Source organism: Xiphophorus maculatus, chromosome 16 (assembly GCF_002775205.1).
Source record: "Xiphophorus maculatus strain JP 163 A chromosome 16, X_maculatus-5.0-male, whole genome shotgun sequence".
Classification (NCBI taxonomy): domain Eukaryota; kingdom Metazoa; phylum Chordata; class Actinopteri; order Cyprinodontiformes; family Poeciliidae; genus Xiphophorus; species Xiphophorus maculatus.
Window position 1 is genome coordinate 23687511 of NC_036458.1, and position 69940 is coordinate 23757450.

Sequence of the window (69940 nt, forward strand, 5' to 3'; positions counted from 1 at the left end):
TGTATATTATGTTAGTATATAATTAAAGTGTTTTTAGACACCTACAAATTCTTCCTAAGGTTTCAGTAGCAATGATTCAAAGGATAGAGCACAAAAACACCTTAAAGGTCAGAGGTTTGATGATACTGTATATAAATAACAAATAGGATCGGTAATGATATCAGCCATACTGACGCCATATTTACTTGGTATCAGATCAATACTAAAACATTGTGCTGTTTATGTACAGCAACATTGATATTTGTCAGGAAATATAAACAGCTGTTGATTTTCCTCCCTCTGCTTTTCTCTGCAGTCGGAAGGGGCGGAGCCTCCCTTTGTGGCCCCGCCCGTCCCGTGCTGGCTGCCAGGTGTACAGAGGGGGTGTGCGAACACTAAAAGCGACTGTTGCAGGTGGCGTTAGGTCCATTATCACTGTGAGCGCAGTGACAGCGGGAGGGTGCAGGCTGAGACTCTTGAGGATATTTTTCTCTCCCACGGCTTCCACGGCAACAGCAGCGGCACAAGCTGAGCACGCGACACCCAGCTGCGGTCCACCTGTCCTGCTGCGTTTGACGGCTAAGTTATCAGAGGAAGGTGCTGACAGGTGACCTGCCACCATGTTTGGGAAAAGCAAAAAGAAAGCCCCTATCACCACCGCGCCTTCGACGCAGCAAAAATCAAGGTAAGTGAAAGACATGCTTTCACAAGTTTTTGTAGAGACGTGCGCGCGCTTGTATGTGTGTTTGTTTGTTTGTTTCAGTGCTAGGTGTTGTAGAGCAAAACGTCTCGGTGGAAATGTGACCTTGGGCACAGTCCTAATTTCTGTTCTTTACGTCGTCGCTTTTTTTGTGCTTAGGTTCTTTATTTAAGACTCTGTCGTCGGACTGATAGAGAGAAAAACATGTAAATAGAAGAAAAGTTGATGAAATGACGCAGTTAGTATTGTATGAAGTGGGATAGATGGGTTGGGCTGTGCGTCCTGAGCCAGGCGCGCCCTGCCCTGCCAGGGACAGGCTCTTGTCATTCTGGTCGAGCAGATCCGCGGAGACAGTTTTCCCTCTGCCTTGTTCCCTGGTTCCGTTCAGCTGGATGGATCCACATGGATCCTGGAGGACTTGATTCAACCACATCCTGTGGCCAGAATCTTGTGTTTTGACAAAACTAAGAGAAATCAGGTTCACGTCTTGTGCTTTAACTGCTGCGCGGGTGTGGCTGATAAGCTGGGTTGTAAAGTTGTACCAACAGGTCCGATAAGTATTCAGCTGTCCAGCATAGAAAGACTGTAAGAAGAATTTCTTGCTGCCCCTCCCAAAATGGTGCTGCACCTATGTCTCCTCCGCCTATTGCCATCTCTCTCTGCTTACAGGTGAAACCCAGTTGGTTTTATTATCATTTACTAGAATTGATCAGACTTGATTATTTCCATTTTTAAACCAAATTTGACATGTCTAGGTAACTATTGAGTCAGAAAATGCTTTAATTTACTGTCTGATCAAGGATGTGGGGCCCTGGGCTGGAGCTAGTTTTGGTGCCCTGGCCACTCCAGAAAACTTCTTCTGCTAATGCAAATCATATTCCATGAATTCCTGTATGTCAGTGGGTGTGAATTGATGTATTTTGGGTAAAATACGTCAAATGCTAATAGCTCCATGTTGTTCCCTAGAAAATCTAATAACACTTTATGTTTTTCAAATACTTGAATATTGCTTATATCCATAATCCCAAAAATATGATTGCAACTCCTTTGATATCAAGTTATGATTTTTATAATATAAAATACAATGTATGCAAAACAGGCATTCAAAAAAATGGTAGGAGCACCTGTATATCCTTTCTATTGTCTGGCTCAGTGCATCATAGAATTCAAACTCTTTACATTATTAAATGAACATTAAATTGCCCAGACTTTTTTTTTTTCATGTGAGGCTGTGCTCCCAAACATCCATCATCAACACTTAGAGCTGGACCAATCAAGCTTTTCCTGGCTAATACCAATTTCTGCTTTTCTGCTGTTTCTAGCAGAAAAGCACATCAACACAGTTCTGATTGATTCTGTTTTGTTTTCCACATTTTATTAAAAATGTGTAATGAAAAAAAATACTATTCACATTTATGCTTGTAATCTTTAACTACTTTTTTTTTTCTTAAACTCTGGGTAGTAATTCATCAAGAAACTTGAGTTTCTACAGGAAGTAGTGTAGGAAACTAATTTGTCGTCCTTTTAGACACCCAGTTGTCTGGGCCTGGGGGGTTTTTTCCTCCCTGCCAGGTTATGTGTTGGCCTGTCATTAAAACCGGCCCTGCAGCATCGTCATGTCTAAAGAGTTGTTTGGTCCACGTCCTTCCACTGATTCATCTAAATGTTTACAGAAACGATTAGCTCACTCCATCGTTTGTGCTGATCCTGAGAGCCACCCACTGACAGAGGAGGAATCCTAATAATGCAGCTCCTCCCTGTGTGGTTGTTTTTCATACAGTTCTGCTTGTTCAGGTGTTTTTCTGAACACCTGAACAGTTCAGAACTAAACACCTGCAAGGCGGGAGGTAAAGATTATATACATTCCAACATACTCAGTGCAAGACGTTAATGGAACAGTTAAAGTAAAAAAAAAAAGGTTTTATGCATATGAGGACAAAAGGAACAACACAGAATGTCCTTGAGTAGTTTTAGTCTCCCATCGCGTCCATGTCCAGGCTGCTACTAGAACTGGCCTCCGATCCAGAGCCCAGTGACAGCAGCCCGGCACACCCTGTATGACCTAATCCTGCTGGGTTCTGGTTCTAATTGGAACCTTTCCTCCGTGTAAACACGCAACACGTCTTTCCCAACGCAGTGTTTCAGAGCCAGAACCATGACGGTCCCTGCAGCATGTCAGACCCAGCGACTCTGCAGCAGAGCTGAGACTGAGCTGGTGCCGTTTTGCTGCCGTTTCTGAACCAGGGCCAGTTTCTTACCGCCTGTTTCAAACTAAGCGCATCATCTCCGCTTTAAAGATGAGCAGAAGACCTCCAAGTCATGCCAGGACAAAGCAGTGGCGGTGGCTAAGACTGTGTTTTCCAGTTGGTTGACATTCTTTAGTTCCTTCCAACACAGAACTTTGGGTTTGGATCCAGATTTTCCCCCCCATCCCACCTGGAACCCTGCCAGCTGCCAGAACTCCACAGTGGGCGCCAGTTCAAACTTGCTCTTTAAGTGTTTCAACCAGTTGCCGTGGAGTTCCACTCTGCGCTCTTCATCCTGCAGCTGTTGCGTAACCTGTGTGTGAGGCGCTGGGTCCTGGATATGGGCCGACACACACGCACAAACACAGTTTTCAGTTGCAGAAGCACTTTCAGTTTAATCTCGAGCTCCAGACCTGTTCTTGCATGTTATTTTTTCATTTTTTTGTGGCTCTATTATGATCATTCTTTCTGGATTTTTATAAATGTAGTGTTTTCAAACTTAAAGTAGGGCACTGATCCACTTTTTTTTTTGCTTCCAATACCAACACAGATATCTGAGATTTAATATCGATCCGTTATAGAAAAACGGAGCTGAATTGACTTAAGATGTTTTCTTTCTTTTTAAACAGACATAAATGTACTGAATTACAAATTTATTTGATAAACCTTCACCAGTACAGCACACTTAAATACACCAATAACTTAACAAGTTTGGTCCATCATGTAAAAACAATACAACTTTAATTTTTTCAGTCAGTGCAACTGGGAGTATGATGTAAAACAAATAATAAAGAAACTGAAACCGACATAAGCAACAGGTTGACTACTTTGATCAAACGTAAAAATAAACAAATCTTTCAAATGTTTCAGACAGTGCAATTAGGAATTCTAAATATAATGTAGCAAAAAATTATCAGCACAAAGCATAGAAATAGACTGACTAGACTTGACCTTAAGGAACAGGCACACTGTCACTGATACCAGATCTAGAATTTTCTTTAATATGGGGACCGATACAAATATTACAGGATCAGTGCATTTCTAATGTAAAGTAGTTCATATAAAGAGAAAATTTAAAAAAATTAAGAGTTTAATTCATTAAATCTCTAAACAATAAGAGTTCAGAGCTCAACAGAGAAACGACTCACTACAGAGCTGACTCTAGCTTCTTGTGTTGCGTGGATTGTAGGTATAAGAGCCTTTGGGTATCTACAGTGTAATGAGACATGTTGAGCGCCGCTTATTCTAAGACTGACTGAGGAGATGGGCATAAGAAGCGCAGCAGATGACAGCAGACTTGTCTCAGCATATTTCCTGTATTTTCACTAAGCCTAGCGGTGTCAGAAACCACTCAGAACCCGAGTGTGTGTGTGTGTGTGAGAGAGGCAGTGAAAACTCTGCAGTGTGTTCACTAAAGCACTGGAGATTTACTTGTGCATATACTGAGGTCAGCAGACATTCCACCACTAATCACGTAACGTTTGGAACAATCTAATCTTGTCGGTGCTGTGAGGAACGCCCCAGCACCGAATCAGAAAGGACAAAAAGAAACAGTTGATTTATGTTTTTTCTCTTTCTTTCTCCAAGTACCGTGATGTGATCAAAAAATCTAAGTGCAGCATATTGTCGAAATTAAAGTGTGAGTGCTCTCTGGTGGACAAACTGTGGAATTAGATGGATCAATCAATTCTGATCAGCCAAGAAAATGAGATTTTCTAATGGAAAATAACCTTACAAATGACCTGAGATATCAGGTTCATTTATCTTCCTTCTTTCCTTCCTTCCTCCCTTCCTCCCTTCCTCCCTCCCCATCTTGGTGTCTCTATATTTTCCAGGTTTCATATCAAACCACATTAAAACAGGTGAAGCAACCCTGGAAATTAAGCCTAGAAAAGAAACATTTATTAAATAAATCTTTTATGGAAGTAACATTGTAATACATGAGATGGATAAAGGTGCTGAGTTCAACAGAAACATGTAAACCTGCATTTGGCCTTTGAGGAGTATAGTTGCTCCTTGGTTGTCATAGCGACTAGTTGAGGTGTGTCTGAAGGATGGAATGAGGAAAGGCCAATTTGCCTTTCAAAAAAATTTGTTCTTCATTCAGTCACATTTCTTACTGTTCAGGATGAGCCAATCATATTGCAGTTTCAGGCAGAGCCGGACAAAACTGATCTGAGGCCCAAAGCAAGGTTTGGTTTGGTGCCCCACTTCTGGATAAGCCCATCACTATCCAGCAACCACAAAATAATAATAATGATTTCACTTTAAAACACTGTCCAGAATGTTCTGTTTTATTAATAATGTTAACAATAAATTAAATAATTTATTTACTTCACAATGTTTGCTTAATAAACATAAGTAAATCAATTAAGACGAGGTTATCTCTCTGACTTATTGTTCTAGCAATAGACAGAACTTTGTTGTTTGGAGTACATTGTTTTTCAATTTAAAATTTCCTTATTGTAATTCACAATTATGCTTATTGTTTTTTATTTTTATACTTTTTACGATGTGGTGAGATATTTCTGCTTCTGTTATTAGTAAATGATCTAACCCAGAGTTGAAAATGAGAGAACGGTTTGATCAGTACACACGGAAGATTCTCAGTGATTAAGTTTCTGTTGAACTGTGGATAAAATATGACCCCAACAGCAGCAATGATTAGCAAATGATGAGCTAGCAATGTTAAATTATAGCTGCTAGCATGACTACCAAACTGAGTGTTTTCCTCTGTGGTGACAAGTTCTACATTGAAAAATACATTTTCATACTTTTGACCTGTATTCTTATTAAAAATAACTTAAATCTGGGCAGCGGTTTTGCTCTCTTCTGCCTTGGGCCGGCCCTGGAAACAGTTTCTCAATGTTCTGCAGGCAGTTCTTCCAGAGATGAGCGAGGCTTTTTATTACATAGACTTAAAGGCTTACAGAGAACAAGTTATGTTTTTTTTCCACCATCAATAATGGGGGGGGGGAAAAGCCCTCATCTACATGTTTGTGTGTTTGTCCCACAGTTCTGGTACGGAATTGGCTGCTATTATTGAGAAGGTGCAGAAGAACGCTGATAAGGTGGAGAAGAACATCTATGAGGTCGAGCAGAACCTTAACAAGGTAAAAGTCCTGCATGACCACAAACATCAATACCTGAACAGACTGGTACCAGGGCTGCTGAATAATGCTCAACAGTGATTTTCACTTTGGAACTCTGCTATGCAGTCCATGAGCTCTTGGGTTCATTTTGGTTGGCCGTCCAATGTGTTAAATGTGATGTTGGGGCTCTGTATGAAGCCAGATGGTTGAGCTACGCAACCTCCCAGCCTGTACAGGGTGAAACAGAAGCATTTAATCATGTCTGATATCTTTTCTTTTTTTCTTTTTTTTTGCAGGACGTTGGTAAGATCAACGAGGGGAAGCAGCCTCTGTATCAGGATGATACTAATAAGAGAATCCTTAACTCTCTGGAGCTGCTCAATGCCCTGGATGAGGATGCCCGTGCAACCAAGCGCCTCCAGCATCCTCAGGCGGAGATGATAGAGCAAGAGTGAGTCCTGATGCTTCAACACTGCTGCTTTGTCTCACCAGCACACTCTGCCTTTTCTCAGCCAGATCTCTCATTTTGTAATACCTGCTCTTGTTTTACAGTGTTTGTTTTTTGTCTAGAGTGCACTCCAAATGTTAGTCACACCTTTCTGTCTTCTCTTGTATTCAGCATGATTCAGCTGCGAGAGAGGGTGAATAAGCTGAAGGAGGACCATGATCGGATCTACCACCTGAACCGCGCTGAGGGGATGCCCAGCGTTAACTGGGGCAACATCATGGAAGACAAACTGGTGAGACATTCATAGCACCTGCTGCTTTAGTCTTCAACTGGCCTGGCTGTTGCCTTCTCAAGCAATTCTGCTCAACTCTCATCTCCCTACACTGAATTCTTCCATTGATGTGGATTTCTCCGTCAGATGACGTCAGCTTTGTGCGCTCTTAGAATTTCAGTTTGCCATTTGTTGTTGTTTGACAGTGGAGGAAGTGAACAAAGTGTTAGCTACACTTAGAAATATTAAGGAGTTAAAGTCGGAGTAAGAAAAATGTTTAACACATTTTATTGCTGGCAAAGATGTGGCACTACTCACCACAGGTTTTGGCAAAAGTCCAGTTTCCCAGTTGGCTTCATTCAGGTCTGGATTAATATGACAAATTATTGTGGGTAAACATTTGTATCCATCCGCTACAAAAACAAAATCTTACAAAGTATTTTTGGTCTCCTTTCTAATGCAAATATCTTAGTTTTGCATTATTCCAAGTGTTCTAACTTACAAGTAACTGTTCAGGAACTCTTAAACACAGAAGAATATTTAAACTATAATTGGTTGGAAAAATAAAAAATAGATGAAATTTCTGTGAATTTGAACCTGGATTGTTGAACTAAGACATGAAGGATGTGTTTGTCTCTGTGCTCAGGAAAACCTGAACAACAAGGGCTTTGGTGAAGATCTGCCTGCTTTGGAGAAGGAGGTGGAGGAGCACAACATCTTCCACAGCGAGGTGGAGGCGCTGGCTCCCCACATCTCTACGGGAGGAGACAAGGTAGGACCACCAGCCTGAAGGCGAAGCAGGATCAATTCATTATTACACTCAACCTGTTCATGTTTCACTGTAAGCTCAATTCAGTAAAATAGAACACATAATATGAATATAAACGGACAGGATTAGTCAAAAGGCTATTTTTGTCTGTAGACGTTTTTTGCCCATGGTGTTAAAGCAATACAATTCAAGAATATAAGTAAAACACACTGTAAGTCAGGACATGAGATTAGTCTGAACAAACACAGACTTATTAAAAGACAACAAAACTTTACTGCTCAGAAAACAGATGATGCAAACAGCACAGCACAACGATCCACTTTCTTTAGTTCTGACAGGTGTATGAGTCAACAAGGTTTTTTTTAGATGTTTATTAAAAGCCTTTAAATTCTGTTAATTTCTGTTTTTCTGCTCAGAAAACAGACAACACAAATAAACAATACAGATTCACATTCTTTAGTTCTGACTAAAGAACCATGTTGATTCATACAACAAGGCTTGTTGTATGAATCAACATGACTTTTTCCAGATGTTTAGTGAAAGCCTTTAAAATGTGTTGTTTTTTGGTTTCATCTGGTTGTGGGTTTCATTTCTGGGCAGCTGAAACAGAGCAGACTGACTGACTGAAGGTGCTCTTCCTCAGACAACACAGACCTTTAGTCACTGTTGTTTCTATGACTGAGTTGATGTTAAACAAGCATAAATCTGCAAATTTGTGAAGATCTGTCCTATTTAAAAACCATGCTACTTTAATATGTTGCAGTGATATATTGGTGTCTTGTTTTTTTAATCCATAACCTTAATGACATGTTTAAGAAACATTTTGACTGGTTTCATTGTACTATTATATGCCTGTGACTGGCTAGTTAAGCAATAACTAAGATGGCTAAAAATCCTCGAATGTAAAAGATTATTGATGCCTTAATGGACATTTCATACCTGATTGAACCAAAATTTTCCAGATGTAGTTTGACTGGAAAATACACTATGTTGAATGTTTGGTGAAACAGAGTATAAGTCAAAAAATACACAATTAAGATGGAAAAAACCAAATACATATCACTCACTATCATTTTAGACAGTAATAGGCTATGTTCACACAGCAGGTATTGATGAGCAGTTCCTTTTTTTTTTTTCTGAAATCCTTTTTGCTTGTGTGGTCATTCATACTGCTAATTAAATGCAACCACAGTCAGACTTCTGTATAAGCAATTTATGACCCCAAAGTGGCCTGTATACACAGAAGAAGAGCTTTGACACCACACAGCAGCACTCTATTTACATAAACAATAATGGATGCCACTGTCTGTTGGTCGCTGTTCAAGTTTATTCAGCAATGGTTGCTGACAGGATTGTCACAAGATCATAAAAACACCAAGGAGGATAATAATGGTGACGGCTTACTGTGGAGCATTGACTGCAACGTCTGTAGAGAATTCTGTTTAGATGTGTAGTCAGAGCCAAAAGTGGTGGAATTGGTACGTGATGCACTTCAGTGACAGATTTCTTTCATAATTATTATTTTCAGTTATTATATAAATCCAGATTTACTGCATCTGGAATCTGCTAGTGCAGAACTATGACGAATATCTCACATCAATGATATAACAGGATAAATGATTAACATACAGTTCTTTAATGAATGTACACATCTGGTATAACAATACCTCCGTTTTTGTCTTGATGTTGCTCGATGGGACAGGAATACCTCAGCGGCCTCCGGTCCAAGTACGACAAACTGCTGGTAATAAATCCACACAAACACACGGCTGAGTCAGATTGCAACCATTTCCACAGAAAATATGCAATTTTCTTTCTTTCAACAAGGCCAGCTCTAGTGCTCGCCAGCGCCATCTGCTGAGCCTACGGGACTTCATGCAGCGCTGCACCAATGAACTTTTCTGGATGGACCAGCAGGGACAGGAGAGGTTTGACTACGACTGGAGTGACGCTAACCTGGACTACCCCGCCCGCCGGAGGCAGTATGAGGTAGCCCGAGCATTGTGACAGACCCACAATGCAGATCTAAAAATAAGAGCACAGGCTGTTGGACATTAATCCAATGTATCTCAACCCAACAGAACTTTATCAATAAATGTCTGGAGAGCAAGGAGGCTACCATCAGCAAGCTAAACGAAGATGCAAACAGTCTGATAGAAGCACAACACCCAGGAAAGAATGTCATAGAGGTATAGTATTTAAAACAAAGTTATTTACGCAATAGTATATTTACATTTTAATAAAGCATTTAACTTCAATGTTTAATAAAAGTGAATAATAACATTTTGATTCGAATTGAAAATTGTGGTTGGGTGGTTTGTGTTGTGTTGCATATTCTGTCAATATATTTTTAAATCAGAATGTTTCTTTATTAGAATAATAATATAAATTTGGTTCCTGCCTTATTAATATGTAGGCTAGCATCCAACTTACTAGCTGATGTTGGTGATCGATACATGGTAGCTCTGGTAGTCAGGGAAACATGGCACCGTGTTAGAAAAGACTTGGATTTTATTATTTTAGTCACATTTCTTAATCACAAATGAATTCTCACCTTTGTTTCTTTCTAGCATGAGAGGATCAATCAGATAAGCAAAATGATCAATTATTATTGGCTGTTTTGCTCAGTGATGGCTACTACAATTTCTACTCAGAAATATTGACTCAAACTATTCAAAACAAAATTTATGCAAATTATTGGATTTATTTTACTAATCAACAGTTTGTGATTTTTTTTTTTTTCGAAGACAAAATCTGCAAGTGTACACTTATTAAACTAATTTGACAATATGTCACTTCACTTGTTTGGCCAGATTGATCTGTATCTGAAATGTTTGAACATAGGGATTATGAATTTGATCAATAATCCCTATGTGATGTCGTCAGGCGCATAACGAAGCGGTCCATGCTGACTGGAAAGAGTACCTGAACCTGCTCATCTGTGAGGAAAGTCATCTGAAGCACATGGATGAATATCACAAGGTCAGCCGGCAAGAACAGGAGACTTTGAAGCCCAGAGAGACAAAGAGCTGAAGCTAATTCCTGTCTGTTGGTGTGTTTTCATTTGCAGTTCCACAAGGAAGCACGCGACACTCAGGACCTGCTGAAGCGGCTGGAAACGGAAATCAACCAGAAGTACAGCCCAGAGTACAAAGACGTTTATCAGACGGAGAGCCTGATCTCCGAGCTGGATGTGAGCTTCATTTGGAAGGAAGCTAAAAACCGTCTAAAATATTTCTGCAGTGGTATGACGGTTCTTTTCATTCTGCCTGTGTTTGAGTAGGACCAGGCTAAGGCCGTGGATCACATTGACGAGCGGGTCAAGGGTCTCCGAAGCCGGAGCCTGCAGGTTCTGCCTCTGAAGTACCGGAGAGAAACCCCCCAGAAGCTGCTGCCCATTGAAGCTCTGTGTGACTTTGAACAGGAAGTATGTGGTTTTAAACTTCCACTCCATCAGAACGTGTGGTCAGGTTTAGAGGTTCATCAATCTGCTAACTTTACAGTAACAGAGTTAAATGGTAACATTACATGTATTTTCAATATTCAGATTGAAATGTTTTCTCTTGATGATTTCTGTATGTTTGTGCATCCAGAAATCAATAAGTTCATGTTTCTACAGCTGTGTAATTAACTGGATTTGATTATCTGAAATTACTCATGAAATATTGTACAAGTAGGTTTGTACTGTTGTAGTTTGTTAATGGATGATATGAATGTGTAATGAAATCCATGTGTTTTAAATTTCGAATCAGTTTACAGAATTTCTGGTTCTTTGATTTAACAGTAATAAATCCAATGATTTTAAAAGGTAGCATTATACAAAAACTACCTTTTTAAGCAGTTCATCATGTAACACAGCATGTCAGCAGGCTTTCAACAGAAGATGAGTTGAGTAGGTTAGAATCCAGCTTGTTCTTCGTGAGGACTCTCAGGAAGTGTGGCCCCTGCTGAGCCGTCTTATTAACTGCTGTGATGTTGTTTGTCCAGGAGACGCTGGAGATGAAGACGGTGAAAAACCCAAAGGTACATGTTGCATATGGGACTAGTAAACTTTTAAAATGAACCATACAGAAATGTACAAAATAAAAGCTTCATTCTCTACATATTAAGCTGAGAAAAGAGTGCATTGGGATTAAATTAGAATAGATGAACATTATTGTCCCTCAGGTGTAATTTGGTTTGCAGACAAGAAGAACACCTGCAGATAAATACATAAAAATTACGTGGGATATTTGTTTAAGACATAGGGCCTTTGCGGTACAACATTTAAACTAACATTAGCTATCGGGTGATTGGTATCACCCGATACTATAGCTCATTTTTATATAAAAGCCAGGCTAAGCTAATTTTAGCTCATACACTGCTGTTTGCAGACTATAGACTGTTACTGGTGGTTAGCGTGGTACTGAGTAATTTAGATGACGACAGCATTTTAGCTAATTATAGCTTTTACACTGTTTGAATTCTGAATGGAGTAAATAAATGTTAGTCAACATGCTAGTTATAACCCACATGCTGCTATAATTCACATACTAATAGTAGCATTAAGCTAACATTAGGATTTGAGCTTATTTTTATATAAAAGCTAAACGTTGCATACTAAATGGAGTAAACCCCATGATATTAGCTACATTTTAGTTAACCATAGCAGAGATGCTCATTTTCAGCATCTGAATGCCTAATTTAAGTCTGACCAATAGATAATGCACTTTGGCAGGCTCCTTTTTAAATTTCTTTATATTTCTTTCTCTGTTTATTTTCTTCTTCCTGTCGCCTACTCTTCTTTCTGTTCCAACAGCTCGCCTCATCCCGAGTGCTGTCAGGGCTTTAATCCTCAAATGTCTTCCATGATCTGACTGCTTGCATGAACGCCTTTCCCCACTTGGTTTTATGCTGAGTAGCTGCTGTGTAACTTAGCGGATTACACCATAATGTATTTAAATCCCTTTAGAACAGAGCTAGCTCTGGATCCAGATGAACCTCTTTAAAATCCACTGGGGCCAAAAAGAGAGAGAGAAAGAAGTCAGAGAAACTTTTGTATCCATCTTCAGTGTTGTTGAAGCAAAGATATTCATTTACAGGTTATCTTTGTCATTGCAGCACCTGTTCAGGAATTAGGATGAAGTTTGTCAAAAACAGAAAAGTGTTCTAGGCTTCCATATTCTGTGTTGTGATTTTATTTATTTTTTTCTGATACCCCATTCATTGCTGGTACCCCGGGTAAAAGATGTATAAAACATCTTAAATTACATTTATTACAATAGCATTATGGGACCATATGTTCAGATATGTGCTCAATAAACATGCAATCACCGATTCAGCCTCACCCCATTACGGATCACTGCCCTGTCACAACATGCAAGTTCACCCAACGAACGAAGATATGATTGAACCTTTTGATTGATTCCACCTCTTTCCATTGAATAAAAGACACAAAATCAAGCTTGTTTTTCCAGTGAGGACTGTATGTTTTGAGAGGATTTGCTGAAACACAGACACTCCAGTTAGACACAGGAGGACAGCTATCTTCCACATTCTTTAGTTTGACATTTTCTGTTGAGTACTCTTTACCCAATCAATGCATAATAATGATACAATACTTTGGTTAATTTTGAGGTGCAGAATTCAAAAAAGTCAATGTATAAAAAAGCTCAAACGAGTACTATAACTGATAGATGCTAAACAATAACTAATAAAAACTAGCAACCCCACTCTAAAAACTATTTCAAACAATGTGAATAAGACAAAGTCATAATGAAATAAACCTAAACTTTAATTTAAAAAAAACAAACCATTATAATCCTGCTCTGGCTGGGCCTTCAGATACATATAAGGTGACGGTTTCTTATTCTTCGGCAGGATCAAATTGTTCGCGGAGAAACGTACACCCTGCTCCGGAACAATGGGTCCAGATGGGATGTGAAGGATCAAACGGGACATAAGATCAATGCTCCAGGCATCTGCTTCATGATCCCACCCACTGACCCAGAGGCGGTGGCCATTTCTGACAAGTAAGTCTGTTCAGCTGAGTTTTCAAGGGACCAAAATGACTTGTTTTACTCCAGGGTTGCTTTAATGACATGTACTGTCTGCCTGCAGCTTGGCTAGTCAACAAAAAGCTGTCAAGCAGAAGCTGGCGTCCAGCAAAGCAGCTCTGCTGAAAAGATTTGACGAGCTGAAGAAGCAGAGTGGAGCAGGAACAGCTACAGGTACAAGAGACGCCTTCCAATGAACGGATGTCTAATAAAGAATTCTGATCAATGTAGCATAGATGAGCCTTTTGTTTATATTTGTGCTGTAAAATCATACCAGCATCATTATTGAAATCAGTCAGCACATTAAATGTAATGTGTTATGGCCTGCTGAGCTCCCATTCACTGTCTGGTAATGCTGTGTGGCTGCAGGCAAGGATGAACAGCAGTGCCGCCAGCTGATGGCCGGTCTCGATAAGGTGGTCAGTGATCTGGACAAACAGGAAAAAGAAATTTATGCTCGGATACGCCCACCGCTGGAGCAGAACCGGACCGTGCCGGACAGCGCTGACCGCCTGCAGGACATAAGGGTAACGCACTCAGCTCCATTCTGTCCCCTGATGATGTCACAGCTTCGTGTTTTCAGGAAGCATTAATGCTCTGAGGACGTTTCTCTCCAGAACATCGCTTCAACTGTCCGCAGGATTGAACCAGAGAAGACCTCTAAAGTTGCAGAAGCAAAGAGCTTTTTGACTTCACACCCAACCTCCCCCAGTGCTCCTCAGCTTCACAGCAAGGTGGATGAGGCCAACAGGAAGTACACCAAGATAGAGCAGCTTCTTCAGTGCTCCGAGGACAAGTATGTGACCTGCTTTTTTTGTCTGTTTTTTCTCAGAATTAGCTGTGCTTCTAGATAGAGATGCACCAATCTGATATTAATATCTACATCAGTCCTGATGTTGGGAGAAAAAAAACTAGATCTAGAATTCCAGAAATTCTTGACCCTGTAACATGACAGTGTGTCTGATCTAAGGGCAAACAAATCTAATGAGTCTACTTCTATGCTTTGAGCTCTGAGTGACTTCATTCTTTATTTTCCATTGTATTTAGGATTCCTAATTGCATTTTCTGAACCATGTGAAAGAAGGTTTATTGCAGTTTTTTAGATGTTTGGCCAAGGTAGTCAGATAATTTTTGTCAGTTTTTTTATTATTTATTATTTTACATTATACTCTGACTGAACACATTAGAGTTGTGTTATTCTTACATGTTTGACTGAGCTGGTGAAGCTTTTGGTGTATTTAAGTGTGCTGCACTGGTGCAGAATTATTAATATTTTTTGTGTGTGTTTTATTAAAAAAAACACACAAAAAAAACATTCTAAGCCTCTTCAGCTTAGAAGAGGCTTAGATTCTATTTTTCTGTATTAGATTGGTATCAGCCGATACTAAATGTCCAATATCTGTATCAGAAGTGAAAAGTGGATTGGTACATCCCTGCTCCTAGCACAAGTGTGCACTATCCCTTACTTTTCCAAATTCCCAAATTTATTTCAGTCTAGTTTGAGTTGTTTAAATCCATGTTGTAATTGAAGTTAGCTGCCTTTGTGTTTTAGACTGAAGAATTCCAACCAGCTGGAGACATCTATTCAGAAAGGAAAGACTTTGCTGTCTACCTACGAGAACACGCTGGCCAGGGAGGAGGTGGCTCCAGCTGACATCCCCTCTGTGGAGAAAATGCAGAGAGAACTCACTGTAAGCTGGCTTTTACCATTCCTAAGTACACTGAAACCTTTCAAACAAATGTAATTCTTTCATACAGAATAATTTATCCTAGTAATTATTGTAATAAACAATAATGTTGTTTTGAGGCCATTATCAAGTATTGATGATGATATTGGCATAACAACGCAAGCTTACCCTCTTAAAGAGCTAGAAACTGTAATTTTATTTTTTTTTAAAACACTTCACAATGGAACTGGTAGATATTTGAAATATCCAAATATTCAATCTCAAATACGACAACCAAAAACAACAAATAAAGGAAGTAAGAACAGATGCATCAGAAACCATGAATAAAATGGATTATGATATCTTTCTAAACAAAGATATTAAAAAATATTTTTATTAAGCCTTCTTTGCAGACGACATGGCCAGCAGAGAAAACGGCAACAAAGCATGTAGCAGCAATGCCTGTAGGGCATTTTGGCTCTTTGCTAGTTCTTACCTCCACCTTCATAGCTATTCCCATTTTGTTGCTTTTTTTTTTTTGGTCATAATTTTGTTCACTAGACAAACCATTTTGTCCTCATGTGCTGTCCAGTCATCTTTATCATGTTTTACTGACACTGACCTATCTTTCTCTGCGTTGACCATTTTGGTGAATTGTGGCGGTAAATGCATAACTGCACAGCCATAAGTATAGAAGCATAACAGAGGAATCATTTTCAATCATTTTCCACCTAAACATAATGTGTTTGGCTTCATTTGATGACTTAAGAAGGCGGAAAGCAATGACTGCACACAAAAAAAAACTTTCAGTGTCCAGGAATAAACTGATGCATAATCAGGGTAAAATGGTGTTTAAAATCTGAAAATGTTGGGTATGAAATTAGCAAAATTACAAATGTACTAGGTCAAATATGTCAAACTCAAGGCCTGTGGGCCAAATATGGCACAGCATGGGCCCTACAGATGCCAGACGCTTCCACGATTGTGGAAATTCAACTGATCCCTGCATTTATTCATCCCTGCATAATTGTCTGCAAAAATTTTCAAACTTTGGGTTTAAGTATAACTCCCTCCTGCCAGTGGCAGTATTTCTTATTTCTGCTCCACTGCTTCCTTAGCCTTCAAGTTAAGGAAGGTTAAGTTACAGTCTGTAACCGATAAATGCAGAAACTAAAATTCACATTTAATGCTATACAAAAGAGCAAATATTGCAAATATTCTTTGCAATTATTTATAAAATGGCACCATCAAATCTGTTTTAATTATAAACAAATCACAAAACAACTGAAATCCTGGAGAGACTGATCAATTTGAAGAGATGTTCAAAACTGTTTAAGAAATAAAATTTGCTCTTGCAAAACAGCCATATTTCTATTCTAGTTTGGTTTTAGAGCTTCTACTACACTAGTAAATAGAAGAACATGTGTCCTTTTGGGATGACAAACAACTTCTGTCAGCATTGCTAACAGGAATGTATCGTAATGTCCTGTCAGGAAGTGGGGTCAGACCTGAAGGCCCAGCGGTCAGTGATCTCTGAGACGGAGCAGAACCTGCGCCTGGCCAAAGGCAGCTGTGACACCATGGCCAGGGACTTCCAGGAGCATTGTCCTGACATCGATCGGCAGGAGGCTGATGTTCAGAAACTCAACAAGCGCTACAACAACCTCAACAGGCAGATCGACACCAGGTGAGGTGGAATATTTTCATAACTTGTGCACCCAGCACCACACGCCAGCAACTTTTGGCTAATGATTTGTGTTGCTCCATGTACAACACAGGTCTCAAAGCCTGCAGAGAGCCAAGATGGCTTACAAGAATTACCAGAATGACTATAGCAGCCTGAACGCCTGGCTGTCCCATATCCCAAATTATGAGCCCCGTGAAACTGATGACGTAAGACAACTAGACGCCAAGCTGAAGAATCAAAGGGTGAGCTGAGCAGTGAGGTGGTCTGAACCCTTCATGATTCTTGTTCTGTAAATATGTTCTCTTTGTACTAAAACAGCTCTGTTTCTACAGAACTTGCTGTCTGACATTTCAAGAAAGGAGTCAGACTTGAACAATTTGTCCAAAAATGCCCAGCTTTACCAGCAGGGAGTCAAGGTGACACATTTTACCTGATTTCATCACCATGGCCATAAAACACAATATGGAAGTTCAGTTAATGGTTGACTGATTTGTCTTTCTAGGACTATGAGACTGAGACTGAGAAATTTCGGTCCATTCTGGATCTGGAGGATGGACTCGTCCCCCAGTCCTACAAGAGGAGCAGACTGGAATCCCCTGCTCTGACAGTGAAGGCAGAGGTGATGTTTAGAATACACTGAATGTTTAAAACAGTAAAGGAAAGCTGTCACTGATGCTGTGTAGTGAACCAAGACTCAGACCCTCTACTCTGGCATGTAATTTGGAAAATAAGTGTTCTCTGGATAATATTTAATCAATTACACTTTTTACTAAATAACTTTAGTTATTATCAAATTGAACATAAAGGTTTCTATTTAGTCTAAATCCTTGTGTGCCTTGTTTAACTTTGAATTTAACTATTTCCAGGAAGCTGCCATGGAAGCAAAGTTCACAGAAGTGAACGCCGTGAACAAGCAAAGGCTGCAGAATCTTGAGTTCGCCCACAGTCTTCTTAGCCAGGTGAAATAATTTAGCATCTACATTGAGAAATAAACAAAACATTAACTGAGATACTAATGATGGATCTCTCTCTACAGCAACCTGAAATTCCTCTTATTCAGTCTTCCACTGTAAAATCAGTCAATGCTGCTGCCCCGGGAGAGGAGCCGTGGCGAATCAAAAAGCAGCTGGATGATGAGATCCACAGGCGAGAGCAGCTAGAAAAAGAAATTGAGACCATTCAGACTGACATTTACCTCCTGGAAGGTCAAAAGCCCCAAGATACTATCGTCAAGAAGGAGCTCATTAAAAAGGTTCCAGACCCTCAGTTGGATGAGGAGGTACACAAGGTTCAGCAGAAGCTGTCAGAGGAGCGCCGCACCACCCATGTGCTGGAGAATGACCTGGAGGTGCTCAAGCTAAAGCTGCGTGGCCTTGAGACAGAGGTCAAAGAAGGAGCACAGCAGTACACGGTCAAAGAGGTTTTGCGCATTGAGAGAGACCGTGGTCAGGAGGAGGAGATTCGCAAGCTTCGGGATGAGCTAGAAGAACTAAGAAGACACAAGATGTTGAAAGACAATGAGCTGGTTCAGATCCAAAAGCGGGTTACCCTACTGGCTGAGGAGAAAAACAAGGAACAGGAAGTGATCACTGAGGAGGAAGTGATCAAGGTCCAAAACGACCCACAACTTGAGTCAGAGTACCGTCTTCTCCTTGACAGGAAACAGAAAGAAATGGATAACAGGAAGCAGTTGGAGGATGAGTTGCAGTTCCTTCAGGAGAAGCTCAGAAGGTTGGAGAAAGAGAAGGCAATTGCTGAGGAGAAGATTTCCATCAAGGAGGTGCTGAAAGTGGAGAAAGATGTTGTCTTTGAAAGAGAGGTAGAAAACCTTAAAAGGCAGTATGAGGATGAGAAGGCCAAACGAAGATCATCACAGCGGGAGAAGACGGATCTCCAGAGGAAAATTCAGAGCCTGGAAGAGGAGAAGTCTAAGGTTGTGGTTCAGGAGAAGGTGCGTGAAATTGTCCGCCCTGACCCCAAGGCTGAGAATGAGGTGGCCAACCTCCGTCTCGAAGTTGTGGAGCAACAGCGGCGCTACAGAGATGCTGAACTCCAGCTGAAATCCCTGCAGGATGAGCTGGCTATGCTAAGGAACAGAGGACCTCAAGTCGAAGTCAAAGAGACCATCAAAGAAGTGATCAAATATAAGACCGATCCACAGACGGAAAGAGAGCTGGAGAGACTTCGCAACGAAATCGTTGATAAAACTCACCTGACAGAAAAATCTGAGATGGAAATCCGTCAACTCCGGGATGAGATCGAAAGATGGAAGGCAACCAAACCGCAAATACAGACGAAAGAGGTGGTCAATGAAGTGGTGCAGTACAGAGAAGATCCCAAGACTAAAGAAGAAATTGAGACTCTGAAAAGAAAGCTGGCTGATGAACAGAAGAAACGTCTTGATCTTGAGGGAGAACGGTTAGCCCAAGAAGAGAAGATTAGGCTAAAGAAGATAGATCTGTCTCAGGTGCGAGAGAAGATTGTTCAGCAAGAAGTGATTAAGATGAAAGAAGACCCTGTGCTCAAGTCAGAGTGTGACAATTTCCTACAAAGTATCAACAGTGAGCAAAAGCAAAAAGAGAAACTTCAATCAGAGCTCCTTCTACTGCAGAGACAGATTGCTGATCTGGACCAGCAACTGAGAGAACTAGAGCAAGAGCGAAAGGCAAGGCGTGAAGCAGAGCTGGAGATCCAGAGACTTCGCGTCAGACTTAACGAGTTGGAGATCCGAGACAAAGAAAACCGTGAAAAGGTGACTGTCAAACAGAAGGTTGTACTTCAGCAGGATCCCCAACAGGAGAAGGAACATTCTATCCTCAAACTGCAGCTTGACGAAGAGCGACACAAACGCACCCTGCTTGAGAAAGAGTTGAACGCTCTCATTCAGCAGCAACTCACCCTGGAGAAGATGGATGTGAAGGAAAGAGTTGTCCGCACAGAGAAAGTCCAAGTGGAGAGGGACCCAGAGGCTGAGCTTGAAATTGAAAACCTAAGGAGAACGTTGGAAGATGAGAAGAGGAGAAGGCGTGATCTTGACCAGGAGTTGTCTGTCCTCACCTCCAAGTTGTCCGACATGGAATTTGCAAACACAAAGTCCACGAAAGAGCTGGACTACATCCGTGACGAAAGTAATCGCCTCCAACAGGAAAACCAAAGGCTTCAGAACGAGATCCGCAAACTTCGTTCAGAGATTGACATCACCTATAAAGAGACTCGACTTATCACCGAGTCTGCACCCAGGGAGGATGGCAGGAATTTGGAGCTGAGGCTTGACTCACTTCAGAAGGAACTTGCAGATCTAAGAAGCATAACGGCCCAAAAAGATGAGGAGATTGAAAAGCTTAAAAAGAACCTGGCAGCAGTGAGGATGAAGAAAGAGCAAAGGGAAAGTCACCTCCGCAGATCCATTGTCGTCATTGATCCTGATTCGGGAAAAGAGATGCGACCTGAAGAGGCGTACCGACTAGGGTTGATCGACTGGAAGATGTTTGTTAACCTGCAGAGCCAGGAGTGTGATTGGGAAGAGATCACAGTTAAAGGCCCATCTGGAGAGTCTTCTGTGCTTCACGACAGAAAATCAGGAAAGAAGTTCTCCATTGATGACGCGCTACGTCTTGGGCACATCACACATCGTCAACATCAGCAGTACCTAAACAAAGAAATATCCATCCAGGAGTTTGGTGTAATGGTGTCGAGCAAGCAAAAGTAAACTTCACCATTCACATACTACACTGACCACCATCTGTACTCATCTGTATAAGGGTCTCCATGCTATTCTCTATCTCGTCACTCTTGTATTAATGCCATTTCATTTAATATTGCAGCAACCAGGCCTGGTTTCTGCCTTAAATTTCCAAACTATGTATTTATTTGATTGTGCATATGCAGGTATATTGCACCTGAATACATGGTTGGTTATGAAGTACCCTTACAGACACTGGAGGTTTTGGGGAAGATGGGTTAAGATAAACTTGAATTTCTTTGAGTAGGTGGAGGGGTTGATCGTTGCTTTCATTTGATCATTGTACTGGGTTTAAAATGTCAGGGATTCCCTCTGGTTACATGTTGTTTGTTCATCCACCTCTGTATTCATCAAGCTTTAAATAAATATATTTTAATCTGACTGTTTGGCTCTTTATTTTAGTGTCTTTAAGCAAAAATGCATTAAAACTATGACTCATTCAGCTAAATTAATTTGTTCATGTATATGGCACCAACCAAAACAAATAACGTCTAAACTAAAGACACTTGACTTGAGATTATATATAAATAACCTATTTACAAGCACACATATTTTTATGAATAATAAGAAAAAACAATAACATGTTAAACATAATCCAGCTCTTATGAGTGTTTGCACTCATAAGAGCTGGATTGTTGTATCTGGCTTATTGAAAGGAAACAACTTATCAGCTGAAACAATGTAAATGGTTGAAAGCCTTTTCAGGAAGAAGAAATATGGAGCTATATGCAGAAGATGCTGGTTGTTAAAAAGCCAGGCTATGTGAGAGCGTAACCATACAAAGTGTTGGGGTGGGGCAGGGGCAAAGCATGACCCACATATGGAGGCCTTAGTCCTCGTGGCGGTAGTCGCAGGTTCGATTCCCGGCCTGGCGACATTTGCTGCATGTCAAATAAAAACTTCAAAAAAACATACAAAGTGTTCACGGAGACCGAGGAAGACATTAAAGCCTCATCACTGAACATCCAATCCAAGGAGAATAACAGTCTGTTTGTGAAGAGAATTGGTTCTATGCTTAAACAACTAGAACCAAGTAACATCAGAACCAATCTTGATGGCGCTAAAGGCAAGCAGCTATGGATGAGTAGATGAAGACAGCAGGAACATTTCCAGTTACTGATGATGTGGGCTGCAGCCTGCGTGTCAGTAGATGACACAAGAAATGTGCATTTACACTTCTGTCATTCAGTCAATGCATGGTAGGTTTTCTGATAAGAAACTCATTTGTCGTGATGATGATGCTTCCGTCTACAAGCAAGGACCAAAGTGTGACCCAGCCTTTCTTCAGGAAAGGGAGATCAGTCAAAGGACATTTCCAGCAAGCAATTCAATTCAAATCTGAGTTCAACTACATTTTACTGAGATAAAAACCTAATTCAGGCTTTACCCTGTAAAATCGATTGGCCAATGTGAATGTTTGAACCTGGCTGAAAAAAGAATATCGCTTTTTATTTGTAAAGTTGTCAAAAAATCTCAAACTGCCAGAAGTACTGATTGAAATGTTGTTGTCCGTCAGTTTGTTTTTCCCCCCCTCAATTTGGGGCAAAACACAAAGGCTCATTTCTTTTAGCCACAGGCCACCGAGTTGCACAAGTAGCTGACATTTGATATTTTACAACTTGATATTATTATAGGACATATTTCAAGTGCCATGCTGAATACGTCTGTCTCCATGTGTAATGATGGAAACGGACAAGAGTCCGAAAAGTGTGAGCTGATTATTATTAATATTGTCACTGCAATATTCAGTAATAGTATTACAAGACATTTTAGTTTAAAAAAATAACATTAACATGAGATTTTATTTTTTGAATAATTGCTCTAAAATTAAAGTAAGAAGTTCTATATCATACGTGTCAGACTCAAGACTGCCCTCTAGAGGGCCACATAAATAAAACCTTCAAGATAACAGTTATGTGCTTAAATATTATTTCATCAATCTAATCAAAGCAGCTTTTACTGTATACTGCCAAATTACATAAATGTGAAAACATGTTCAATATATCTCTCGGCTGGCCTGGGAACGCCTCGGGATTCCCCCGGAAGAGCTGGAAGAAGTGGCCGGGGAGAGGGAAGTCTGGGCCTCCCTTCTGAAGCTGCTACCCCCGCGACCCGACCTCGGATAAGCGGAAGAAGATGGATGGATGGATGGATGGATGGATGGATGGATGGATGTTCAATATTATTTAATTTAAAGAAGAGCTCATTAGAGGCAGAGACAGCTATTTATCAATACTGTAACAGTGTGTTAATGGGTTGTTTTATCATTCTACCAGAACAATGGCCCTTTCAGGACATTTGTGATCTTGATGTAGCCCAAAATGAAAATGAGGGTCACAACTCTGTTCTACATTTTCCAGAGTGAGATTAACCTATCGCCTTTTTTTTTTTTTTTTAAATTACTTTAAGACTCTTTGTTTGCAATCTATTTAAAATATCAAATATTATTTCCTCTTGGTAAAATGTACCAAAAATACTAATAATAGTTAACCAGAATAATCACTTAAAGCATGAAATATGATGGAACTGGGAAAAACTTGACCATAGTTGTGATTTTAGACTGCGTCTTTTATTCGGATCTTAGTCTATAATAAAGTTTATTACAGTTTCAAACCGGGTTTTTTGATGCTCTTATTTAATATGATTGTGGAAGCTGTTTGCTAAACGCAGTCAGACCAGGGGGCGGATATTACACGCCCACACACGGAGGAAGGCTTTAGTGGGTGTGTGTCGTCTTTTCCTCTCATTCAGTGCGACGTTTTATTTAAGTTGAAAGATGGCGGCGGTGCATCTCAGGATCGGGGATCTGGTGTGGTGAGATGACCTTTAAACACAATTACGCGCTCCCTTTTCTGCTCAGACTGCATAGTGTGCTGTTGTAGCTGCTAATTTAAGAGAAGGCCAGGTTTTGGTTGCGTTAAGACGAATTACCGCAGCGGAGAAGCTTAGTTGGTGTTCAACCCAAACAAGTTGCTAACCGAGCAGAGCTAGCTGTGCTAGCTCCCTGTTAGCGGAACAACTACTGGAACAGGGTGTGAAGCTCGCAGAGTTACTTTATTCGGTCACAACGCGTCGTTTTGTCCTCCGGAATCGCGAACTGCTGGTTGAATCTGTAAAGCTTCGACTATGAGTTTCTTCTTGTTGACATGTTGTGCTAGTTGTGCTAGCATCATAGCTAGTAGCGGATGTCGTTAGACCTTGCGCCTGCTCTGTTTCCGTGTTATTAACTTAGCACAAGCGCTTGTTTTATTTACATGCGCCTCTTTGTGTAAAATGACCTTCAGGCAGTAGAGCAGGAAACGGCGTGAAGAGCCACAGACACGTTTCCTCTGGTTTGGATAAAACATTGAGCAAGCAGCCAGAGTGGGTCACGTGCTACCGAAGCTATGACAACATTGACTGCTGGACTGCTGTTTACTCCCTTCAGCCCTCCGAGTTCCTTCATTTCCGCCCCGGGGAAACTGGCATCGTTTAGCGGGGAAAGTCTTATTATTAGGCGGACTCTCAGTTTCAACACAAAGTTAAGCAGCTGTGCGGGTATTTGAACAAGCCAAGCCCGTGAAGCGGCAGTTAAAGCAGACACGGCCTTGTGAAAGAGTCAGACTTTGGCCAGACTTCTGCAAACACAGTTTCTAGACGACCAGTTTCCAGTGGGACAGAAACACCAGGCCCACCCAGACCATGGATCAGCACATTCATTCACAGTTAGCTCTTAAAACTCTTGTAACGTCTCCTGACTGTGTACACAACCTTAAACCCTGAAGTGTCCCCCTCTGCTCTGCGTTTATTTTCAGTACCCTGTAAAATAAATGTACGGATGTTGGCCAAAAATGCATAAGCATGACAAAAATATTATGATATGGTGGCTGTAAATGGCCTGTACTTGTAAAGTGCTCAAGTCCAAAGAATCCTAAAATGCTTAACACTACATTGACATTGTGGCAGCTGCAACCGGCTCTCCAACGTCACCAGCTGGCAAGGTGGGTGAAATGTCTTGCCCAGGGACAGGATGACTGAGCTTGGGTTCAAACTGGCAACCCACCGGTTATAGATTGGACACCTACCACTGTTGCCTCAAGTGTTGCACATGAACATGAAAACAAACGTATGGTTGCCTATTCACACTTCTTCTAAGATGATAATTACCGTCACATTAACATGACAAATTTATCTGGCGGATAAATTGTCCCAGAAATTATTGCGATAGAAGTTAATGTCTATCGCAACAATTACAGACAAAATGGTCTGTAATTGTGAGACCATTTTTAACTACTACAACAATAATGACATGTTAATGCAAATACACCTTCTCAAAGATAAAAAAAAACCCCGTTTAATTTCAATAGAACATCTAGCAGTGAAACTGGAAAACATGTTAAATATACAAAGTCAATAAAACAGCCAAAATGACAATAATTAAACTGGATCATAAAGTCTCTGTAAACAAAGTTGCTTTTCAAAAAATATCACTGTGACAGGGAAACGAGGAGCATTGTTGTGATGATCTGTTGAAGGCAGAGTGTCGGAAAGAGTATTAGCATCTTAAAGAGAAAGACATAGAAAGAAAAAACATTTTTATTTTTTCCTTCAACATTATAGATGACTTATTTTCTGGGGTTCTGATATTTGCTATCAACCTAAAGCACAAAGGCAGTAACAGTTCTAAATGATTAGATCATCAAATAAACTAAATATTTATGGTTACTGTGACAGAATCATGTTTGGGCCTCTGAAACCTTTCTGTATCCCGACGGCAGTAATCAGCCCATGAAGCTGTAGAGCTGGTGCCCATTTCACTTCTTTTTCAATTTTGGAACAATTAATCAGCTCCCTTTAAATGCTGAAAATCAGCCTGTAGAGTTTGTCTTGAATTGGTTAAAGTAAAAAAAATAAAATAAAAGAAACTTTGTTTACTAAATAAAACCAAGGGAATTTTTTGGGGTGGCCTAGTCAAAGTCTGGACTTAAATCTCCTTCAAGTCATGTCTGCACGTTATCAGTCAACAGTCACCCCACTGGTATTAGCTCAGTGACTTTCTTTCTACATTTGGCAACATTTCAGACAAAAACAATTACTTTCCAAAATGAGAATCGGCAGGTCAGGGTTTTTAAAGATCCGTAATCTGCAGTTGACCAGTAAAGTCCAATCGGTGCACCTCTAACACAAACTTAAACAAATTGTTCCTGTAATCTGAGCTTATTACCAGTTATCACAAACACTTATGTTATGTTATTGCTGCCAAACGTAACCCATCCAGCTTATGTTTAGTCAGATCATATTAAGGGTTGTTTGATGGCATGAAACATTTTTACTCTTAGAAAAACAAAAGAAAACTAAAGGAAAAATAGTTAGCTGCTAGTGGAGCTTGGGGGTGACAACAAAGCATAAATCTTTCGGTTATACTGCTGTGCCAATGCTGATTATGTGGCTAATGACTTTCTTGGTTCCTCAAAAAGAGTCTAGTTTATCAGAGTTCAGTAAATCCCTCTGCTAAGGAGAGATTAAGCTTCAAGTGTTGAGTTTAGGGAGTAAGTATCCAGCGCTTTGTGCAATCTGAGCCCAAGGCCTGCAGCAGCCTATCTAGAAACTTGTTTAAATGTTTAAAACATTTGAGGTCCACAGAGAATATTTCCACTAATATCTGTTGTTGTTATTTCAGGGGCAAGCTGGGCCGTTATCCCCCATGGCCAGGAAAGGTGAGTGACAACTCCTCTACATTACCTTCAAACTAGTGCTGCAACACCATTCACTACTTACTGAGATGTATTACTGTGTGTCTTTCAGGTAGTAAGTCCCCCCAAGGACCTGAAAAAGCCCCGGGGCAAGAAATGCCACTTTGTGAAATTCTTTGGAACCGAAGACCAGTAAGTAGGAGGACCTGCTCTGGTTTCCACATGCTTTACATTCTCTGTCAGATGTGCTGCAGTAGCTCTTGTCTCTCTGACCAGCGCCTGGATCAAAGTGGAACAGCTGAAGCCCTACCACCCCCACAAAGAGGAGATGATCAAGATTAATAAAGGGAAGCGTTTCCAGCAGGCCGTTGATGCCGTGGAGGACTACCTGAAGAAAGCCAAAGGAAAGGAACAGGTAGGGGAGGGGGGAGGAGGGACACTGGAAACCATAGCATCTTGTCTTAGTGGGTGAAATGGTTTTGTTCTGACATTCAAAAGTACAACACTCTTTCAAAAGTATCTGCATCCCTTTAACGTTTCAGGATTTCCATATTACAATCACACACTTCAATATATTTTATTTGATTTTTATGTGATGGCACTGACCAGTGCAAACAGTGAAACTTGATGCTAACACTTGGACGATCAGGGTTACCTCCAGAAAACTTGCTAAACGGGGACAGGCGGTTCCTGTTTTTGTATCAAATTGTGCATGCATATACATTTTATGCATTTTAACACAAACCATAGACCTAGAATTTTACCATTTTCTGAGGGCGACAGTTTTGTTAAATTTGAATTGAAATATTTTTAATTGTTTAATATTTAAATTTGCACTGTGCATCCAGACCACTAGGGGGATTCTAGAGTAGATAATATTACCTCTCTAAAGATGCTGCTAATAATAAAAGACTGTTTCAAAGAGATAAAATATAAAACCCCTTTTTCCTCCTCCTTTCCATCTTTCCTCTCAATTTTACTGGACAATAAATTGTATCAGAAAATATTGCGATAAATCATAATGTCATTCCGGGATCGTTTTAAGTAATATATTGATATTGGCGTAATAATGCACATTTGCCCTTTAAAAGACTAATAAACTTTAATTTTATACATTAAAAAAAACAACATTCAACACTGGAACTGGAAGGTATTTTAAATATCCAAAACATTTTGTCACTAACATGAGTTATTTCAGAGAGGGGAAAGTTTTTCAAGGCACTTTCGCAGTAGTAAGATGTGACAACACTTGTTCACTGTTTTGCCGGACTATGTCGCTGTAGCAACTCTAATTGAAAACTAATAGCCTTCTCAGGCCTCCAGACGTGTTTGTAAGCTGAACGTGACGGTGTGTGTTTCTGGCAGAACTCTGAGGGCAAAGGCGACTCTAAAGGAAAAAAAGCCTCCAACAAGCCACTGAAAATTCTAGAGGAGGACGACGAGGACCTCAGTGCGCTGAAGGACCCCTCGGAAAAGGTCAGTGGTGCCCCAGAAAGCTAACGGTGTCGAGTGAAGAAAATGCTTTATGCTTAAAAGCTATAGTCTTACAGAAAATGTAAAATGGTAAAAATAAGCCTTTATTTTACAGCTATGGTCCATTTTTTTGTTTTCTTAAATTCAGGCTTTTTGTCTTGTTTCTGTATAACATACTCAATAATTCTAAAATGATTTTCTGTCAATCTTGGGTGTGGCTGATCATCCATGACATGTTTTCATAGTTTTACTAAGACAACATATTGATGTGAAGTCATCCCTCCACCACTGCTGCTTTTCATGTGGCTCAGAAAACCTGTTAATAATCTGTGAAAATATCTGTCAGAAGCAACCAATCATAGCCAGGAGGCGGGTCTCACTGCTGTCAATCACTCTCCATGTGGTACTGCTCATCACCTACCCCCGTTGCTCTCTGCTACGCTACAGCAACTCGTAGCAGGTGCCAGCGTGAATGCTAAAGCTTGTTAGCTTTGCCACCAATGCCAGTGGAAAAAATGGTTTTCCTGAAATGGCGGATTATTTTTCTGCCGTTAAAACGTTTAGCAGTGAGTACATGAGGTTGATTGACAGTGCTAAGACCCTCGTCTTGTCTCTGATTACTTGTTTTTGGTCGGGAGTTGTACATTTTTGCAGACGACAATAGTAGCTCAGGGAGCTCAATCTTTTCACAATTATCTGTCTCATACCATCCTGTCACAACATGGTGACAGTTTTAACAAATATGTGGGGGAAAAAAAAATTGACTTGGTAAAAGTTACATCCTGCACCTTTAAACTTTGTAGCATCTGGTCTCCGTGCTAGCCTCGGACCTGGTGTATGCGCCGAGTTTAGAGTAGAGTCCTCCTCCGATCCAGATGAGTTCCCTGACGTCCCATCGGTTCTGGATGCCTTCCCTCCACACACCGACCTTCACCAGCTCTCTGCTGCTGAACATTGCTCTCTAAATAAAAAAAAAATATACCCCTCTCCTCAGCAGCTACGGACCATTACAGATTCCTCCTCCCCTTTGGTTTTAAAGGTGAACATGTGTCTTTTTCCTCTTTAAGGACTTAACTGACTCTGACCCCGAGCCGTCGGCTCTTGAGAGGCTGGGGGCCGGACCTGGTTCAGGATTCAAATGGGAAAGCAGTGTAGGTGAACCTCTTCCTGGCTCCCCCTGCTGTCAGCCTGCCCTGCTTGCTGTTTTTCTACCTGAGCTTCACCCTAACCTTGGCTTTAAATCACCAACGACTGCAGACCTTTCCCTTCTGACCTGTTTGGTGCTCACCTTTGACTGCTGATGCTGCTCGTTGGGTGTGTGTGTGTGATCACAACATGGTCGGTGAGCGACTGCAGAAGCAGAGCTTCAGGTTTGAGGTTGCCTAGAAATGACAAGTCCTGATTCGTTAAGTGGAGGTATAGAGAACCAGGAAAGAGAAGGGTTGACCTCTCTGGATGAAGGGGTATTAGGCCAGTTTATGGTGTGTGTGTGTGTAATGAAATGGGGAAGAACTCCTGGACCAGTAAATAAGTGGTTCACACAGACTGGCAGAATCCGCCCACCTCCTCCTTTCTGCTCAGTCTGAATAAAAACAAGCATTTTCTTTGGAACATGTTGACACAAAGCCTTATTTTAGTCTTCCTTCAGGGAAGTAATCAATTACTAAAATAAAATGATCAAAACGAGTCAGCCAACCAGAGCTGGCCCAGGACCAAGAGCTCCTAACAAGCTCCAATTCCAACTCCATGAACACCCACATGAATTTCCTCAACCAGCACACACATACACAAATATCAAACATAGATGGCATAAATCTGCTCCAAATAGAACCAGTTAAGAACGGGAAGCCGTTTAGTGGAAAACACCTGGAAGATATAACATTATGAGGCAGGGCTGTGGACAGACAAGATCATCAGCCACACACAGCAGGAGCAGAGCAAAGCATCAGAAACAGGAAGTGCTGACCTGGAGGGACATGTGTCGTTCCAAACGTCTCCTGGCCCGGCCCGTGTTATTACACACACCTTCAATCTCTCAGCTCTTGTTTGACTTTTTCTGAATGGTTTGGAGAAGTTGAGACAAACTGGGATCTAACCAAACCCCCACCTTGGTTTGCTCTGGTTGAACGTTTTGAATCTGTGTTTTCTCCCTCCCCGCTTGGTGTTTTCTCTGCTCTCACACACACACACCGTCTGACTGAGCTCTTTGCCTTCCAGCCTGTCAAGGATGACCCACATTTCCATCACTTCCTGCTCAGTCAGTCCGAAAAGGTAAGAGGAAACAACACAGTCCACTTTACATCATTACCTATTTACTATGCCTTGAAAAAGTATTCACACCCCTTCAAGTTGAGTTCTTCTGGTGAGATTTGAATGAAGAAAACACAAAGATGAAGCTTGTTTTTAAACATTTTTCACAATAAGAATCCAAAAACTATAGTGTACTTTGGTATTCAGCCCCTGATACCATCCACACACGAGTTTGTAATTCTACCCATACTCATTTTAGGAGTAACCCAGACATTTTCTTTAACCCTAGCCACACTTCCTCTATTTCGAACCTTAACCAAAACTTCATCCACACTATATCTTTAAATCTAACCTTTGACCCAATGGGGACCACCGTACTAGGATTGTATAAAGCTTTGGTTCCCATATGGCTAATTGATCTTCAGGAGGTTAGTAAAAACGACAGCAGTGGACCAAAGAAGAATAGCTAACCAAGTACACACACACACACACACACACAGCTACGATGTGTCCCTGGTCCACCACACCTATGCAAGATGTCCCATCAGCTGTTAGCTTCAGACTGTTTTCATCAAAGACTTATGCAGAATCCCTGCTTCTTCCAGACTTAATCCATAAAAATCAATAACTAAAGGAGTCAACCTTAAAAATATAAAGAGTGGATGATGTTATACATGTCTTCAGTTGTTTTATGTGAAGCATGACTAGTTTAGACAACCCAGTTGTGAAGTTGACGTTCCAGCTTAGCGTTATCTTTGTGTGTACTGATCCTTGTATGTTTCTCTACAGCCAGCCTCATCAATGGAACCGATTAGTAAGCGGCTGAAGATCATCGAGGAGGTAAAGGAAGGCATAAATTAAAATAAAAAAAAAAAAGCTCAGTCTTCACTGTGACATTAGCAGGGACTTTTTTTCTGCAGGTCACAGGTTCAACTTCTATCCAAGCAGCAGACAGCACAGCTATTAATGGCAGTATCACACCCACAGATAAAAGGTACTGTGGCACTTCCAATCTAGAAGCCAAATGAAAGCTTTGATTTGGAAACTTTATTTTAATCCACAAAGTTGACTTTTTGCATTCTGGCTCATCCCTCTGCAGGATAGGCTTCCTGGGTCTCGGACTCATGGGTAGTGGCATCGTTTCCAACTTGTTGAAAATGGGCCATGTTGTCACTGTGTGGAATCGCACTGCAGAAAAGGTAGTGTCATGTAACAGTTGGTGAAAGCTACAAAAGCCGGTCAAACCGATTCTAATGTTTTCAGAAAGTCGATGCATAGATCTATGTATCAGTTCTTTAACGACAATCAGAACCTAAATGCAGATGGTTACAGTGTTATTGTCCAAAGTGAAACCTGTTCTGTACCAACATGGGCTGAGAGGCCACTCTGCAAGGAAAAGGACAGAACTCTAAAAACAACATAAAAGCCAGATTATAGTTTCAATCTTACCAAGCCAGTATTGATCCAATACTGATACGACTCTGTATCGATATTATCAATATTTTGGACCGATACGCCCACCTCTGGTAACAATCATTGTAATTTTGAAAGAAAAAGCTGTGTCAGTGCGTGGGTGTTTTGCTGCATGACTGATTGGGATGTTGGGAATATATCGAATCAGGAGGAATGGGACAAAATCACAACAAAACAAATTACTGTGAGAGTCTTGAGGGGAAAAAAACCCCAAAAACATTTGACCCAAGTTGTTCACTATAAAAGGCAATTCTACAAATACTGAGGACATTAATGGAAACTGAAGAAATATTAAAATTCTCTAAAAATATATATATATTTAAAGTGTAAGTGGAAATAAACTTAGAACTATCTGATCTAAAACAGGAAAGGTTTAGTCTTACTTGATGTCTGAATGAGGAAATAAAGGTTGTCTGTTTATACAATGTGTTACACAAATATTCTAAGACGCCTTTGGAAAGCATGACAGTGGGTCTGACGTCTGCTCTGCTGTGTTTCAGTGTGACCTGTTCATTCAGGAGGGGGCCAGGTTAGGCCGGACCCCTGCAGAGGTGGCCTCCATGTGTGACATCACTTTCTCGTGTGTGTCTGACCCCAAGGCTGCCCGGGACGTGAGTATCTCACTCATTTCAGAGTAATTGAACTCTTAACATGCTCAAATAACTTCCTGGAAGCGGCTGCTGTGGAAGCCAGTCAGAGCAGGATGTTGATTTAAAGCTGCAGTACGTAACTTTTACAAAAATCAGTGTTTTACAGATTTGTTAAAACTGTCATCAGGGCCGGCCCAAGCCTCCATGGGGCCCTAAGCGAAATATAGTTTTGGGGCCCTCTAGTTCTGGTAATAATGTGGACTGGCTGCAATCAGCAGCCCGATCATTAGATCATTCACACACCTGCTATAAACTTATTGCATCTCTGGCAGTGCTGTTTACATTATATACATGTATAATAAGATATATTTATTGGACAACTGATTTATCAACCAGTTGATTTCTGGGCGCCGATTTCTTTAATTTTGGGGGATCGTGATCTGCTAATACTTACACATGAAGCCCATCTTATCCCCTGATCTTATGTTCATCAGCAAAGGTTTATAAATCATCTCTGTCCTCTTCTGCTCTACAGTGAGAGGTTTGACTGACAGACCGACCCACCAGGTCAAGTCTGAATGTTTACAGTTAACAATATTTACCCCAATGTTGCCAACTCACTGACTTTCTGGCATGTTTTCATGTTGAGCATCTGTTACCTTCCTCATTACAGAGGAGAGTTTAATCTACTGTCCACCAGTGCTTCACACAAAACCATTTCCAAATAAACAAATCGTCTCTTTAAACAAAACTCTTGGTATTGATGATACATTTTTAGACAAACTGATGGGAAAGAGAGGATGCAATTGGCAGAAGGCAAATACATCAGCACACCACATAGACAGCCCCGCCCATAAAAGATAATCAGTAAGACAATGTTAATACATTTCAGACAAAAAATATTCATATCAGCCAAAATCAAAATCAGCAGGTCAGGCATTTTAAAGATCGATAATCACGGATCGGCCAGAAAACTACAATCGGTGCAGCTCTACACACATATTCATAACATTGTTTGATTAAATCAATTTCTCTTAAGCATAACTCCAATAGCTAAAAAGGTAATCCATACCAGGTGAGTCTTTCTCCCCTGAGAATGTGGACCGGTACCGGTACTGGACTGATTCTGAGCCTTCAAATGATTTTAACAGAAGTTTCACATAACTTAGAAATTGATGTAAAAATAATGTTTTTAGCCACAAAATGATTTTTCTCAGCAGCAAACAACAAATCCCCAACTACAGCATAGAGCAGCTCATCGATGTAGCAGCTACTGTATGTAGCCTGATGTAAAAACATTTTGCTAGACAATGTCAAACATTGAGATGTTTTAATTATTATCAAATGTTATCAAACAGCATTTTGAAACCAAAAATACCTCAGAAATATTCAGAGCCAACCATGAGAATCAACTCATTTAAAGTTTAAACTCAGTTTCACACAAAGACTCTTGCATAAATGTTGAACTGAACCGTTCCAGGTCGCTATCAAGCTATAGCTTTACAAATCTTCTACATTACATTACCAAGACACATCAAAACAAACCTTTATCTTGGCTTTTTTCTATTCTTCCTCTTTCTTTTCTCCCTCAATGAAGGATAAATCCTTTTTTGAGAAATTGTTTTGCTTGCTTGCTTGTTTTGGATGCACTCTGCTCATTGCACAGGAGCTCATGTTACCAGCGAAGTGTGCGGTACTTACTGCGGCCACCAGGGGCCCCTGAGAGCCCCTGGTGGCCGCAGGGGCTCTCTTTTAAAAACAAATCAATTTATAGTAAAATTATGTGTTTTTGATATTATAATGACATAGAAATTATTACAAAAAAATCTGCTCCAATGAGGGGGCCCCTAAGTGGCCTTGGGGCCCTAAGCAGCTGTTTAGTTTGCTTATGTTGTGGAAACTATATATAACGTAGGAGGGGGTAGTGAGTGAGTGAGGGGCGTACATAAGAGCATTAACAGCACTAAGACCCTCCTCATAGCTCTGATTGGTTGTTTCTGACAGCTGTGTGTTTGCTCAGATGACAGCATGTCCATAGGAAGAAGGCAGATGAGCTACTGTAACAACATGGTGATCGTTTTAACTAATATGTAAAATGTATGTTACATATTGCTGCTTTAACGTCGGCCATGATTTAAAACAGTGTTTTTCAAACAGGGGCCCAAAGAAAGCAGGAGGGAATCAATGTAAAAACAAATATATATATTTTTTGTGCCAAAAATCTAATCTGTTTTACAATCTTTATAACATATAAATTATGTATTTTGAAGGTTTTTATTTATTTAAATGTTATGTAACATGCTCAGCTTTCTGATTTTTCAAGCTGCTTTGCTCCTGAAGCTGCCATAGCAAGAGCAAAATAGATGGGACTTAATTTTTTTGTTAACCAGAAAAATTCACTAATACCTCCTAGCTGACTAAAATCAGAAGGTATGGGGTAGCAATTATGCTACATGTAATAAATATTGAGTAAAAGAAAAAACATCCTAAAAGTTGATATTTCTTTAGTATTCTTGTCAAGGAGGGTTGCTAGCCAGAAACTAAAACTCTTTTCCCCTAAAGTTTATGAATTGGTGACTTTCCACTGCTTAATGTGTGATCCTGGCTCTTCTGCTGGGCTATGATTGTTGCAGTTGGTGTTGGGACCCAGTGGAGTTCTCCAGGGAATCAGGCCAGGCAAATGCTACATAGAGATGTCCACTGTAGATCCAGAGACCATCACAGAGCTCTCCCAGGTAACCCAGCAACCAGGTCGCACTGTCCATCTGGAACGCTGGAAGCAGCTGTTATCTCCGTAACGACGCGTTCACTGTTTCTGTGCGCTGGAACTCTAGGTGATCACGTCACGGGGCGGCCGCTTCCTGGAGGCTCCGGTGGCAGGAAGCCAGCAGCTCTCCAACGATGGGATGCTGGTTATCCTGGCAGCTGGAGACAGAACGGTTTATGAGGACTGCAGCAGCTGCTTTCAGGCCATGGGCAAGACCTCGTTCTTCCTCGGTACGTAGGCTGCACCGGACGGGTGTCCTGCGCCAAGCTAACATCCAACACTACCAACTGACGGCTTTGAAATCTTGCAGTGTCAAGCAGATATTATTAGCAGCCAAATAACAAAACCACAATCTGGCTCGTCTCCAGAAGCTACGCTGATGATTTATATATTGATTAGCAATACAAAAGGAGAAGGAAACACGGAAAATGCTGTGAAGGGTGGCAAAACATCACTAACCTGGTTCCGATCAAAGTGTTTCCAGGGGTTGGATGAAAAAAAAAAACCCCATTGAATTTCAGGAATCGTTTTCCTCTCATATGACAAGTAGGCACTACTTTATTTTAATCTGTCACATAAAACCCCAAAACTCTTCATATATGTGGTTGTGCTGTGGCAAAATGTCAAACAAAAAGGTCCAAAAGGTGTGGGGAACGCCGCAGTGCAGGTTCTCCTGTACAGGATGTGCTGCTGTTCATCCTGCGGTGTGTGAGGTCAGACCGTGTGGCTCTGCGTCTCCAGGTGAAGCAGGCAACGCAGCGAGGATGATGCTCATCCTCAACATGGTCCAGGGCAGTTTCATGGCCACCATCGCAGAGGGGCTCACCCTGGCTCAGGCCACCGGCCAATCACAGCAGACCTTCCTGGACATCCTGTGCCAGGGCCAGATGGCGAGCACCTTTGTAGACCAGAAGTGTCAGAGTGAGTCTCTTTCATCTGACTGACAGCTGGAATGTTTTTTTTTTTATGGTCTCAAGCTCTGCTGTAAGAACTTGTATGAACATTGTAAAGCAGGTATGATGTTCAGACAGACACGGCACAACAGTGTTTCTGTTCCTTCCAGATATCCTGCAAGGCAACTTTAAACCAGACTACTATTTGAAACACATTCAGAAGGACCTGAGGCTAGCCATCTCCATGGGCGACATGGCCAACCATCCAACTCCGATGGCTGCAGCAGCCAACGAGGTACTGCTGAGTCTCTCAATTATAGGATGTCGTTGAAAATCCTAATTTTGACAAATTATTTTGAATATAAGTCTCTACTTCTTTTTAAAACGTTAAATTCCTGATGTATATATATTCATTTCAAACAGCGGCTTTTTTTCCTTGTAGGTTAGTTCATGTCATTTTGATAATTGGAACTAAAATGAAATGTCAAAATCAGAATATTGAAAAGTAAAGGCTGAACTCCTCCATGCAGAAGTTCATGCAGCATCTGGGTGCCGATTGTTCAGTACACAGTCAAACATTTCTACTTTTAAAACGAAGAATCATTTTTGGAGGTCCGATGTAATATGTGTAATATGATGTAATATTCAATTTTTTGGGAAAGTGACCTTTGGGCTTTTATTGCCTTTACAGTGTCGAGAAGAAAGTACTGGATGTTTCACTCTTTTATTTATTTTACGAATAAAATAAATAAAACACTTGCACCACCGAACATGTTATTGGTGCTATTAATTATGATATCAGCCCGATAAAAATGACGTCATAATTTCTTAACGTTGGGCTGATGATTATATGACAATAATTATTTTGAACCCCTATATTTTTTTTCCCCCCAAAAAAGTAAATGATTGATTTTTAAAACTAATAAAAGGCTAAAACATCAAAGAGAGTGAATACTTTTTCTAGGCATTGTAAGCTAGAACAATCTAAATGAACAGAAGTAAATACATGAAATAAATCACCGTCTGGAATAACTTTATAGGAGTTTCACTTTTTGAGCTGATTTAGTCTAAGTTTCTTCTAATTTATGTATTTATATTTTACATATGTACACATTTGCTTCTCTTTGGGAATGAAATGTTGACTCGATTATTTCTTTGTGGTCGTGCGTCACCGTTTCTCTGTTCCGCCTGCAGGTGTACAAGAGGGCTAAAGCACTGGACCAGTCAGACAACGACATTTCTGCCGTCTACAGAGCCTACATTCACTAGAGTGAGAGCTGACCCATCCTCTGGACCACGCAGTCTTTAATCATTTATCTCTTCTTTGTCATCTAATGAGTTTTTATTAGAAATTCTAGTGGTTTTATTTGGTTTTGCCCCAGTGCCAGCCCGCGTCGTCCCACACCGGCCCGAAAGTCTGGGATTTTTTTTTTTTTCTTTTCTCTTTTTCTTTTTCAAAAACGGCGACCTCGAGTCTTGCACTGACTCTACCGGGAAGAAGAACTGCTGAAAGAAGGTTCCAGAACGAGGTTCTGCTGAAGCTTGCAGACACCTTTTTTGAAAAATAGTCAATAAAATCCAGAGTGGAGAGCTTTAGGGGAGTATAGCCCCACCGTGTGGCGGGAGGTGTTGCTGTCATGTTTTGTGCACACGTAAACATTTTACCCATGTGTGTATTTTAAGTAAAACCCTTGCTTTTTTTTCTTTTACTGTTAAATTGATCACAGAAACCACCAAGAACATGCCACTGCATTGCCTTAATACTGAAACCCTTCAAGTATTTCAATCCTAGATGTATTTATTTGTGTTCCTCTGTAGGTCTCCGTGGCGCAGCAGGGTCAGGGCTACTTCCTGTTTGTTTCATACGGTAGTGGATGTGATGTGTAAGGACAGAGTAACAGACGTGTTGAGGCCTTAAACTGCAGTAAAAGCTATTTTCACCAGAACTTCAGTTTCCCGGATGATATAATTTTTTGTCTTTTGCAGCGAGTTCTCATGTCTTTAGTTTCTGCTTTTTAAAGGAGGTAAATCCTGTTTTGTTTTTTTATTTGCATTGATAAAGGAAACTTATAAGAAGTCCCAGTGTTGATGGTTTGATTGGGGAGTTTATAAAAGATGTAAGTCAACTAACTGATGGCTAATCCTTATTTAAGAGCTCATTATTTCAGTTTTGTGCTGACGTTTTTGGTGGAACATAAACTGTTACACAGTCGGCCTCCATCAGGTGGCTTGTTACGTATCTGTACTTCCCTGCCTTGGGTGGCTAATGAAGGGTGAAACAAACCGCTCACTTTCCGGTGATTTCCTCCTTTACACAAATGAACAAATAAAACAAACAAAGATCCACCGCGTTGTCATGTCACATAAACTCTGCCTCATGCGTTTGAAATGTGACGAATAACGGTGAAAACGATCCGATTCGCTCCACAGCCCGTTGAGCTCTCATGTTCATTGTCCACGTCACCAGCCCTTCTCTTCTGCACTCTATTAATATTATTTTAATAATTGGTGATCTCCAGCATGGAAATGCAGCACTCTCTGCATTTACCAGAAGCTTTTTTTTTTTTTTTTTTTTTTTTTTGCAGTAATTGGAGGAAAACTTGACTTTTGATTTCAGCACAATTGTTATTTATTGGAGGGGGGCAAAAATCTCCTGTGAAGACGTTTCTTTTAGTTGTTTCCTCTCACCCTCAACAATATATCAGAACCCGTTTTTAAATTTAGATTTATTTAAAGCGACCTTTTTAGTAGCTAATGAGTGTTTTGTGTCTTTTAAATGTTTTTGATTTCTCTTCTCTTTTTTTTTTTAAACAGAATCCCTGAAGGGACATTGGAGGGGAGAAAAAAATCTATCTGGTGCGCATGAGAATTTGTATTTTTTCCCACAGTGTCCCTCTAGGGATTCTGTACTTTTAGTCACTCTTCAAAAATGGAAGAGACAACAGAACCTAGTGTTGAAGTGAGGTATACAAATATTTACTGGACTAAATGCTCCCAGTGAGAGATGAATTTATGAGATAATGCTTCATAATAAGATTCACCCGAGTCCGAAGATGTGGAGGGTGCTGTCGCTGGATGACCACAAACGGCTCACCGATCGTAGATAAAATATATAAAAATAACCAAATATATTGATGCAAAAACGAGAGTGATTTTAACAGTAGGTACGAGAAGCAAGCGGTCCTGCTTCTGTTGGTTTGTATGAAATGAATGAGCTCCCTGATTGGCCACCAGAAGACCGCAGTGTTTTTCTTTGTCTACCTTCTCCAGTGGAAAGTAGAAATGAATTGGTTTCTCTTCAAATAGAACTCTTTAGTTGTGTAGAAAATTTATATTTTGGAAAAGGAAAAAAAAAAAAAAAAACACCCGTTTGCCATGGTAAAGGTTTTTTGTTTTTTTCCAGACACTTGTGAGGGTGGAAAGCTTGTTTTTAGAAGACAGTTGTAAATAGCACATGAAACTACATAGGGTTCCTTTTTGTATTTACAATATCCAGAATTAATGACAACTACTCTGCAGAACGACTAACTTCTTCTATCTCTCGATACTGTAGGTGGTTTCGTTCAACTGTAAATGGTTTATAAATATGTGGCTCCTACAGTCTGGCTTATTGCATTGAAATCATAAGGATCTGGATCCCATCAGTACAGAGAGGGTGACCGTTTGGTTTTGGGGTTATTTATGATTTTGTGTACATGTAGAAATACCAAGAATTTTGTGCTGTTTAATAAATCCTCTCCTGATTACTGATGCAGATTGATTTGCTTTCTGTTTGTATTGTATGTTTTTGCATTAAAATTCACAAGGATTGCCGGCACATTATTTAAACAGGTTGTTGATTTGGTGCAACTAAAAACAAAATGTCTCTCTTCAAAAGGTCATTGACATTGGTAAATATATACTGTAAATTTGTTTTAACTTTTCAATAAACACCCTTTTGGACTTTAAAATGGAGATACAAGTTTTGCAAAATGTCTGTTTTCGGAAACCTTCTGACATTTTTAGGAGACAACAATTGATTGTTGTTCCTCCTCCGTGTCGTCCCACACTCCTGAATCCTGGACAGCAGTAAACTGCCAAATTACAGAACTGAATAAGCAGTACTCCAGTGGTTCAATTTTTTGAACCATTTTTTATGTGTTGCTGCTGTTTTTTTTTTTGTTTCTTTTTAAAAAAAAAAAAAAAAAAAACATGTAATTTTGGAATATTAAAAAAGAAGTTGGAGAAAGAAAAAGAATAATTGCTCACTAATCAGGAGTTGTTTTTAGGAAGACACACTAATAGGAAATTGCTATAGTTCAAACTGACGTATGAACAGATTTGCGCCAGTTAACGTTGTCATGGAGACCGTTTGCTTCAGGTTCTCCGCCCACTGCAGAATCCATTGCAGACTCTGGATCCGTCGTGGTCCGCTGGGCTCGTTGCATCTCCAACTCTGCAGAATGTGTTGAAATGTGTGAAAAGTCTCCTTATCCATCAAAGTGTCGATTAGCTCCAATCTGTTGCCTCTTATGATGTCATTGACCCAAAAACACCAAAGCAGAACGTTCAGGGTTTTTTCATCTCTGAAATGTATGCAGTCAGATTCTGCGGTGGAAACATGGTTCACTTTCTAGTGAAAAAACACACGACTCAATTGTTTCTGTAAATATGTGTGAATGATGTAAAGCACTTTGAACTGATACGCAAATAAACTTGACTACAGTGAGCTGAATATTTACCACTAAGTCTCGACTCCCAAACTAAACAACATAAAACACACAAACGGTGTTTGCACGTCGCGTTGTTCGCTTTGCAGCTGTTTTTGTTGGAAAATAGCTTCAAACTGGGACTCAGGTTATTTACTCCATCGATCCTCTGCTGACCGCTGATAACGAGTCAACTGAACTTTGCATGCTGGGGTTTGGTTGTGTGCGAGTGGGCGGGGCTTACCATATAAGGCTTAGTGGGTGGGGACATCTTAATAGCAAGTGTGTGACCAGGGGAATGTTGCGTTCACTGCGTCTCGTAAAGACTAACATTTTTGTCTTTTGGGATTTTTTGGGGGGCGACATGAACTTTTAAACTCTTTCAGCTCGAGAAGAGTGTTTACAGACAACTTAAATACCAAAATTCTCATATTTCTAAGACAAATAGGGCAGAGAAAAAACGATTACCTGAACACGCCCAACAGATCCCTCAAACGTCCAGCTTTCAATTGTCTTTAAAGTTACACGTATGTAGAATTTTGATGAAAGCCAGTTAATAGTTAATGCGCAGTGGTTACTGTCGGTCACAGAGGGCTTATTTTTATGTTTATTGTAAGAAGATTAATTTTGCCTGTCATCGGCAATATCATTTTCGACAGTTTGGAACGCAACACATCCTCCGCTCAGCTAGTGGACTGCAAAAAAAAAAAGGGGGAAAAAAAGCAGTGATCCCAGAGAAAAGACTGTCTTGCTAAACTCCTCAACCAGGGTTTGTCCTTTGGCCGCAGGAAAATGCTGCATCCGCAGAGGTCCCTGTCCGAGCTGCCGAAGATGTCCGCGGCCAGTCAGGTGGAAAGAGCCGTGCTGGTAAGCTCCTCCGACCGGGAGATACACAGCGACTACCTGCTGAAACACACAGTTAGCTGTTTTATCCTTACCCAGCCGATAGCATGTCGCTTTCGGGACATTTTACTGTTCAGTTCCTGGTCGCAGCAGCGCGAGACCATCCTAAATGTCGGTGAGGCGCGAGGGTAGCAGGAGCTCGCGCTGTCACCGCTGCTGGACAGAAGGCCCTGTGTGACAGCAGAGAGCATCACTGAACATGGAGGCCAGTAACTGAGACCAATGGATCCAAAATACACCAATGCATAGCTAAGATGTCTGGTTTTTATTAAGTCATTGCTCAATGTATCAATTTAACCTCAGCTTAAAGCAAAACACTAAAAAGGAAGAACCCGTTTGTCTCTTTGGGTCCACAGTCTCTTGTAAAACTATTCCCACCAACGGAACTGTTCCACATCTTGCCTCACTGCTGGGCTGAAAGGAATGATCGAAAACAAGTGATGAATTGATTTTTGAGACTTTATCGCCTAATTGTGAATTGGAAAATGCAGACTCGAAAAAGGCCATTTGGTGAAAGAACAACATACTAGAGCAACAATTAAGCCAAAGCTGTGTAAAAATATGCTGCATATAAGATGTAAAAAACATCTTTGTCTGTAAATATGTTCCATTCAAGACTCAAGTGCCATAGTTCTAGCTTCTCACAGTTCAAATTGTTGTTTTTTTATTTCTAATTCACATTTTTTGCTATCCAGTTAATTGTTTTATCGAGAAAAAAACAGTGAATAGAAAGAGCTAAGCTATCAAGTGGAACAGACTTGTATATATATATATATATATATATATATATATAATAGCTCAGACTTAGCAGTGATTCCTTCTAGGAAAAGGATTCATCTATACATATATAAAAATGTATAGATGATGAATTGAACAGAGCTCTGTGTGATATGCAAGGCTTGGGAATTTGTTTTAAAACCTAAATGAAAATCTGATAAAACACATTGAGGTTTGCAGTTGAAATATGACAAAATGTGAAAAAAGGAAAAATTAAAGCTGCAAGCAGCCTCGGGCGGCCCTCGCAGCAAGCGCCGCTCCGGCCTATTGGCCACCGCGGGGGTTCCGGCCACCGCAGAAGCTCTCGCACGTTTTCCAGAGCCGCAGCCCGCTCCCCACCGCAGAAGCTCTGCCGCAGTTTCCAGCACCGCCGTCCGCTAGCCGCCGCAGAAGCTGTCGTGCATTTTCCCCGCCCGTCCACCGGGCGACACGCGTGAATGCGTTCGGCGGCGCTCCCCAACGACTGTCAAAAAATCTGGTGCAGATCGGTCGATGCGTCGAGGAGATACGGCCGATGTATTAACTTAGGGGGCGCAGTGGAGTCAAATTACATCTCAAACCCGTCGGGCTCTTTAGAGGTGAACAAAGGTCATACATATCCAGTTTGGCGCCAATCGGATGATCTATGCCTGAATAAGAGCCAAACGTATGTATATGGCGAGGGACTGATATTCGCCATTTGGCCACGCCCACACGGTTCAGCCAGCAGCGAGCATTGACAGAGTTTATCATCCGAATCATCTTGATTAGGTCAAGAGAGCCATAAACAGAGCTTTCCAAGTAAAAAAATAGCACTTCCTGTTCCGAGGGGGCGGGGCCTAAGTGATGTCATCATTTGACCATTGGATATTATTGGACACTCGATTATGATCAATCACTGAACGTTTGGTGTCTCTGTGAGTTTTTGTGTTAGAATTACTAATTATTTAATTTTTTCCTCCATTACAACATTGAACTTTCATTCCGTAGGGCAATGCTGCCCTCTGGTGTCGAATTACTGAAATAATGAAACTATTTCAGTGGGCAGCAGAGGGCAGCATTGCCCTACAAACAACGAACATGGACTGTTTATTATGTAATTACACAGAAGATCTCTCTAATTCATTCTGAGGGGGCGGGGCTTAGATGACGTCATAATATGATGACATAGCATTGTCAGGCATCAGACCAGGATGAGTCAGGCCAAGTTTGGTGCAGCTCGGTCGAAATATGTGGAATCTAGAAGCAAACGTATGGCATCGGCCTTACAGGTCACTTCGCCACGCCGCCACAGCCAGCTGCTTCATCGCAGCTGGTCAAGGCTTGGATCCACAACACACCAACATGTCTTCTGTCTCTGGACACAGTTTCATGTTGATTAGGTCAAAGGGCTAAGATAGCGACCGTTCACAGTAAAACATGACACTTCCTGTTCTCAGGGGGCGTGGCCTACTTAAAAAAATAATTTCACCACAGGGTATTTTAGGACACCCGATGACGATCAATCAATGAAAGTTTGGTCCCTCTCTGTGTTTTTGTATAGGAAATATAAGAGTTTCGTGTTTCATGGCGAGTAGCTGAACTTTGACCCCTGGTAACCCCCCTTCAGCAAGCTCATACAGTCACCAATTTGATAACTTTAAATCAGACATGCCTTATGATCAGACTGACCGAGTTTGAAGCCGATCAATCGAAATCCCTAGGAGGAGTTCGATCAAATGCAAAGGCTGTAAACGTCAAACTCGAGGTCCAAAATGGACCTTCAATCCAAAATGGCCGACTTCCTGTTGGGTTTAGAGCATGGCTCCAAGAGACTTTTTTGTACGTCCTGACAAGATACACATGTGTACCAAGTTTCGTAATTCTAGGATAAAGCATGGCTTGGGGCTGATTTTTTAAAATATTCTAGGGGGAGATGTAGAGAAATTAGGCCACGCCCACCAAATTTCGCTATGGATTCCTGTTGGCGGGTGTATAAGGATCCATCCTAGTGAGTTTGGAGCAGCTCTCCCAAAAACTGTGGAATTCAGAGCCAAACGAAATTCGATGGCGTTCGCAACGCCGCCACGCCCACCTGCTTCATCGCAGCCGGTCGGGGTTGGAATCCACAACACACCAACATGTCTTCTGTCTCTGGACACAGTTTCATGTTGATTAGGTCAAAGGGCTAAGATACCAACCGTTCACAGTAAAACATTACACTTCCGGCTCTCAGGGGGCGTGGCCTACGTAAAAAAAAAATTTCACTGCAGGGTATTATAGGACACCCGATGCCGATCAATCACTGAAAGTTTGGTCCCTCTATGTGTTTTTGTATATGAAATATAAGAGGTTTTTTTTTCATGGCGTGTAGGTGAACTTTGACCCCTGGTAACCCCCCTTCAACATGCTCCAAAACTCACCAATTTGATAACTTTAAATCAGACATGCCTTATGATCAGACTGACCGAGTTTGAAGCCGATCAATCGAAATCCCTAGGAGGAGTTCGATCAAATACGAAGGCTGTAAACGTCAAACTCGAGGTAAAAAATGGACCTTCAATACAAAATGGCCGACTTCCTGTGATACTTGCACTATGACATTACTTGTAAATTCTGAGCGTCTTAGTGAGCTCTACAACTGTACCGAATTTCAAGTCTCTACGATGAAGTAAGTGAATAGCAATGGGTCTGTTGAAAATTGCTAGTTGCCGCCGTTGAGCAATTTTTTTTGCGATTTTTGCGGCGACCTGAAAATTCAAAATTTTTAAACCGCCCAGTCGCTTCCGCCAAGTTTGGTGAGTTTTTGAATATGATAAAGCCCCCAAAAAGGCGCACGAAGAGGGGGGCAGAATAATAATAATTAAAGCTGCAAGCAGCCTCGGGCGGCCCTCGCAGCAAGCGCCGCTCCGGCCTATTGGCCACCGCGGGGGTTCCAGCCACCGCAGAAGCTCTCGCGCGTTTTCCAGAGCCGCAGCCCGCTCGCCAGTGCGGAAGCTCCGGCGCAGTCTCCAGCACCGCCGCCCGCCAGCCGCCGCAGAAGCTGTCGCGCATTTTCCCCGCCCGTCCACCGGGCGACACGCGTGAATGCGTTCGGCGGCGCTCCCCGACGACTGTCGAAAAATCTGGCGCAGATCGGTCGATGCGTCGAGGAGATACGGCCGATGTATCAACTTAGGGGGCGCAGTGGAGTCAAATTACATCTCAAACCCGTTGGGCTCTTTAGAGGTGAACAAAGGTCATACATATCCAGTTTGGCGCCAATCGGATGATCTATGCGTGAATAAGAGCCAAACGTATGCATATGGCGAGGGACTGATATTCGCCATTTTGCCACGCCCACACGGTTCAGCCAGCAGCGAGCATTGACAGAGTTTATCATCCGAATCATCTTGATTAGGTCAAGAGAGCCATAAACGGAGCTTTCCAAGTAAAAAAATAGCACTTCCTGTTCCGAGGGGGCGGGGCCTAAGTGATGTCATCATTTGACCATTGGATATTATTGGACACTCGATTATGATCAATCACTGAACGTTTGGTGTCTCTGTGAGTTTTTGTGTTAGAATTACTAATTATTTAATTTTTTCCTCCATTACAACATTGAACTTTCATTCCGTAGGGCAATGCTGCCCTCTGGTGTCGAATTACTGAAATAATGAAACTATTTCAGTGGGCAGCAGAGGGCAGCATTGCCCTACAAACAACGAACATGGACTGTTTATTATGTAATTACACAGAAGATCTGTCTAATTCATTCTGAGGGGGCGGGGCTTAGATGACGTCATAATATGATGACATAGCATTGTCAGGCATCACACCAGGATGAGTCAGGCCAAGTTTGGTGCAGCTCGGTCGAAATATGTGGAATCTAGAAGCAAACGTATGGCATCGGCCTTACAGGTCACTTCGCCACGCCGCCACAGCCAGCTGCTTCATCGCAGCCAGTCAGGGCTTGAATCCTCAACACACCAACATGTCTTCTGTCTCTGGACACAGTTTAATATTGATTATGTCAAAGGGCTAAGATAGCGACCGTTCACAGTAAAACATGACACTTCCTGTTCTCAGGGGGCGTGGCCTAAGTGATGTCATCATTTGACCACAGGGTATTTTTGGACACCTAATGATGATCAATAATTTAAAGTTTGGCATCTCTGTGAGTTTCTGTGCAGGATATATAAGAGTTTCGTGTTTCATGGCGAGTAGGTGAACTTTGACCCCTGGTAACCCCCTTCAGCAAGCTCATACAGTCACCAATTTGATAACTTTAAATCAGACATGCCTTATGATCAGACTGACCGAGTTTGAAGCCGATCAATCGAAATCCCTAGGAGGAGTTCGATCAAATGCAAAGGCTGTAAACGTCAAAATCGAGGTCAAATGAACTTCAATCTAAAATGGCCGACTTCCTGTTGGGTTTAGAGCATGGCTCTAAGAGACTTTTTTGTACGTCCCGACAAGATACACATGTGTACCAAGTTTCGTAATTCTAGGTTTAAGCATGGCTTGGGGCTGTTCATTTAAAATACTCTAGGGGTCGCTATAGAAAAATTAGGCCACGCCCACCAAATATCGCTATGGATTCCTGTTCGGGGATGGATAAGGATCCATCCTAGTGAGTTTGGAGCAGCTCACCCCGAAACTGTGGAATTCAGAGCCAAACGAAATTCGATGGCGTTCGCAACGCCGCCACGCCCACCTGCTTCATCGCAGCCGGTCGGGGTTGGAATCCACAACACACCAACATGTCTTCTGTCTCTGGACACAGTTTCATGTTGATTAGGTCAAAGGGCTAAGATAGCGACCGTTCACAGTAAAACATGACACTTCCTGTTCTCAGGGGGCGTGGCCTACATAAAAAAAAAATTTCACTGCAGGGTATTTTAGGACACCCGATGCCGATCAATCACTGAAAGTTTGGTCCCTCTATGTGTTTTTGTATATGAAATATAAGAGGTTTTTGTTTCATGGCGTGTAGGTGAACTTTGACCCCTGGTAACCCCCCTTCAACATGCTCCAAAACTCACCAATTTGATAACTTTAAATCAGACATGCCTTATGATCAGACTGACCGAGTTTGAAGCCGATCAATCGAAATCCCTAGGAGGAGTTCGATCAAATACGAAGGCTGTAAACGTCAAACTCGAGGTAAAAAATGGACCTTCAATACAAAATGGCCGACTTCCTGTGATACTTGCACTATGACATTACTTGTAAATTCTGAGCGTCTTAGTGAGCTCTACAACTGTACCGAATTTCAAGTCTCTACGATGAAGTAAGTGAATAGCAATGGGTCTGTTGAAAATTGCTAGTTGCTGCCGTTGAGCAATTTTTTTTGCGATTTTTGCGACGACCTTAAAATTCAAAATTTTTAAACCGCCTAGTCGCTTCCGCCAAGTTTGGTGAGTTTTTGAATATGATAAAGCCCCCAAAAAGGCGCACGAAGAGGGGGGCAGAATCGTAAGAAGAATAATAATAAGAAACAGTACAGATACAATAGGCCTTCGCAGCGCTTTGCTGCTCGGGCCTAATAAACAGTACAGATACAATAGGCCTTCGCAGCGCTTTGCTGCTCGGGCCTAATAAATGTCTAGGTATCAGTACTTTTCCAATCTGTAAGTAGCTTCCAGGTGCTTATATTAATGTTCTAGGGGTTAATTGTGTTTCTCTTCTCTGCAGGAGGAGGAGTTTAACTGGCTGCTGAAAGAAGAAGTGCATTCTGTCCTGAAGCAGCTTCAGGAGATCCTCAAGGTAGGAGTTGAGCTCAGTGCCAAGCAATAAAACAGTTTCAGGAACTTATCAAGAAACCGAGAAAATATCATTAAGATTAACAAAGACCTCCATTATTAAACCATTTCAACTCCAAGCATATTTTAGTTCTCTTTTAGTGCTTGAAAGAGGAATGAAATCTTTTTATTATAAAGGGTTATATGGAAACTCTTGGTCTATAATATTTAGGATGGGTAAATATTAATATATTTGTTAGGAAGAATACTAACATAATAGCCCCTTGTTCAGAAGTAATGTGTTTTTAAAATAAAAAAGAACTTGGAGAAGATGATCACAGGAAGCCGAAGAATCCTTAAGACTGTCGAATTTTGAGGCAACAGATTGGGATGCACTGTGCCAGCCACAGAGAGGACATCAGTGCTATGAGTGAGTGTGGGAATGGCGATATACGCTTCTGTGTGGACAACGCTAGCTCGACGCTTCCCCAGTAATAAGCTCGATGTCACCGGTGACATGAAGGAACTTCTAAACAAGAAAACGTAGCCTTTAGTGAGGAAGACAAGGAGGGAATTGATGAGGAGTATACTGAAGCAACTTAGACCAGTGGTTCCCAAAGTGTGGGGCCGTGCCATTGCAGGGGGGCACGGGAAGCGGTATGGATGAATGAAAAAAACCCAAAACAATTAACACAAAAGTGTTTCACTGTAAAGATGGTTTGTAGTGTGTTTTGTTGCAACCTGAAGTGTGAAATAAACTTCAGTGGAGTTTGAAAGCAAAATACGTGTTTAGGTTTATGTCAGGTTGAATGATGTGTGCCCAGATTTTTTATTTTTATTATTTTTACGGTGGGTGGGATTTTATTGTAATCCATAGGGGGGCCCAGAAAATCTTTGGGAACCACTTGGTTAGACACAGTAAGGATGTGTACAGGAAGGGGCTGGAGAACAAACTCCTGCTGAACAATATAATCGATGTTTGGTCAAGGATGAGGAAGATCACAGGCTTTAGGCAGAAAGATTGATCTGTAAGTAAACATTTATTTATACAGCAGCTTTTACTGGTCAAATATCAAAAAGGCCTTTACAATGCAAAAAAGTGTAAAAGAACTCAAAAGATAAGATTAACATCACACAATATAAACATAGTTAAACTCTACTCTGAATGCATGTTATCAGCTGTATTCACAGAATCAAGACGGTTCGTGGTGGCAACACATTGCACAGTCTAGGGGTTACCACTCTAAAGATAAATGCTCTCTTGTCTCAAAATGTGTTCATGGAACCATTAACAGACTTTGACTGGAAGAAATTGGACTGCAAGAGTATGTAGAAGGTCAAGGTTGGGGTTTGACCACATAAGGCTCTAAAAGTCTAAGAGACTAAAACTTTAAGATGAATTCTTATTATTTATCTTGGGAACTATATTTATTTGATTTTCAGTGGCAAAAATGTTATTTTCTACCTCACTTGAATTCACCTGCCTGTGGTACCCCTCATGGCTGGCTGTTGGAGCCCCACCTCTAGGACAGAGTCATCCAGTTGGTCTGTTGACTCAAATGTTTGTTGGTTCTTGTTAACAGGAGGCGTCCAGACGTTTCTCCCTGCCCACTCCGGGCCTGGAGAGTCAGCTCAAGCAGGAGAACTTCATCCTGGGCAGCTCAACGTAAGCTTTAAAAGCCCCACTGTTTGTTTTGAACCGTGCAGCTGGTCTACTGTTACATGGCCTTCCACTAGGTCAGCTGTAGTTTACAGTAAGCAGACAATGTTTGTTAGATAACAGTGGCTTTCTGTGTGATGAAGTGGCTGTCTGCCAAACTGAGCTAGTTTTGTCTGTTTATGACACGAAGATTCAGCCAATCTGAAGCAACCAAAGCTCTAAAATAATTCAACTTTGACCGTAAATATGTCTTTACTGCCCCTGTTGTCTTCTTTCTTTATTTCTCTGAAATGTGCCTTTAAGTTGTTTTACTGCTCATACATTTGAACTTTTCATTGCTTGCTCACTAATTTTGTCTAACAAAAGCCTTGGGTAGAGCTGCAGCTAAAAACGATCTAAGTAATCAATTATTAATTGGATTTAGAAAATGGACACATTCATTTAACCACTTCAATTTATTTTATGCAATAAATTATGCAATATTAAAAATACCTAAAAAATTGAAATGTATAATAAAATTCCTTTTCTAAATTAGAAAAAAAAAACACATTTTATTGGCTTCCTTTAGTGAACACACTTGATCAAAGGATGAAGCTGAAGTTTAAAACAATTTCTTCTGATGTCAACATGTGAAAAGCTCAGTCCTTTCTGCTTGACTTAACATCAATACAGTGTATTGGGTTGATCAGTTGATTAATTTTTGGATTAATAGATTAATAATTAGACAGAAACAGGTGCTTAATAGGAGATTTATTTATAGAATTTGAATGAGGTGAGGCTAAAACTGTTGCTTGAAGAGTTCTGGGTGGAACAGATTTATATCCTAAATGCAAAATGTATATATATTTTTGTGCAGTATTGTCTTAATTGCCTCTCTGAGTGTGTAGTCTGTATGCACCAGTTAACAATTAATTGATTACTAAATTAGCTGACGATTATTTCAATAATCAATCAATCTGATCAATCTTTCCAGCCCTAATCTGAGGAGTAAAGAAGAATGAATGCAAATGGACGTCTCACTTTTAAAACGTACATTTGTAAAAATGTTTTAAAACGCTGTATTATTTTTCTTCAACTCTACAATCCTGTGCTACTTTGTGTTGGTCTGTCGCCTTGACCACTGTAACACATACTGGATTTAATGGTTTTAATGGGACAAAAATAGGTCAAAATGTGTGGATGCTGTTCTACGGCACTGGATATGTTGGAAGTCGACTTGTTTCTGGAGCTTCCCAGTTTGCATTGCTCTACGTGTCGTCATGGTGACGCTTGTGAAAGGCTGACCTCTTGCCTGTGTGTTTGCAGCATGGATCAGGTGAAGGGAGTGCTGACTCTGCAGGGAGAGGCTCTGACTCAGGCGGTGAGTAAACAGCGTTTGCTTCCTGAAACGCTGATTGAAGCTGAATGACATTTCTTAATGTTGACCTTTGCTCTGCAGGACATAAACCTGAAGGTCGCCAAGAGCAGCCAGGTCCTGCACTTTCAGTTCAGGGAGGACAAACAGTGGAAGCTGCAGCAGGTACCGTTACTGCCCGTCACTTCAACACGTTCAGCTGACAGAAAGGCAGCAAAGATCATTTCCTTCAACAAGATGTTAGTTGTTTCACAGAGTCATGCACTTGGAAACAATTTTAACAACATAACTGTGTTATTATTTTACTATTTCAATTCTATAAACACAGCAATAAACTACAATTGTCTGTCTACAGCAATTAAAGTTTCCTTGAGACTTTTTATCACACTAAAAAGTATAAAATAATCCGGAGTTTAATTAAATGTATTCACTGGGGGAAATCTCACTTTAAAAATACACACCGAGGGCGTGCCGTGGTGGCGTAGTGGTTGGCGCAACCCGTTTTTGGAGGCCTTGAGTCCTCGACGCGGCCGTCGCGGGTTCGACTCCCGGACCCGACGATATTTGCTGCATGTCTTCCCCCCTCTCCTTCCCTGTTTCCTGTCAGCCTGCTGTCATATAAGGGACACTAGAGCCCACAAAAGACCCCCTGGAGGGGTAAAATATATATATATAAATAAAAAAATATATATATATATACACCATGACAAGTCATTGATGGTTAACCAGTCCTTCCAGGAAGTTGCAGTTGTAGCCATTGATGCAAATTCACTCAGCATTTACAATTTTTTCTGCCTACTAGCTGTGTTCACCAGTCATCGCAACTCCTCTGCAAATCTGACCAATCACCTGAAACTTATCTGTATTTTCTCTTTTTCTGTCCAATCACTGCAATGCTGTAGAATTTTGACCAATCCCCTAAGCCCCATTTTAATTTAACTTCCAGTTTCATGACGTCTCTTGAAAGTCAAACCTGCAAGATGAAAGCATGTGTGATGCTAAATGGTAACATTTGCCCTCCTCGCCTCCCTCCTTTTTTTACAAATCCCAAACTCCTGTATCTTGTTGCAAAGTTACTTTTAAGTTATCTCTGTCTTCTTTCAAGTTTACTAACATATTTTGAACTAGAAACTACATAAAAAACTACATGAAAAACACTTAGTAAGAGTTGTTGTTTTTGCAGTGAAGATAAGAAACTGTGAAGTGAAAATGTACCTTGAGCATGTAGCATGATGAAAAGACCAGCTGGAGGTTGAGATGGACGTGGGTAAAGTCTGACTGCTCGGTTCTCCATGGTCCCTCAGATCCAGGACGCCAGGAACCACGTGAACCAGGCTCTGCTGCTGCTGAGCAGCCGCGACAACACCTACCAGTTCAAGACGGGCGCTGAGGTCAACAAGGTCAGTTTCTCTGAGCTCAGCTGCACCTCGGCGCACAGCCGGACGTGGCCGACGGCGGTAGTCATAACGACCGGACGGCTCTGTTCACTCTGCAGCTCATGGACGCCGTGATGCTGCAGCTGACGCGAGCACGAAATCGCCTCACCACCCCGGCATCATTGACTCTTCCAGAACTGGCCACCAGCGGTCTGATGGTACGGCCGGCGTTTTTAAGAATCTGACCACACCTCGCAAAAGTACACATGTGCCTTGAAACTTTTCACATTTCAAGCAGAGCGGCTCATTGTATTTGTTTTATTGGGATCTTATGTGATGGACCCACAAAATTTCGTGCAGAGCTGTGAAAGCAGTAAATCCAGTCGGAGCAGTTTAGTTCAGAAGTGATCTAATCAGTGAACAGAATCCAGCTGAGTGGGATTTAATCTGAGTGTTCTGGTTCTGCCCAGAACAGCTGATCTTAAATCATTTTAAAAAGTTAACAAAGTCTTAAATTTTGTCTGTCTGTATACTGTTTAGTCTTGCATATTTTATGTCATTTCTATTATTTTTTTCCTGTGGGACTTTTCAATCAGGCAAAAGTTTAACTCGCATGCAGACATCTTCGTTGCATTTTCTGACTCACTGCTAATTAGCTAGTTAGCTAGTTGTTTTTTGCATCTACGAGCATATGTATTGTCCAGTTGGCTGGACGGTGTCCGTGCACTACTTTGGATATACAGGTCTTAAATTCCATTTATAATGGTGTCAAAAAGGTTTAAAAAAAAGTCTTAAATTTTAGTTGCAGAAAACCTGTGACAGAACATTAGAGAACAACCAGCAACATGGAGGACAAGGCAGGCGAGTCAGGGAGGAAGCTGTGGAGAAGTTTAAAGCAGAGTCACCTCATCTGGACATAGAGAGGACAGACCAGCTGACCTACCAGGACATGGAGGTCTACAGGTTGAGTTGAAGGGAAGATTGAGAGAGCAAATTCAGTTGGATTGGTTCCATAAAGTGTTTACTGAGAAGAGCTGAAAATAAATCCACTCCAACGGTTTCCAGATATTTTTTTTTCCTTTTCTTTTATTATTCCTTTTTTTTTTTTTTTTTTACATTGAGAAGACGACCAAAGCTTGATGTACATAAGCTCAAGGTCACACTTCTGTGAACCATTTCAAAATTCTTCCACTTTAATGTTTCCAATTGTGAGGACATATATGGGGAAAAAAACAACTGGAACAAGAACAGAGTGAACAAGGAGACATTACGCCTGTGTACAGAACTAAAGGAAATTAGTTAGCCAATAGAACCAACTCTTTGCTATTTTTCGGATTTTTATTCTCATCGACCATTTTCCTTCGTCATAATTTTGCGTTACTGCATGTCGTCCCGTCTCATCAGATCCCAATAGAAAACACTGCAGGTTCTGGTTGTAGTGAGTGTGTGTACCCGTCTAGGGTGTGTGACGCCGTCATTCCTGCAGCTTCCTGTTGCCTCACACCATTTTCTGTCATTTGAACTCCAGAAAATGTTCGCTCCCCCTATGCCTGGCGACGTGATGGTGAACTTTTACATCAATTTAAGCAAGCTGTGTCTGACCGTCTACCAGCTACACGTGCTGCCTCCCAACACCACCAAGGTCAGACCCTGTGACCCTGCAGTGGACGTCATTGCTGCTCACCCGGCTGCTGTCTCACTGCTTTCTCTCCTGTCTTCCCTAGAACTTCAAGCCAACAGGAAGCTCTGTGTTGCACAATCCAGGAGCGATGTTGTAAGTTTGATTTCCAGATATGGTCCGTTCGGTCTGAGCTGGTCACTGTTTTTATTCATTGAGCAATAGGAAAGAAACCTTAGTAAGCTAGGCAGGCTTGGCCACAAATTGAAAACCACACCAGGAGAGTTCAGCTTTAAGTCAGACCTGAGCTACAAACAGCAGCTTACCAAGCTCAAATCAGTAAGAGAATAGAGGGCAGTATTATACATTTTCTAGGAACATAGAGCCATTTTATAGCACAATTAACTAATTATGCCACATTGAGTTGTTGTTATTCTGCTGCTTCAATCAAATATGACTTATAAGAAATTAGATTTTGCGATATAAAGCCTTGAAATTGGGCCTCTGTCTCTTTAAGAAGCTCCTACTCTTTCTGACCCTCTGCCTCCAGCATATTGTCATGACAACGCCTGTCCATTATGCCATTTAAAGCCATTCTTAGAAGTGTTGGACTGAGAACCTGATTTTATTTTTTATTTTTTGAGGTGTTTAAAGTCATGTGGCTCTCTGAGCAGCTGTTGGATGAACAGCTCCAGCTGAGTTCTCAGGAAAATGAATTAGACTGAGACTCAGTCCTGAGTGAAGAGAGTAAACGACGCTAACCCAGGATGTCAGCTGCTGTAGGTTGTGTGTTTCATTAACACTTGTCTTCCACAGCGAGCTCAACAACAACCGCTTCGAGGTGAGCCACGTTCACAAGGTGGAGTGTGTGGTGCCGTGGCTCAGCGACACGCTGGTGTTCTTCACCATCTCCCTGCAGCTCTGTCAGCAACTCAAGGACAAGGTGGGCCGGCATCACCAGGGCCTCAGCCTGAAGCAGAGGCATTTCTTACAAGGCTGTGTTTGTTTTCTTGCTCCTTTAATTTTTAGATGAGTTTATTCCACTCCATGTTTCATGGGTCAGTGTGTGGTGAGCAGTGGGGTCCAGGTTCTGAGTGAAGTGTCAAAGATCCAGACCAAAGCAGAATCATGAAGACCAATATCTCTGTTCCTGCCCCAAACTCTGCAGAACGGCAATGATGATGGATAATGATATCACTGTGGTAGAAAAGTCTGTGGAGGAATGACATCACATTTAATGGTTAACACTCCTCTATATCAAATCCACAGCCTCTTCTGCCTGTATTACCAAAAAGCAACAGCAAACACTAAATCAGTACTGATATGTCTTTGGGTGCGTTCACACCATCCCTGTTCAGTCCGCGTTAGTCCGACTCCAATTCGTTTGTCTAGAAAGTCCGCTTCTCTTGGGAAGCTGTGAATGAATAATCAAACCTCAGTCTCGGTTCAGTTGAAGTGAACTCTGATACGTTTCCAATGTTTTCCAATGCGGCAAGCGGCCCGGAGACAGCTCCAAACGCAGGAAGCAGGCTACAGTGCAGGGCATTCTGGGTAATTACAACCAAAACAAGGATGCTAGTCTAGCTCTAGTGGAGGAAATGACTCATGCTCTTTTGCCAAACTTAAAAGAGAAATCCTCCAAATGCTAAAATCTCATACCACTCCATTTCCGTTTGCATTTCATGAAGAAGGAAGTTGTGGTCAGCGTCTTCTTCAGAGGTTTTTGTGTCGTTTCTGTCTGTGGTTTTGGGTGCAGCGCCCCCAGAGGCAGGGAGGGGAACAGGTTTCTCAAAGGGTTTGGTTGGTTTGAGAACCACAGCAGCTGGAAATGGAACAAATGTTGAACCGAGTCTACCGGACAATCAGGTCTGAAGACACCTTTAGTTTGCTGTTTCCAGTTGAATTCATACTTTTCTTCATTTCTCACATTCGGAGCTTGATACAGTCTGGATAAAAATGAAACAAACTGTCAGGTTTCATATAAACTGATCCTTGTTAGGTCCTAGAATGAGGAACTTTGAACTCTTCTCTGATTTTAACAGTTTGATTCAAACAGCAATAATTCACGGCTAATGTTGCCTCAAAGCATTTAAAATGAACCCAAAATAGTGATGACCTGACTGAAGAACCTCATTCCTGAAGCAGCATTTCTGGAGGTCACTAACGGGCCGGTGTGTGTTCTGGATCGGTGTGTGTCTCTGCCGGTTCTGACCCAGTCGCTAACCGGATCTTCTCTCCTCTCTCCCCTCCAGATCTCCGTCTTCTCCAGCTTCTGGAACTACAGGCCGTTCTGATCCAGCCCGTCCTCCACAAACCAAACTAACCAATCAAGTGTAAGGGAAACGCTGGAAAGCTTTTATTTTTCTATGTATTTATCATGCAGTCTGTCAAAGTGTTCCACCACGAGCTGAAAGCAGCCACACACCACCAGATATCAATATTATAGATCAGAATTGAGTTAGGCCAGCTGACCTTTATTTCTCTCATATGTGTGTGTGTGGGGGTGTGTATGGCAACTCATGATACAAATTTGAACCTCTCAATGAACGAATGAATGTGTTTATTATTTAAATTCTTTCATCATGTGAAGCACTAATGTTTGCACTCAGGATGGAAGGACTGAGTATCCAAGTGTTTTCAGGTTTGTCCTGAAAACCCCACATTTCCTCTGATCTCTCTACATTTTTGCTAGTTTCTGTTTTCCTCCCTCCAACAACACAGTTGTTCTCTGAGATTTACTGAGCTCACTGTTCCTCAGAGGCTCAACGGGCCAGGCTCCTTCTAATGTCAAGTTACAGAAACGCTGAAATCTGGCGACCCTTAGCCTGTTTCTATCATTATTATTATTATTATTAGCTTGCTAATAATAATGACCAGTGACTGACCAGTTAAAATGTTTTCCAGTCAGTGAACACGGCCCATTTAAAGGGATAGATAATATTTTTTTCAGCGTCGTTGGAGCGAGGATGTCCAAACTTTATGGAAAAAAAAAAACCCACACACTTAAATCGAGCTAATAAAGTTGTCTGATTTTATTATGTATTTATTTTGATAGGAAAGAGATGTTATTCATTGTAGATCCAAAACTTAAAAGGGAGTTTTCACGTTTGCCGTGTTAAAAGAAAAATGTATTGTTTAAATCTGTTCAGGCTCAATTGAACAGATTTATTCTCCAGATTTGAGTCCCTTTCTCTGGCCATACACTGGCCATATGTAGCCAAGATTAATAAATTAGATTAAAAAAACAAAGTCGGCCTTTCAGTGAAGGTCTCTGGGGATGTGTGGTTCTTCCGATTAAAAAAAAAAAACAGCCAACACTCTGTTGTACTGAACATTTTTCACTGTAAGAAAATTATTATTTTTCACTGATGACAAATTCAAAAGTCTCCGTCTGAATCACCCAGCTGTGCTGGATGGGTGCTGGAAGGGTCCGTTGGTGACCGCACAAAATCAGTCCAACGACCACAAATGGACCCCGGGCTGCAGGTTGGACACCCCTGTCTTAGAGTGCTGGTTTCAGCTGACCACAGCAGATTGTCTGATCCTGGTAGACTCTCTATCAGCCTGAATTCAGATTCAGCAGATCTGGAAGTACTGCCACAAAAAATGTTTTCAGCTTTTATTTTTAGAATTGGACCTCGTTAAATGTTACAGATGTTTAGAGAGCTCGTAATGCTAACAGCGTTCATCATGCTAACTGATGACGTAGCTGAGCATTCTCTCTGTAGCAGAAAGATGCAGCTCCTGTTTAGGAAGAAGAAGGAGAATCCTCGCTACAGGCAGAATCCTACAGCGTCGCCTTAGGGCCGTTGGAGATGGGGGGGAGGGAAGAGGAGTACATTTCTGGCAAAAAATTCAGAGATTTTTACATTAATCTCCAAAATATTCTAGAAAATTTGAAAAATAGGAAGTTTTCAAACTCAGAAATTTCTGCGTTCTTGGAAGCAAATATTTAACTTTTCAAACTCAGAAATTTACTTAGTTTCTGAGATTTTAGTGAATTTTTTTTATTTTTTTTGCCACAAATCTACTACTCAATTTTTTTTGTCTAAATATGTTGGTCCCTAGACGCCGTCATAGAATTCTGGCTTTATCCAGTATGGCTGCCCCTCACAGAGAATGTAGAGGACTATTTCTTTGCCCCATGATGTTTGCATTGCAGTAAACCAATGACATCACATCTGCTCCCAAAAAACTAACAGCAAACGATTAATAGCAGGAAGAGCTGTTGATTATAGATCTGGAGATACTGGCTAAAATATCAGCAGGTCTGAATTTTACAAAAATTATAAAATGGGAATCGACCAATAATCTCTGATTGGTGCGTCTCTATTTCAAGACTCTTTGATGCTTTAAAAGTCTGAGTTTTTTTTTCATACTTTGCTGCTTTATTATATCAGATGTAAGCTACAAAGATCGTCCCACAGGGAACCCAGCTGGTACTCTGGTCCATGCTGAAATCTTTCATATTCACTAACACTGCTCTTCTACAGGTTATCAAGTTTCTAACTCCACAGTGTCTGCTGACCAGACAGCAGCAGGAGGAAAACAGTTTATCTTCCAGCTTTGCACACATTCCCTGGATTTAACCCAGCTCTAAGCTATTTGTGTCGTTTGTTTCTGTCCGCTCGGCTCTGTGTTTGTATTTATTATGTTTCCCATGTGGTTAATCTGTGGAACACTAACCTAATCATGAACAAATGATTTCATCACTCTAAGTGTTGATCTGTTTTAAGAAGCTGCCTGTAAAATGAAATGTGGAAAAGATTCCTCTGTGCAATAAAACTCTAAAAGAACTTCGTTTGAGTTCTGCTTTTATGAGTGGATGTTATTAGGATTCTGTGTGACACACACACTTTTATTAAAGTATAGGATTTTTGCATATTTGTTGGAACTGTCAGCATGTTGTAACAACATGGTGACATTTATAATTTGTGAAAAAACCTGAGCTCCTCTGCCTCCTCAAGAACAACCAATCAGAGGAAGGAGGAGGGGCTTAGCACTGTTAGTCAAATAGTGTATATGCTGTTAAATGTTCTAAAGGCAAATAAGAAAACTCAACATTCCAGGAGAACATTATCCGCCCTCATCGGTATCCATGCTAACTAGCCTTAGCATTCATGACAGGCTCCTGTGGGGAACCAGCTGTAGTGAAGAAGAGAGCAGTGACTTTTTTTCACAGGTTATCTGTCTCATACTACACTGTCCCAACATAGCGACACTTTTTACAAAAATGTTTTGTTTGGTTTCAACCCGATCTGTTCTTGAAGTAATTTTATTAGCCACAGCAGACGGTTCTCCACGGTTCCATAATGGTTCCCTTCGAGTTCTCTGCAATCCCAGAACCATCGACATGTTCCTATCCTGATAAGTTCCTTCACGCAATAAGTCATTAATAAACATGCTGCTCCGTCATCTTCCTACTACTTCCTGTCGTCTTCTTTGTGGTTTCTGCCAGTTGTTGGTCATGTGACTCGTGTGTTGCGAATAAAAATACTTTCACTGCAGTTTTGTGAAACAAACCAATTTGGAATTTTGATATGGCAACACACATACACCCAAAAAAACACACACCCTAACAACGAAACGTTTGAAATTGGGGCGTTTCCAATAAACAAATTTATTTCTGAAATGTCAAACTGCACTATTGTCAAAAGAAACCCAGTTGTGACTTTTTCTCATCTGTTCTTTACTTACTTTAAATTCCTGATTTAAATCCAATCAACACTTGGCTTGACTTTAATTTTCAACGTACTAAATTCTGAAGAGCCCAAATTGAATCTCCTGTAGCTTTGCCGTTATTCTGGGCTGCTACTATTCGAGGAAGGCTGGGTGTTTGGGTCAGTAGGAGTCGGTCTCACAGGAAGTGGTGACACGGTGTCAGATTCCACTGCAGCTCTGTCTCCGTGTGTCCCATTAAACTCCTCCCCAGTGAAATCCTTTCTGCTCCGTTTTCACCGTTGTGAAGTTTGGACTCGGCTCCAGCTTTACAGAAAACCTGCTGGATTCCTCTGCTGCGGCTCAACACACTCACTGCTGACTGAGCAGCACAGGAGGACACAGAGCCAAACATTAAACTGCTTTATTACTCAATAAAGACATTTAATTAAATTTGAAACATTTTTAGCAAATCTACATACAGGTCTCCTAGCTGCTCTGTGGTAACCTGGCAACAAAACTCACAAAGCTGCGAGTGGGAATAAAAACAATTACTAACTTTCCATTTGGGCAAACAAAAAACATTGTGCAGGAATTACATTCTGTCTGAAGCGTTTTGATTCCGGTGTGCGTTTTGGCACAGGAAGAGGATGAGAAGGTTCTGCTCGGCCTCCCGCGGTCGGACCGGGTCGCTCAGGGCTCCATGCCGTAGTTCTCTATGCCGACCTTTCTTCTGCGTGGCTGTTCAGAAAGAACACACACACAATAATAAACACTTCAGTCAGCAACACACACAACATGTAGCAGTATATGTCAGTGAGTTGGTATTTCTAAAGTGTATTATGTTCTCTTGCGTGGCAATATGAACGTATTATTAAAAAACAGCAGAATGCTTAAGCAAAACTATTTTAAGCATTTATTTCTGATCATTTTATTATTTTTTCGCAACTGAAAGCTCAAGATTCGGGTTTATTGATTTAAATATGCAAAATGATTCTTTTTTTACAGAAATGTTGAGCTTTAACTTACACAATCATATGGAGGGTAAGACAGAATAGGTTGTTGCTAAAGAAGCTGAATGTTTACAGATTGCAATATCTAAAAATAAGAGTGGAAAGTTTTGTGGAAGGAAAAAGTCATCGACAAGACAACTGCAGCTTTGAGATGATTTTGAAGTAAAGTTCATCTAATGTTTGACTCAGAGCTACAGCTGTCACTCTGTATGTGTTGGGTCACTCCTCAACCAGAAACACCATCAACAGATGGACCTCTGAGCAACAGGACTGTTGCTCAGAGGTCCAAAGTCCTCTTATCAGATGAAAGTACATTTTTAGTCCCGGAGTCTGGAGAAAGTGTGGAGAGAACCCTCACTGCGTGAAGTCCAGAGTGACGTTTTCACAGTCGTGAAAACTGTGATCAGAGATGATCTGGGGTGTCATGTCACCTGCTGGTTCTGGTCCACTGGGTTTAACAAATTCTAAAGTCAGTCCTGCTGTCTACCAGACCAAAAGTCTAGATGTCTTTAATCACCATGGTAACATCAGAAAAGTGGCCTGACCAGAACAAGAAGAAGATGAGAGACAGCTTCTGAAACAACCTGGGCTTCCAGAACCCCAGCAGAACCGGGCCGGTCTCCTCCCCGCCTAGCTGCGCTGATGGAGAAACTCAAGCACAAGGAGCCCAGACCAAGAACCGGGTGCAGATACTGTGCAGCTCATGGACAAACGTTTACACTTTTAAATCTGTCACTGAAAGTGAATATTTGGTTTCCATCAAGTCAGCCCTTCCTGTGCGGCCACCCAGGGCCGGCCCAAGCCTTTTGTGGGGCCCTAAGCGGATTTCCATTTGGGGCCCCGCATGTCACCATCAGATGCTACATAATTCCTAAGATACTTGGTGTGTGTTACATAACTACTGTCATTAGCTTCATTTGTGCTTGTCTTACATCATACCAGAGACATTACTGCTGTTGACTTCAACCTTAGAGTTCTTACCTTTTCATCGTCACAGCAGCCGCAGCAGCAGCAGCAGCACCGGATCAGAACCAGCAAGACCAACGTGAGAACCACGCCTGTGCACAACAGTGACAAGAAGCAGGAAGAGTTCAGCTGTCAATATTTGTACAAAAACCGGAAAAGAATCCTCCAACGTGTGCTTTGGAAACCAAGCTTCAGCTGAGGTATAATTTGAACCTTTGTGATGTTAGCAGAGCTCAGTAGAGCAGCCCAAGATCGTACTCAAGTAAAGGAAGCACTACTTCAACATATTTTTACTCAAGTAAAGGTAAAAAGTAGCCGTCCAAGAAATGATTCCCACTGTTTTGAATACACTAATAAACCAAACTGAACTCCAACATGCTGCCGCTTTGAGCGCCACAGTTCTTACCAATGAAGATAAAGAAGATGGCAAAAGAAGCGATGTCCCAGTCAGACTGGAACATCTGCTTCGACTGCAGTCTGGAGACCACATCGTTGAACTGGTCCTGAAATTCCTGCTGGATGTTCCTCTGATCCATCTCCCAGGCTGCTCCCAGAGAAACACGGACTGAACTCTGCCAGAGAAGTGAATTATTGTAAGAACTATTTAGGACCAGGCATGGACAAGTATGAGATTATGACTGATGACTTAGAGTAAAAACGCAAATTGTTCTACATAAGTAAATCATGTGATCTGACTGTCTTTATTTAAAAGGGGGGGAAAATCAACAGTGTTTTGTACTGATGCTTAAATATCAACACATTGATTATTACAAGTCTAATAATCTGTTAATAGAGGTGGTTGGTATCCAACATGATATTGCCACCACCAAACTTTTTTTGTTTTCACACCATAAGTTTGTTTTTCACAACTGTAAATCAGATGGACATTTTTCCCCCATTTTAGTAACTGAAGGAAATCTAAAGTAACATCCTCTGACCGGCAGTGTGCCGCTCCGGTGCTGGTCACTATGTCCAGTAGATGTTCATCCATTTTATCAGTGAATGCTAACAGTTCAGGTCATAGTGGGTTTGTCCTGGTTGGGTCAGGAGAACAACACTGGCCTGTCAAGGTTGCAGCTAGAATTAGTGAGAAAGTTGATTGAAGGGATGACACCTTCACCTATTCTTGGGAAAGTTTCATCTTTAAACCTGGCCGTATGTCAGCCAATCACGTCTCAATCTTTGAGGAAATGCTGAGGACGTCAGAATGTTTGTAATGAAAGGTTGGTGTTTTTAATTAATATAGTATATTAACACAATTGAGTATTGATTTGGTGTCAATAGGGCTCATGACCTGGAAGTTACTGGGTTTTTGTTGTTGTTGTTGTTGTTGTTTTTTCCTCTTCGTGTTTCGACCGACTGTAAATTTGTTGACGGTCCCTAAAGGAGCCTCCGCTTTCTGCAGCGAGAACACGGAGCCGAGAAATCCGCCGTCTGTGCAACAGCCCACGGTGTGAAACCCGCCCCACTGACAGCAGGGAACCACGGAGCGAATATCTGAGGAGCATCCGACCTAAACCAGCTTCACCGCGGGCCCTGAACTGACCTTTGTGGAAGTTATTATCATTCATCCGACTGATGACAGCGATAGATCGGAACTATCTTTTAAATATTCATTTCTTCAGTAAATACAAGCGTATTCTTTATAGTCTTACTGAAATAACCAGAGTCAAACCTACCTGTACGAAGAGTCGCTTATTGTTTTTTTTTTCCTTCCGGGTACAAAGATTTTTTTTTTTTTTATAGTGTTGCACCTGTTGGTGCTCCGCTCCACCCTCCTGACTGAAACAGGAGCAGGTAAGGGAGTGGGTGTGGCATGATCAGGGCTCCGGGATGACTGTGACGTACCACTTTGCATTTGTTTACATAAATGTAAGCAAATGTTTCTAAGAGTCATTTGGAGTCAGATATAGATGGTTTAAATTGTTTTTCTTTTTATTTAAATACTCCATTTACTTGGATTTGCCTTACTTTTCCATGCTTGTTTTTATAGTCCCGTTAGGTTTCTTTTTTTCTACCAATGTTGCTGTTTTTTGCATCTCTACGAGACATTCCATACTGTGATAATAATAATAATAATAATAATAATAATAATAATAATAATAATAACAATAATAATAATAATAATAGACCGAACAGTAGAGAACTGATTGCATTTATGTGGCCTGAATTCATATAAATTATATTCTTAAAAAGGCTTGAAAATGATCCAACCAAATATTAACTCTAATATTTTCTTCCTGTTAGGTTTTTATTTATCTTTGGATGCGGTGGGCGGGATCAGTCCTAAACGGAAATCTTCTCTGACAGACAATTTTGTTGACCAATGAGCGCCCAAAACACATATGACGTCACCAACATTTGCTACGTGGAAGCAGGAAGTAGCTCTCCACCGTTTTCCGGGTTGGCTTTCCGTCACCAGCTGAACTTGTCGGGGGGCGAATGATGGCCGGGGACCCCGTGCTGGCCCTGCGGGTCTCGGAGATCAAGGACCCGGCGGCTCTGTTCGAGCGCTACAGCACCGAGGAGATCCGCCGGGTCGAACGCAAGGTCCGCGGGGAGATCGAGCAGAAAAAGGAGGAGCTGAGGCAGATGGTCGGGGAGCGGTACCGGGACCTGATCGACGCCGCCGACACTATCGGAGAGATGCGGGAGTGCTCGGAAAGCGTGGTGGAATCCATCCAGGACATGCAGCGGTACTGCCGCACGCTGAAGCAGGGCAGGAACGGCGCGGGAGGCAGCAGACTGGAGGTACCGGTCACTGCTCTGGTTAGAGGTCCACTCCTGACCCAAACTCGAAGCAGACCCTGGACCAATCCCCTTACAACATGAAGAGTTTCAGCTGATGGAGAGCTGATCCTTCCATCATCATCATCATCATCATCATCACCATCATGTTTGTTTATGTCCTGCTGCAGAACCACAACCAGAACCAGAGGCAGTGGCAGGAGAAGTTCTACACCATGGCCTCCCAGATCAAGCTCCTCCTGGAGATCCCAGAGCGCATCTGGAGCTCCATGGAGGCGGCCCAGTACCTGCAGGCCACCCAGCTCTACCTGCTCTGCTGCCACCTGCACAGCCTGCTGCAGCTGGAGGCCGCACCAGGCGGGCTCTACAGCCCCGTGCTGGCCCGCTTCCCCATCCTGGTCCGCCAGGTCGCCACCACCGGACACTTCAGGTACGAGAAGGGTCAAAAGGTCAAACTGCATTGAAACAAATGTTTCACATAGTGAAACAAATAGGGAGGACCAGTCTTGCGTAGAAATGCAGTGTTGTGCTTAACCTACAGATTGCTAATCTGCAGGTTAAGCCTGTCACAATAATCAATTAATTGCATGATAAATTAAAATGAGCTTGATCATTTCCTTTCTGATGATATTTTTGAAGGGCAGTTTTCTTTACAGAAACTTCATGATCCATTTTATTCACGGTTTAGGTTGTGCGTGGTTTTCATTTCCATTTTATTTATCGTCTTTTATTTTGTATATTTAAAATATCTTCCGGTTCCAGTGTTGTGTTCTTTGCAAAATTAAAATTTATTGAGCAAACTTGCATTTTCAATATATTATCTATAAATAATCTCAAAACAACAATACTATTACAGTATTGGTGCAGGAGGCCTCAGTCCTCAAGGCGCCTGTCACAGGTCAGAGTCCCGACCCGATGACCTCTGCTGCATGTCTTCCCCCTCTCTTGTAACCTGCTTTCCTGTCAGTCTACTGTGAAATAAAGGCCACAAGAGCCAAGAAAAACAAAAAGAAAACACAATATTATTGTAAATCACAATAATTAGTGAAGCAGTTTATTATCTAACAAAATTTGTTATTGTGACAAGGTTGCTCCAGGTCTTGTGAAAAGACAAAATTGCAGCAATGTGTAGCATCGGCATAAAAACAACGAAGTCACTAAGTGTCACTACTTTTAGCATCTTATACTTGCATCAGCTAATATAAGATTTTTGAGTTTCCTGTCGCCCAATCGGCGGTCAGATTCCTGCTGGCGGCAGATGTCTGGCTCCGCCTCTCAACGCCGTCTCCCTCCAGGTCGACCATCCTCCTGGACAGCAGGTCTCTGCTGCGCGGCCGTGCCGTGTCGGACCAGGCTATCGCCGAGGCCCTGGTCTCCACCATGCTGCTGGAAGACAGCTCACCACGCCAGGCTCTGGCTGACTTCCTGTTGGCCAGGAAGGCCTCCATCCACCAGCTGCTGAACCAACCGCAACACGGTACTGCTCCTTCAGTGAACTGTGGTCACATTATGAGGTACTGATAGTCCAACCCAGGCATGGCGACATTATCTGTTAAACAGAACCAACAGAACCAGAAGCCATGGTAGGATACGGGCTAATGTAGGGTTCTGATAGTTTTGGGTTTGTCATTAGAGTTGAGTTTTATTAGGTTGTGTCTAATTCAGTTTGTTATAATAGATTTTTTGTGTGTTTGTTAGTTTTTATTAGTTTTATTAGTTAAATGTGGTTTAGTTTAGTTTTTATTAGTTATAGTGCTACTTCTAGTTTTTGATACTTTGGTTATTTTTTGTAAGTGAGGAATTCAGAAAGATCAAAATATTGTATTGTGTTTATGTCTCCAAATATTAGTTTTAAAAACACATAACATAATTATAGTTTTTTGCAATTCATTCAACTTTTTTTTAAAATTTTGGTTAGCAAAAATGTCTTCTCAATTCCAATTTTCATTATTTTGTTAATTTTCGTTAACTATAATTACCCTGGTTACTATAGCAGCAGGTGGATGATATCATTGCACTATTAATGGCAATAAGTCATTAATCGTCTGTCATTCTGGCGAGATAAGAACATCATCCTTTTACCCTCAAATATTTTTGGAGATGGATGGAGGAAGTTCTTTGCTCGGACAGGTGAAGGTCAAGGGTCATGTTAACTGAACAGCCCGACCGCAGAGCTGAAACACTCTGACCACAGCCACTAGCAGCTTGTGGGCGTACATTCAGATAAATTGCTGGTTTTCTGTCGTTGTTTTGACAATGAACCAACTCGTGGTGTGTTTTTATTCCCCAGGCGCAGGGATCAAGGCCCAGGTGTGCAGCCTGGTGGAGCTGCTGATCACCACGCTCTTCCAGGCCTACGCCGTCTTCTACATGCCTGCTGAGGGGGCTCCCAGGCCAGCAGAGGGCGCCCTCAGCTGTGGCATGCTCTTCTCCACCTTGGAGAATGTAACCTCCTGCACTCCCACAGGTAAGACAAACAGTCACCGTCTGCAGGACCTGCTCGTGCTCAGCTGCACCTCTAAATGTGTTTCTGCAAGATACACGGAAGTCATGATATGACTTGTGATTAGAGGTGTTACGATACCCAACGCTAACGAGACAAGACAGGACACGATGCTGAGTTCACAAGAACGAGACGAATCGAGATTTTAATATTATTTTCAAGATAATTTCAAATATCAAATTTAAAGGCCTTCATTCTGCATTTTAATTAGTTTAGCCAGAAATTCAACAAACAGATGTCTGTCTTTTTATCTCTTCAGTACTTAAGGCAGTGCTTCAGCTATGTAGTATTTACTGTTTCCAGATGCTATTGGAAGGATGCAATGTGATTGTGATGCAGCTCAACATAACCCCAGACGTCCAGCCAGTTGTTGTAACCAGGATTCTGCCTCTTCACAGACACAGGCAGACTCTCTCCCCTCTACTTCTCACTCTGTCTTTGGTTCTGTTGGTTCCAGTTAGATTAGAACTGTTGTTCCGTTGAACTTGATTATTCCCAGTGTTCCGTGTTTCTACCTGCGTGTGGATCGTTCAGGGTGCGTAGGAGTTGTTGCTCGTTGATCAGGGCGATATCCTGGTCTTGTGTCGCCAGGTAAAGGCAGAAAGGTGTTGCAGCAGGTGTGGAGTACAGGCAGCTGGTTCAGGTATCTGCCTCCATCCATCATGGAGTTTCAGCCCACCCTCCGGACCCTGGCTAAGCCCATCCAGGCGGAGCAGCTCCGGGACACGCTGCAGCAGTGGATCAATACGTGAGGACTCCCTTTTTGTCTCCTCACAAAAACAAACTCCTCTGTGTTCCACTGGGGCTTTCATGTGGTTAGTTTGGTAACCGGTTCTTCTGCAACTTTTCTGTTCTCAGCTGCAAGCAGGACATCTGTCAGGGCGTTGGCACCCTCCTGGTCTACGTGAAGAGCCTCAAGGCTCTGGCAGCCATTAGAGACGCTGTGTGGGACCTTCTGATCACAGACTCCATCAGTCAGCACTGGGGTAACGTATGTCAGCAGATGCTGGGGCGCCCCCTGGCTGTGTGGGAGGACTTCTTGCAGCAGCTCTTCCTTCACCGCCTTCAGGTGGGTTCTCCTCTAAATTCAAGGATATTTTGAATCTTCTGTGTTGTTTACCCACCTATCACTAAAAGCGATGTAAGATCAAAATTTACATTTTTTCGCCCCCAAGACCATCACCAAAGAGGAAACGGAGGCCATCGCAACAAGCTCGGTGCAGCTGCTGACCTCGGCTGTGAGGGACCTGGAGGGCCGACCGGTCCAGGCCGCCGCCGGCAGCAACCCGCTCTCCGGTCGCAGTGCTCAGTACGAGGCGGACGTGGCGTCCTTCCTGTGGTCAGAGTCTCCGGGGGACCTGCTGAGCGACGCAGCCTGGGTCAGTGTGGCCCAGAGGGGCCAGCAGCAGCAGCAGAGGAGCGGGCTGGCCATGAAGACGCAGGCCCTGACGCCCTGCGTTCAGAACTTCTGCTCCTCTTTGGACGCAAAGCTGAGAGCCAGACTGGACGACCTCCAGCACTACCTCCCATCACAGGACACAGGTATTCCTGATCCATAGCTTACATACACTATCAGAATTCTGGATTTATTTTTTCCTCATTTCCACAGAATATAAATGATAACACAAAGACTTTTTCACTCATGGTAAATCACAAAGCCTTTTATTGTCAAATGACTTTGTGTACTCTTTTTAAATCATAATAATAACAGAAACTACCCAAATGAACCTGATCAAAACTTTACATACCCTGGCTCCCTATACTTTGTATTCCCCCCTTTAACATTGACAGCCTGAAGTGTTTGGTGGTGTTAGTGGATGAGGCTCTGGGTAGTTTCTGTTGTCATAATGATTTTAAAAGAATACACACTCTTATTTGACAATAAATGGCTTCTCCCAACCACTGACTATTTGTGATTTTGTTCATATTCTCTAACAAATGGCTAAAAAAATTAAAAAGTTCTACCTGGGTATATAAACTTATGAGCACAGCTGTAATATTCTACAATAATCACTGCAATATTAAACTCATAAAGAAGTGCCTGGTTGGACAGTCCAGGGGCTGAAAACCAGTCTTCAGTTTTTGGTTTTAAAAAAAACAACAAAAACTAAAAATCTGTTGACTCATGTATTTTACTCAATTCACTTAACATTTCCATACTCCTGTGTCAAATAAAATCATATATAATATATAATGGGAAAATGTTTCCAAGGTGTGAAAACTTTCCAGACTCCTGACCTCTGACCTCTGTAAACCACAGAAGCTGTAGCAAACTGTCTGAATGATGTAACTTGCTGTAGGTGGGGTCTGCTGACCTCCATGTGCTTTTCTGCTCTCGGCAGGATCCGACTCCATCCCGGCCGCGCCGCCTTCCTGCGGACCCCCGGACTCCTCTTCGTTTAACCGCTACACGGACTCGGCGGCGGTGGAGGAAGCTCTGCGCGAAGCCTGCGTGGCCTGCGTTCGCCACATCCTGTCGTCGGTCCGCACCGAGCTGGGCTCTGCCCCGACCTGCCTCAGCTCCGTCCTGTTCATGGCCAGGCTGTGCCAGTCCGTGGGCGAGCTCTGCCCCAGCCTGAAGCACTGCCTCCTGGGCAGACGGAGCACCGGGGAAGCCTCGGCCAAGGGAACCCCCAGGCAGGGAAAGAAGCTGGGCAAATCCAAGGCCGCCCCAGAGGTCAGTCCAGCGCAGGCCAAGTGGGCTGAGCTGAAGGAGGAGCTTCTTGGCTGCAGCATGGACGCTTACCGCATCTGGAGCTCCGCCCTCTCCAAAGTCAGAACCCGTCAGAAACATAAAGTCTCAGGCCGAGTCCACACGTAGCCCGGTCTTTATAAAGCGTCGTAGCGGTGACCATCGTCTTTATGAAATAGTCTGATCGGTTTAAGAAACATGTTCATCCACACCAACCTGCTGAATTACATTGTTTTAAACATGCCAAACCCATAGAGGGCAGTGTAGGGCAAACATAAACCTATGTCAGTCAATCACAATCCTTCAAATTAAAATACAGTGTTAGAACATAAAGTTAATAAAACACAAGATGCTGTTGACTGGGAGTCCAGTTACAGCCAGTATGTGGAGGTTGAACGGTGTTGTGTCTCTTTATTGGGAAAGATAGTTAAGATTGGTATAAAACAGCTGACCTCCAATCACTCTCTACTCAGTGAATTGGAGCTAGAGTCAGAAACAATGTGAAAATCAGCAGCTCTCTGATGGCAGCCATCTTTCCTCCACTAT

General features: G+C 41.7%; 5 protein-coding genes across 7 annotated transcripts in view; 4 read left to right on the plus strand and 1 right to left on the minus strand.

Moving 5' to 3' along the window:
- The first annotated feature begins 374 nt into the window (after positions 1-374).
- ppl (periplakin) lies at positions 375-21017 on the plus strand. Its single transcript, XM_023348675.1, has 23 exons — positions 375-664; positions 5942-6038; positions 6314-6468; positions 6637-6757; positions 7383-7508; positions 9208-9249; positions 9333-9494; positions 9587-9694; positions 10392-10487; positions 10576-10698; positions 10789-10932; positions 11493-11528; positions 13365-13516; positions 13605-13714; positions 13910-14067; positions 14158-14336; positions 15093-15231; positions 16701-16894; positions 16986-17136; positions 17227-17310; positions 17397-17513; positions 17761-17853; positions 17931-21017. Exons 1-23 carry the CDS (start codon positions 600-602, stop codon positions 20601-20603), a joined length of 5325 nt encoding a protein of 1774 aa, XP_023204443.1. The 5' UTR covers positions 375-599; the 3' UTR covers positions 20604-21017.
- Positions 21018-23362: 2345 nt separating this feature from the next.
- On the plus strand, positions 23363-39510 carry glyr1 (glyoxylate reductase 1 homolog). Of its 2 annotated transcripts, XM_014474919.2 has the most exons (16): positions 23364-23450; positions 26296-26332; positions 26421-26500; positions 26585-26723; positions 27674-27784; positions 28849-28932; positions 29999-30052; positions 30821-30871; positions 30952-31025; positions 31131-31230; positions 32005-32115; positions 34728-34829; positions 34929-35091; positions 35603-35782; positions 35925-36049; positions 36949-39510. In XM_014474919.2, exons 1-16 carry the CDS (start codon positions 23413-23415, stop codon positions 37021-37023), a joined length of 1524 nt encoding a protein of 507 aa, XP_014330405.1. In that variant the 5' UTR covers positions 23364-23412; the 3' UTR covers positions 37024-39510. The 2 variants fall into 2 exon arrangements, with proteins under 2 accessions (XP_005815063.1, XP_014330405.1); XM_005815006.2 differs by lacking the exon at positions 28849-28932 and having other exon boundaries at positions 23363-23450; positions 36949-37036.
- A 1566-nt stretch (positions 39511-41076) lies between these two features.
- On the plus strand, positions 41077-57395 carry rogdi (rogdi homolog). The gene is made up of 11 exons (XM_023349691.1): positions 41077-41309; positions 47760-47831; positions 49390-49472; positions 50772-50826; positions 50905-50985; positions 52125-52220; positions 52316-52414; positions 53725-53838; positions 53921-53970; positions 54631-54757; positions 56067-57395. The coding sequence occupies exons 1-11, from the start codon at positions 41235-41237 to the stop codon at positions 56106-56108; spliced, it is 894 nt and encodes a 297-aa protein (XP_023205459.1). The 5' UTR covers positions 41077-41234; the 3' UTR covers positions 56109-57395.
- Positions 57396-59880: 2485 nt separating this feature from the next.
- On the minus strand, positions 59881-63238 carry smim22 (small integral membrane protein 22). The gene is made up of 4 exons (XM_014473792.2): positions 63131-63238; positions 61858-62023; positions 61467-61543; positions 59881-60213 (listed from the first exon to the last, which is right to left on the minus strand). The coding sequence occupies exons 2-4, from the start codon at positions 61985-61987 to the stop codon at positions 60166-60168; spliced, it is 255 nt and encodes an 84-aa protein (XP_014329278.1). The 5' UTR covers positions 61988-62023; positions 63131-63238; the 3' UTR covers positions 59881-60165.
- A 572-nt stretch (positions 63239-63810) lies between these two features.
- Positions 63811-69940, plus strand: part of cog1 (component of oligomeric golgi complex 1) — an 11379-nt gene continuing 5249 nt past the window's right edge. Inside the window, exons 1-8 of one of the 2 annotated variants that reach the window (XM_023349572.1) lie at positions 63811-64202; positions 64370-64629; positions 65495-65676; positions 66490-66666; positions 67294-67450; positions 67561-67771; positions 67878-68244; positions 69045-69475. In XM_023349572.1, coding sequence (XP_023205340.1) covers positions 63894-64202; positions 64370-64629; positions 65495-65676; positions 66490-66666; positions 67294-67450; positions 67561-67771; positions 67878-68244; positions 69045-69475 — 2094 coding nt within the window. In that variant the 5' untranslated portion in view covers positions 63811-63893. The remainder of the gene's footprint in view (positions 64203-64369; positions 64630-65494; positions 65677-66489; positions 66667-67293; positions 67451-67560; positions 67772-67877; positions 68245-69044; positions 69476-69940) is intronic. The other variant, XM_014473790.2, reaches the window with a different exon arrangement.

Excerpts from the sequence above, each read along its gene's own strand:
- ppl (XM_023348675.1), top strand. The coding sequence starts at position 600 with ATGTTTGGGAAAAGCAAAAAGAAAGCCCCTATCACCACCGCGCCTTCG. Across the intron at positions 9,495-9,586 it reads CCCGCCGGAGGCAGTATGAG|AACTTTATCAATAAATGTCT; the intron begins GTAGCCCGAGCA and ends TCAACCCAACAG. Across the intron at positions 16,895-16,985 it reads AACAGGCAGATCGACACCAG|GTCTCAAAGCCTGCAGAGAG; the intron begins GTGAGGTGGAAT and ends TGTACAACACAG.
- glyr1 (XM_014474919.2), top strand. The coding sequence starts at position 23,413 with ATGGCGGCGGTGCATCTCAGGATCGGGGATCTGGTGTG. Across the intron at positions 26,333-26,420 it reads ATCCCCCATGGCCAGGAAAG|GTAGTAAGTCCCCCCAAGGA; the intron begins GTGAGTGACAAC and ends TGTGTCTTTCAG. Across the intron at positions 32,116-34,727 it reads ACCCCAAGGCTGCCCGGGAC|TTGGTGTTGGGACCCAGTGG; the intron begins GTGAGTATCTCA and ends TGATTGTTGCAG.
- rogdi (XM_023349691.1), top strand. The coding sequence starts at position 41,235 with ATGCTGCATCCGCAGAGGTCCCTGTCCGAGCTGCCGAAGATGTCCGCG. Across the intron at positions 52,415-53,724 it reads TGGCCACCAGCGGTCTGATG|AAAATGTTCGCTCCCCCTAT; the intron begins GTACGGCCGGCG and ends TTTGAACTCCAG. Across the intron at positions 54,758-56,066 it reads GTCAGCAACTCAAGGACAAG|ATCTCCGTCTTCTCCAGCTT; the intron begins GTGGGCCGGCAT and ends TCTCCCCTCCAG.
- smim22 (XM_014473792.2), bottom strand. The coding sequence starts at position 61,987 with ATGGATCAGAGGAACATCCAGCAGGAATTTCAGGACCAGTTCAACGAT. Across the intron at positions 61,544-61,857 it reads CATCTTCTTTATCTTCATTG|GCGTGGTTCTCACGTTGGTC; the intron begins GTAAGAACTGTG and ends TGTTGTGCACAG. Across the intron at positions 60,214-61,466 it reads GCTGCTGTGACGATGAAAAG|CCACGCAGAAGAAAGGTCGG; the intron begins GTAAGAACTCTA and ends CTTTCTGAACAG.